The 70,862-nt window shown below is 43.5% G+C and overlaps 2 protein-coding genes and 1 long non-coding RNA gene across 7 annotated transcripts in view; 2 read left to right on the plus strand and 1 right to left on the minus strand.

Annotated features, from left to right (window-relative positions):
• Window positions 1-6,261, plus strand: part of LOC119517900 — a 10,549-nt gene extending 4,288 nt beyond the window's left edge. For 2 of the 3 annotated variants that reach the window (XR_005213655.1, XR_005213653.1), the window contains exons 2-3: window positions 5,300-5,399; window positions 6,120-6,261. This is a non-coding gene — a long non-coding RNA (uncharacterized LOC119517900). Of the gene's footprint in view, window positions 1-2,799; window positions 2,858-5,299; window positions 5,400-6,119 lie in introns of those variants that run through there. The other variant, XR_005213654.1, reaches the window with a different exon arrangement.
• Window positions 6,262-13,004: 6,743 nt separating this feature from the next.
• ZNF697 (zinc finger protein 697) lies at window positions 13,005-38,620 on the plus strand. Of its 2 annotated transcripts, none has more exons than XM_037826249.1 (3): window positions 13,005-13,125; window positions 34,048-34,325; window positions 37,111-38,620. In XM_037826249.1, the coding sequence occupies exons 2-3, from the start codon at window positions 34,085-34,087 to the stop codon at window positions 38,517-38,519; spliced, it is 1,650 nt and encodes a 549-aa protein (XP_037682177.1). In that variant the 5' UTR covers window positions 13,005-13,125; window positions 34,048-34,084; the 3' UTR covers window positions 38,520-38,620. The 2 variants fall into 2 exon arrangements, with proteins under 2 accessions (XP_037682177.1, XP_037682178.1); XM_037826250.1 differs by lacking the exon at window positions 13,005-13,125 and adding an exon at window positions 27,151-27,812.
• A 12,828-nt stretch (window positions 38,621-51,448) lies between these two features.
• Window positions 51,449-58,977, minus strand: HSD3B2 (hydroxy-delta-5-steroid dehydrogenase, 3 beta- and steroid delta-isomerase 2). Of its 2 annotated transcripts, XM_037814978.1 has the most exons (4): window positions 58,786-58,977; window positions 58,427-58,647; window positions 54,928-55,092; window positions 51,449-52,655 (listed from the first exon to the last, which is right to left on the minus strand). In XM_037814978.1, the coding sequence occupies exons 2-4, from the start codon at window positions 58,569-58,571 to the stop codon at window positions 51,844-51,846; spliced, it is 1,122 nt and encodes a 373-aa protein (XP_037670906.1). In that variant the 5' UTR covers window positions 58,572-58,647; window positions 58,786-58,977; the 3' UTR covers window positions 51,449-51,843. The 2 variants fall into 2 exon arrangements, with proteins under 2 accessions (XP_037670906.1, XP_037670913.1); XM_037814985.1 differs by lacking the exon at window positions 58,786-58,977 and having other exon boundaries at window positions 58,427-58,750.
• Window positions 58,978-70,862: the final 11,885 nt, after the last annotated feature.

Raw genomic sequence — 70,862 nt, forward strand, 5'->3', positions numbered from 1 at the left:
GCTGTCCACCCTGAATGTGGGGCATGTGTCTGAGTGGTTAGGGAGGGAGGGCAGCTTTAATAATCAAACCTCCCAGGTGTTCCTGGAGATTTAAGGCTGTTGCAAGAGTCTAAACCTTCAGTTCAGTCTCACCACAGATTGTCTCTGCCACTGACCCGCAAGTCTTTGGTATTGGCGTATGGTCCCTGGGATTTCCAAGTGGGTCCCTCTTCCAAGCTGTGCCCTTATAGGGCCTCTGCTGAGGGAAGGTTGTGCTATATCACAAGTGTGTGCCATCCCTCAAGGGAAGTTCTGGGCCACTGGGCCATGTAGGGCATTTCCAGCCTGCTGTAAGGATGGCTGAATGGGAAGTGTTAATTTCCCCTTTTTGCACAGCTCCGCCTTCCCAGCTCTGGGACAATTAGCTGTGGGTGTGTGAAAGGCTATTGTCCACACCTGACATTGTGGCACGTGTGCGTGATGCTGGAAACACTTCCTGTCACACTGGGTTTTTTGGCACGGCTCTGGGCTGTGGCTCCGGCACCAGGCAGGAATGTTCCCAGCCTGCCGGGAAGATGGCTGCAAGGGGCGTGGTTTTTTTCCCCTTTTGGCTAACCTCTGCCTTCCTCGCTCAGAGACTATTAGCGTCGGGTGTGCGAAAGGCTATCTTCCACTCCAGATACTGAGGTGTTCGCACATCCTGTTCCTGCTGCACTTCACTGTGTGGTTCTCGCCGCAGTATCTGCAGCCTCTTTTGGGTTTTTTTTAAAAAAGAACTAGTCCGCCTCCAAACACCAACCCTTGGTTTCCCCACACCACAGCATGGCTGCTGGATATTCAGCGGCTTACTCACTCTTTTCAGAACGCAGACTCCCGGTTTCACCAAGTGCACGGAGCCTGTGGATTTAGCAGACCTCGTTCAGCTGGTGCATCACTGGAACTGGTATTCTGGGTCACTTTCTGGCTTTTATCTAGTATTTTTCACAGAGGTGTTTTTTGCCCTGTCTCTCCTAACCACCATCTTAGATTCTCCTTATATTTGCTTTTTAATCTAGGACTTCAAGGTTAAAAATGCTGCAATAGCTCTCCCTTCAGACATGTGAACCAGTGGTGTCTTTTCTTGGACAACTCAGTGACTGGAAGCATGAGATCAGGAGTCAGACCGAGGACTGAGGCCTGACTTTGTACATACCCACTCTGTGACTTTGGGCAAGTTATTGAATCTCTCTGAGCTTCAGTGTCTTTATATTCAGAATGGAGAAAGCAGTAACTACCTACTGAGCTGTTGCGAGCAGTAAATTAGGTGAAACATTTAAAGCACAGTGTCTGGAACATATTAAGCTCTTAATAATTGCCAGCCATTATTTTACCAAAGCTGTGTCTCTAGATGGGCACGAGATCTAAACATTTAAGATGGACTTGACCCTGTTCCCCTACTGCTATGGGTTAACCGTCACTCCTGACTGTGCCATCAATCAACACTACCCAATGATCTGAGGGGTTACCAAGAAAGTCAAGGATGTTTACCCTGCCATGCATTTATATTATAATAGGAAGACAGGAAACAGAAATACAGATGTTTTGTCTCCTCCCCTTCTCTCTAAACACTATATACAACAGATATGTGGTTTTAAACTGGAGACAGTTGAGAAGCAGTCTTGTGCCCTGGTCTGCTAATGTGAGGCCTCTGTATCCCTTGAGCAGATAACTCACTTTGGTAACAATAGTTTCCTTTATCTGCCAACCTCAAGAGAACCCAATACCTCTTGTTTTGCTATATTGTTAACTTGGGGCTACTATTTGGCCCTGCCCACCTATTCCTTTCTTCCCTACACCTTCTTAGCTGGTTATAAATTTAAGACACAATTGGGTTTTTAGACTTAAAAATGTTCTACTGTAGGATGAGGAATCGGGGTTGATGTAGGCAACAAACAGATAAAAGAAGCTACTGGTATTAACCATGGGCATTAAATCCAACTTGATTAGCTGAACTCTGACTTCACAGCTCCAATCTTTTCCTCTTTATACCTGGTCGGCCAATTTTTCAATATGGTCCTTGGACATACCTGGCTTTAGGTTGAAGCTGCAATCTTTATAGCCATCAGAATCATAGGATAGTTATTTCCCTGGATTCTGTGTTTCCAAAACCCTTCACATTATCTTTATCTCTAGAGACTCCAGTCTGGGATAGATTCTTGTTCTGACTTTCCAGCTTCTTCACACAGAGTAAACCCAAATATCACAACAGATATAGCTAAGGGCATAATCCCAATTAGCTATCCATCTCCCAACTCACTCCCATCCCTCTCCTCCTCCAAAAAAAAAGTCTTGACATAAAATATAATCTTTATAACTCTTCTATTTATTTATAACAAGTACACAAGTGGATTGATTCCTTTTTCAGTTGACCTTTTGAAGCTGTTAAACTGGTTTCTTTATATCAATTGCCAAAGAAAGCAAATGACCATGAATAAAATCTCACAGGAAAAACAAAATGTGCATTATATCCTCTTCAAAGTCACAGATGGACAGAAAGTATTCTAGGCAGGAAAACATGCTGGTACAACCTAAGCACCTAAGACACAACCATATGGGCATAGAATTTCCCATTGCATAGGTCTGACTGGAGGTAAACATTTCATGGGCTGTCTGGGTAATCTCCATAAATAACTCTAAGTGTTAATGATTAAAGCAACTGTTAAAGAGTACACTGGTAATGGAAAAAGTGCCTTTGGAAGCAGATAAAGTCCTTTCTGGAAAACAGAAACCTGTACAGGGAATCCAGGAATAGGGGAGGGAAAAAAACAAACAGAAATAAAGGAGTTAATATGGTCAAAGTCCTGGACCAGAAGAAGTTCTGGCTGAGACAGTTAGGAAGGTAAGCAACTGAGCACAGCCTGAGTACTAACTAACTACAGGACCAGGTAAAGGCTACTCTGAGAAGCAGGCCAGAGGGTGGCTCCATGTGAGGGGATGGAGGGCCCACAGAACCCAGATACTAAGGGCATCCAAGACTTACCTATCTGCTGGGAGATCATGAACTCTGCATCTACTCTGGGTTGTTGCCCAGCTCTGAAAAGTTTCTGCTGCACAAAGGAGGACAGCGTGTGGTTACTGAGTAGTAGTCTGTGTTACATAGAGGAGAAAAGGGAGGCTACTAAAATAAAATGCTAGTGTTTTGTGGCAATATCAGATCTATAGACATTCACAGGGGTGGGAAATACGATAGTGGAAGGAGCAAGGGATTTAGGGTAAAAAAACTTTAGAGTGACAGAACTAAGCCTTAGCCACTGGATAGCGGCCTCCAGGGTCAGATCCAGACCCTGTATAATTTGGTGTCCCTTCCAATTTATACCCTTTAATAGACAGGGGAAAAACTGACTTCTGCTAGTAAAAATTGAAGCCCGCTTCTTTATGTCAAATAATATAATGTGCTGAGTGTAACTGAATATTTTACTTATTTGGAAGAGTCTTTGTTTCAGTTTTTCCAGCACTCAAAATTGGGAAGCATTAGTCATTCATACCCACCAAGGATAGTGATAACTTACTTGGATATAGTTACACAGGCTTGTTAAAAATATGTTTCTAAAAAAGTGTTTTTTCTTAAATCACTGGAAGAGTAGCAAGACAGTGGTATGTGATGGTTGACCTTATTTTTTAATCTAAATACTTTGTTGTTTAATTCTTAATAGCAAGAATGTAGTTACACGTCACTTTTGTAGTCTATACTTTTGACTCTATTTTTTAAGTTTCCTCTCTATTTTATATTTTAATGGCTTAGATACCAACAACACATTTATGATATTTTTACCGTTTTGGTTCTCTTTTCAGTTTTCATATCAATTTTCCAACCAGATGACTTCATTGGAGGCTTATTAAAGGGATTAAAATTTATATTAAAAAATCTCTTAAACCCTGTATTATGCCACATATTGTTTCATTTCAGAATTTCAGCTGCCAGCTTCAGGGCTTCTCAGGATTGGGTCAGGGCTTTAATTATACCAAGAAATGTGTATTTATGTATCACAGAAAATCTTAACAAAGATAAATCCACAGTTCTTGGAGTGTTTTTACATTTCCTTCCAAGGACACTTTTCACTTTAGTAGGTGTAGAACCTATTTACATTTCATCACTTGTGTTGGTAGAAACCCGGGTCACTGATTAATTCTCATGGTGTTTTAGTGCCTCTCTCATGGAAGCCTGGGGCTGCTGCCCTTACTCTGGCTCTTTGTTAACTTGCATCACCGAAACTCTTTGAACTAGTTTCCTCATCTGTAAAATGGGGATATCAATCTCTACACATTCTAGGTCACAGGGTCAATTTAGGCCCAAATGAGATAATGAATGTGAAATGTTGTTGTAAACTGGCCATTCCTGGCCATATTTGTTATTTTATGAAAGGGGGAGAATGTTAGACTGGTAAAGGAGAATTCCAATAAGAATCCCAACTCACAGCACCCCTTGACTTCTTGTCAAACACTTTCTTGAACCAATAGTTCAGAATATATGGGGGAGTAGGGAGGTAGAAGAAAGAACAGTGGCTGGGAAGTATATGAGGCCAGGTCAAGACCCCAGTACCACACTAAACTGAGATGCACAAATGTGGGTACATCACTTAACCTCTGTAGTTTCTTCATCTGTAAAATTAAGAGTTTGGACAAAAGCCCTTATACATCCTGTAGCATATAAGATACTCAAGATTTCAAGCATTTTCAGAAATATTCATACTATAAACTTAGGGACTTGTCTTCTTTACTTAGCTGTCCTCCAGTGCCATATCCTGGGCTTGGCACATAGTAGGCATTCAATAAATACTTGTTGAAGATAATTATGACAGTTTATTCATAGTATTCATTTATATATGGGGACATTTTATGTTTCTCTTATATTTATATTCTACATTTTCTTTATATTTTTATTTCTGTCTATAAAGATGAATGCAACTCCATATAATTAACATGAAATACTTTTCTAAGGCTTAATACCTAAAGAAATCGAAGAACCCAAAAATGATTTGGATTTTGGGGTGAGGAAGAAAAGTTATCATCCCTTGAATGGGATTTAATATTTAAATTCAGAATTTTCTGGGATGTAGTTCCATTATTTTGATTATGCAATTTCCTCTAGATCTTTAAGATCAAGAATTGCCAATTTTACTTTTACTCCTTCTCACCCTTACTCACTCATCTAGGCTTCACTTTGACCCTCCAAGATGTTACGTAATCCTTTTGAATGCCTAGCTGTTTCTTGGCTCAAGGTCTTTGCACATAAGATTTCTTTGACACTAACTCACCTCCCTCCCTCTCACTGTTTCTCCAGGAACTCCTACTCCTCCTTCAAGAACACCTTGAAACTTTCCCAATGTTTCCCAACCAGAAAATGTTTCCTGACCAGCTCAGATTCCAAGCCAGCTAGCCAGGTGAATTGGGTATGGGTGATAATAATAGTGCCACATTATAGCAATGTCATGAGAATTAAATGATTGAAGGATTCACATACAGATGCTTACAGAACAAGGCTTGGCACGTAGTATCATAAATTTTGCTGATATCGATGTTAAATGTTATTATTACCTGTGTGGTTGACTTGAGAAGCCCATAGGCTCCTTGGGAACAGGAACCACATTTAATTCACTGTCGTATTCCTAGCCCCCTAAATGCTCCATAAATATATGTTGAATAGGTGGATTTATCTTTCCTCCTTTTCTGAAGCTATATTGGGGGTCCTTCTGACATGATCAGAGGTGATAAATCTGGTAATGAAGCTACAATGCTCAAAGAGAAGATGATGGGTCTTTGGGTGGGGGTGGAGGGTGGGGGACCTGTAGGAAAAGGGAGGTACTAGTCAAGTCTGCTAAATGCTGAAGCAATCTTGTGCAGAATAGAATAAAATTTTGTTAAAACCATTTAAAAAGCTGTGAATAGTGGTAAATTACAAGAAAATTAGCACACCAGTGGAAGGGATAACTGACTCTGTTGAGTGTTGTGGTAGGTTGAATTATGTACCCCAACAAATAGCTCTTAATCTTAACCCAGGTCCCCGTGAGTGTGAACCCACTGCAAATAGGACCTTTTGAAGATGTTAGTTTTAGTTAAGTTGTGGTCAACTGAATCAGGGTGGGTCTTAAACCATTTTACAGAAGGCTTTATAAAGACAACCCAGCAGTCACAGTTGTCAGAAAGGAGAGGACATCTCCATGCCATGGGAGGTAGAGATACCAGCCAAGGAGCCCCAAGGATTGCCGGCAGCCAGCACCAGAATGCCAAAGACTCCAGGAGAAAGCAAACCATGCTGACGTCTTGATTTTGGACTTGTTCTAACCTCAAAACTGTGAGCCAATAAACTCCTGTTGTTTAAGCCAACCCACTATGTGGTATTTGTCCTAGGAACCTGGCGAGCCCAGACAAGTGTAGACATAGTAGAAGAAAACAAAAGCCGTTTAATTCTCTTATCTCACTCGACCTACAGGGATTGAGCCATTTTCTTTTCAGTCTGTCTACCAGTGTAGATATGTTCTTTACCAGCCTATGTCTCATTACCTCAGTGCTGAGATAATTTATTCTGTGCCCCTATTGCCCACTAAGCAAACTCCGTCACAGCATTATCTTCTCCTGTGGTTACTGTTCTCCCATCAGATTGCTCTCAGGGCCTGTGTCTTTCATTCCGGTGTCCCTAGAACTGAGCACTATGCCTGGAAGGGGACAGGCATGCATTACACATTGTGTTCAACTGGCAACTAAATGAATGGATGGGTGAAGAGCTAAATGCCACCAGAAAATAAAACAAAACAAAACATAAAACCAAAAACAAAGCTGCCTGTTACTGATTAGTAAGCCAGTAAGGGTAGACAATGACATTAAGGGTTGAAAAAAAATTTTTTATTTGAAGTAAAAAATCCAGTAGGTGTTGCATTCTCCAAATTCAAGTATTGGTTAATCCATGTGTTCCCCATGCCATTTAAATCTAAAGAGTGGTCAATTTATCACATACAATCAAAATCCTCCAACCTGGATTATGGAATTAGAGAGCTGGCCCTGGAAATGGCAGGATACCTGCTGAGAAAAGGAACACTTCTTTGATTGCTGTTGTCCAGGTAGGTCTATCGGTTCCCCCTCGTGGTGTTCCTCCCCTCCCCTCCCTGAGAATCTTCACCATGAAGAACACTGAAAAAAACCTTCAAAATCCCTGGGTTGGTTAGAACTATTTCATTGAAATAGGCAGAAATTCAATTCAAATTAGATAAATAAACAAAAGGGTGGCGAGGGAATTTAATGGCTTTGAAGAGTCCAGGGAGAGATTAGGAATGGCTGAATTGAAGAACTGGAATAAATAACTGTGTTTTGCTCTGTCTCTGCCTCTCTCTGCTCTTCTTTCCTCTGTGTTGGTTCCATACTCAGGTCACACCCATCTGTATCTTCAGATTTATGTTATCTTTTCAAGTAGCAATTTCAGCAGAAAAAGTGAGCCTCTTTCCTCTTAGCTTCTGGATTGCACGCCCACCCTACTCACTCACCTATGGGGTGTGGTGTCAGATTGTCCAGACCTGGGTTACGGGGCCCAGTCCTGGAGCAGGGGTATGAAAGGAGGGATAAAAGGACTAACACTGAAGGAAGAGTGGCTCCTCAGAAGGAAAATTAGGGAGGTGTTACAAGAGGTGGGAATGGATGTGAGTCATCAAAAAACAATAGCCTGTACTTCAGTCCATCTCTTGGCTTCCTTTCTTCCATACATATTCTTCTGGTTTGCTAATACTGCCTGAATGCAAAACACCAGAGGCGGATTGGCTTTTATAAAGGGGGTTTATTTGGTTACACAGTTACAGTCTTAAAGCCATAAAGTATCCAAGGTAACACATCAACAATCGGGTACCTTCACTGGAGGATGGCCAGTGGTGTCCGGAAAACCTGTTAGCTGGGAAGGTATGTGGCTGGCGTCTGCTCCAGAATTCTGGTTTCAAAATGGCTTTCTCCCAGGACGTTCCTCTCTAGACTGCAGTTCCTCAAAAATGTCACTCTTAGTTGCTCTTGGGGCATTTGTCCTCTCTTAGCTTCTCAGGAGCAAAAGACTGTTTTCAAAGGCCATCTCCAAAATATCTCTGTAAGCTGAAGCTCCTCTCTCAGCTCCTGTGCATTCTTCAAAGTGTCCTTCTTGGCTGTAGCAAGCGCGCTCATTCTGTCTGAGCTTATACAGTGCTCTAGCAAACTAATTAAGGCCCACACTGAATGGGTGGGGCCACATCTCCATGGAAATGATCTAATCAGAGCTATCACCTACAGTTGGGTGGATTGCATCTCCATGGGAACACTCAAAAGAATTACAATCTAATCAACACTAATGCGTCTGCCCACACAAGATTACATCAAAGATAACAGCATTTTGGGGGACATAATGCATTCAAACTGGCACACATATAGTTTGAAAAGTGCCCCACTTAATAGTTTTTAGTGATTCTACCTATGCATGGAAATGTCTTCCCCCGCACTCCAAAGGGAGACAAACTTACTTTGTTACTAGCTCCTAGTCCATGACCTCTAAGTGATTTCCATTCTCTCTTTCTGACAGTCTATAGCTAAGCTACAAATTTGACCACTTGCCAAACGGGTGATATAAAATGGTAGAGGGAAAAATATGGTAACTCCTGCATGAAAGCAAAGGAAAAAGGTAAATAATAAGCAGTGAGAGTCTCCCATAGCATGTATCAAATTCTGCTAATTATAAACAACAAGAGTTATCTGCCCCAGAGGAAGGATTTTTACTATTTTCCTCCAGACCACAGTTGCGGTAGCAATTGGAGAGGATACCCCTTCCTGAGATGGAACTGCTATAGCTACCCACGTGTTAGTGGTTTGGAGCTATGGAGTTGTTTTCACTCTAGACACTAGCCTGGGAGTGTCTGTCTTTTACCGAAAAGTCTTAGGGCTGATTCATTCTCCAGTCTTTGGTTTAATGGCCTCCATCTTGGCCTCTGCCTAGGGGCAATTTGAAATGATTATTTGGGGGTGAAGAGCATTAACTAATCTATCTCTTGACACCAGTCTGTATCCTAGTGGACAGCCCTTTATTAGGGTGACCTACTTTATAGCTGTTATCCAGGTGTAATTATTAATAGCACCCCTTCTCACAATCAAAATTGTCCCAGTTTGAATGATAAATTATATGGTCACCCTACTTAAAATGGGGTTAATTCTCTAGTTCAGGCAGGGCCAGCACTGCAGAAGCTTGATGCAGATCCTGGGGACCGCCTTTTTGTTATCATGCCTTCACTAACTATAGCAAGGGACAGAGAATTTCATTTTTCCAATCTGGCACAGCTTGACATATTTGATTCTTCACCATTTGTGTTTGCTGGCTACAGGCAGAAAGGACATCTTTTATCCAGGATGTGATTTCTTCCTCTCTGCTTCTCCATTGGCCAGATTCCAATGGATCTAAAGCTTGTCTCTTTCTTTAGAACATTTATAAAAACTACAAGCAGTCCAAACCTTCTGAAGTCTTGATATTTTCAATCACGTTCTTTAAAACTCCACCCTTTGAATGCTGTGGGTCTGGAAGCCAAGTACAACAGGTGACGGTTCATCCAGTTGTTTGGCTACTGTCCCAGTTTGAATGTATTATGTCCCCCAAACGCCATTATCTTTGATGTAATCTTGTATGGGCAGACGTTATCAGGGTTGATCAGATTGTAATTCTTTGGGTGTTTCTTTGGAATGCGCCCCACCCAGCTGTGGGTGATGACTCTGGAAAATTTCCATGGAGGTGCTGCTCCACCCATCCAGGGTGGGTTTAAGTTGATCAGTGGAGCCATATAAATGAGCTGACATAACAGAAGGAACTCAGTGCAGCTGTGAGTGACGTTTTGAAGAGGAGCAAGCTTGCTGGAGAGGAACGTCCTGGGAGAAAGCCATTTTGAAACCAGAACTTTGGAGCAGATGCCAGCCACATGCCTTCCCAGCTAACAGAGGTTTTCCGGACGCCATTGGCCATCCTCCAGTGAAGGTACCCGATTACTGATGTGTTATCTTGGACACTTTATGGCCTTAAGACTGTAACTGTGTAGCCAAATAAACCCCTTTTTATAAAAGTCACTCCATCTCTGGTGTTTTGCATTCCGCAGCATTAGCAAACTAAAACAGCTACCATAGCACAAGGATTTCCAATTCTGTAGCCTGGCACAGTGGCATCTTTCCTACTGTCAATCTGCCTCAGTCAACCTAAACTCAGTCAGCTGCACGTTTAAGAATCTGTGCTGCAACATCCCCGCCCAGCAATATAGAACTCTTCTGGCTGCAAGAGATAGATAGAACTTAACTCAAAATAGCTTAAGCCCAAGAAAATATTTTGGCTCATAAGACTGAAAAGTCTGGGAGTATCTTGGCTTCAGGCATGATCAAATAATTTCATGAGAATTTGCTTAAGTATGTGTTTTCTCCCTCTCTCTCTCTCTCTCTCTCTCTCTCACACACACACACACACACACACACACACACACACACACACACACACCACCTGCTCTCTTTGGTAGCTTATCCCTTGTAAAGCAACGGAATTTACTCCTCAGCAGATCTTGATCATGTACCCACCACTGAAGTGGAGGTGATGGGCTCTGCACCTCTGTAATCCACAGGACTAAGGCAGGCTTAAAAATTTAGACTTTTCAGAAGTTGCTGTGTGGCTTTCAAACCTACTGCCAAACTGGAAAAGCCATCATCCTTTTAACAGTGGGGGAGGCCTTGTTTTTCTCCTTTCACTTACCTATTACTTTCCCCTGAGGATATTCAAGGCTGGAGAGAGCACGTGATGGGGGAGAAAAGAATGTCATTTCTGTCTGCTCTCAGACTCGGCATATCTCATACAGAACTGTACAGTTTGTTCATTTCAATCTCAACATCTTCAGCAATGATAGATAGCTGGAATTAGTTAATTCAACAAGTATTTGCTGAGTGAGTGCCTTATCGCTTATCCTTCCTCTCTCCTGTCTTCATCCTCTGCTTGTCTCCCAGATCATTCCCATCAGCACTTAAGCATCTTCAAGGATCTTTAATCTTTAAAACAAACAAAGAAAAGCCCCACCAACAAAAAAGCCTCCTCTGATCCTACTTCTTTCCCCAGCCACCACCCCTTCACAACCAAACACAGCTAGTGTCCGTTGTCTTCGCTGTCTGCATTTTCTCGCTACCTCCACCCCTGCCCTGCTCCATTCCCTCCTCTGGCCACTCCTGCCTCTCACTGCAGCTCCACTCTCTGACAGCACAATCCCTGTATGTGACTGTTATAGCACTTGTAGTCGCTCAGTAAATATCACTGTTGAATGTTATCCTATGTCCACTCCAGGCATGGTGACTGGTGTGTAGTAAGTGTTAAATAAATCTTTGTTGAAGTAGTGCGTTAACCTGATTGGCAGCAGAACAGAAGGGATGGGTTTGGTATGGAGGTGGGGATGATGAGTGAAATTTTAAGTATCTTAAGCAGATGTTAGAAATGCCAGAGAGGAAGCAGAGAGTGGTATATTAGAAGCAAGAGGAAAAAAGCTTCAGTGAGAGGGTGGAGACAATGTTAAATGCTACAGCCAAGCCTATTTTCTTTTTAATCTGAACACTGAGAACAGGCCACTGGATTTGCCAAACAACATTATCAGTGCCTTTTGGTGGGGAGGAGTTTCCGTGGAATGTTGCCAAACAGTAATTTGTAGGGTTCAGAAAATGCAAGGATCACAGCACAATTAATTTAAGTGGACAGTCCAATAGGGTGAGGCGCAGCAGGAACTTTAGGGAGGTGGATGATCACATCTGTATGCTTCTTATCAATTCTGCACCTTAAATTAATCTGGCCCATTTTATCCTGATGGGGGGTGGGGGGGGAAGGGATCCCATTTTATCTCCAGAAAAACAGAGCTACGGCATTCTGCAAATGGATAAAGTTTTCTTAAAAGTAAGCTAAACCCCTCACCCAAATGTTCTAATTCATGTGGATTCAAAATGTGAGATTCCAAGTGGAGATGACAGGTAATTGTGACCTTCTGTCTGATTACTTTTTAACACATTTCAGCTCCATCCTAGGGCACCCTCTTTTTTAGGTCAGTTCATTACATTCTCCTCTCCTTATGGGAACACAGCTTTTAGTCATTTTGTCTTCATGTGGACCTTCATAGAATTTCCCACCAGGGTCCTGGGTAGGCAGTCCCAGAATTAGACATGAACTTGTGGAGGTCATCACAGATTCTTGTTACTGGAAGTCTAGTTCTTCTCTTACAGCTATTGCCCCCACCTCTCCCCTCTCACTATACACTGCCTGTCTTTATAAAACTGAGGAAACTGAAGGGGAATGAGAGAAAAATAAGCACCAAGTCCAGCACTTTCCAGCAGGGCATGGTGTTTATGTGCCTTAAATTTAATTCATATAATTTATTTTCAATCTCTTAATTGCTTTTCTTGAAAAGATGCCTGGGACTAGGCCAGCATGGGAGGGAAGTATGTCACCGAGTCAGGATCTGGAAACAATCAGCTCTGTATGGTTTTAAGGATGAAGCGCCAAGATCTCAAGGAACCTGGATTCCTGATGGGCAGTCAAGTTCTTTAATCCGCCCCCAGCAGGATTCCAAGCAGCTTAAAAAAGAAAAAGGATAAAGGAAAAAAAAATCTTATTAAAAACCCAAGTCATCCCAAATCGAACCCACCCCAAACTTCCTCATTTCGAAAGAAAAGGCGGCTCCTACTGCAGAGCCCTCCGACACACTGCGACAGCTCAGCTGCAGGGACCGGGCGACCTCCGCACAGCGGCGCAGGGTGCACCTCGGGGCGGGGCGGGGCCAAGAGCAGGCCCAGCAGGCCGCCCTCTTCCCTCCGGAGCTTGTGGGATCCTCCAGTCCCGGGTCCTACCTCCCGGGCGCCTTTGCTGCGGTGGCAGGAAGTCCCCGGGAACTACAAATTGAGGCATGCTGGGAGCATTCCCCTGCTCCTCCCAGGAAATGTCCTTTGTCCAGCCCCACAGGAAGCCCCAGTGAGGAGTCAGCGGGGCAGCCAGCCAGTCTGCCAGCCAGCCTGCGGTCCCTGCAGCTGCCGCCGCCGCACAGGGGCGGACTCCCCGCGGCGCGGGGCTGGGGCGGGGGCGCTGGGTGCCCTGGTCCACGCGGCGCCCGCCGTCCGCAGGTAGGAGCGTGGCTGCGGCTGGGCTCACCCGCCATCTGGGGACGGGGGCTGATCGTGACCGAAACGGACCGCTGCGGGGATGGAGTGTGTGTCCGCGAGCGGGCGGTGGCATGGCTGGGCGAAGTTGTGCCTCGCAGACTGGATTGTTGTCGGCTCCCCTGGAGCCCACGGGTCCCAGGGACAAGGGGTGCTCTCGCAGCCCCCGTCCCAAGCTGAGCTCCCTTTGGGGTGTATGCTGAGGGGCGGGGAGTGGGAGGCTGGGACGCGAGGGAGGAGGGCAGCAGCTGAGAGAGGGAGCTGGACCGTCCCGCCGACCACCGAAGGGGGCATCCGAGACCCTCGGAAAAATGAAGTCTAGGGAGGAGCTAGGAAGGCAAGGAGAAGGTGAAGGGCTTTGTGTGCAGCTGCGGACCGGGACGGACTGCGCTCCCCTCGCCTTGCCTGTCCGTCACCCATCCCGACTGGGGGCTGAAGGGATGGAAGTGGAGGACTGAGGAAGGGGAGAAAAGGGACAGCTGGTCATCGTGGGTCTTTGTGAAATGTGCTGCTCCTTTTTCTTCCCCCTTTCCATCCTGACTCAGATCAGCTTTTTGGCTGGGCAAATGGCACAATGAGGACGAGTGGATGGAGGGATGGGCAGCAACTCGCCACCGGAGAGGAGGGGTCGCCGTCTAGCTCCCTTTGCCTGATAGGCTTCCCAACCACAAATGTCCATCCCTGCCTGTGGTGGGGTGGGCAGCCTAAGCTGGAGCCTCCGCCCAGGGGGAATGCCGAGGCTGAGGATTGTGAAGGAGGCGCGGGGTGAGGGGCGTGTTGGGAGAAGAGGAAGAGGTTGAGGGGGGAGCAGAGGCACAGGGGTAATGAGTGTACATTATGGCCGGTGTACATATATGACCAGGCCCTGGGAATCGGATTACCACTTCCTTTGGGACTTTCCACGATTTTCCTTTTTCCTCACCGCCCCCCCCCCCCCACAACCCCCACCCAGTAGTGAATCACCCACCTCTGGCCTCTTGAGCGCTAGGCTGGATTCCATTTGGGCATATTGTATCCTTGCTGTATAGTGTGCCTGTTTGTCCTTTACCTGTAGGGTGACACCAACACTCTGCCTCCCCCAGGGCGTTTTTCCTCTTCCCTTAGGACTGAGGGTGTGGTAAAGGAGGCTGGATAATGGCTAGGAAGTTAATTGTCTTTGAGGAGCAGTGATGGATGAGTGGGCAACTTTGAACACAGCCAAGTGTGACTGCAGGAACCGAACTCGCTTCCCCCACCCAAGGAGTCGCTCTCTGCCTCTCCCTTCCTCCCTCCTGTTTTTTTTTGCTGCTGTCTCAATCACTTGCTCCCTTCTGTTAACAAGCCAACACAAGAATGTTATTTAATGTAGAATACATTGTAAGAGCCAAATGAGCCTTTTAAAATGCCATTTGAGTGGCAAGGTAGCAACACCCAAGTCTCATGGGGAGAGGAGTGCTGTAAGACAATAGAGCCTTGCCCCCCAGTATAAATGGCTTGTGGGGGGAGAGATGAGTTTTCTGGACTAAGTTAAGAATGGAGTGAAGAAAAATCCAGTTGTCCAGCCTGAGGGCATGAGGATGGCAAAGGGAAAAGGAAAAGCTCTCTGAATCCAGAAGATTTCTAGTTGGAACATATTATTGATTGTGTGTGTTGGAGGTGGGGATCATCGTCCAGGGAAATTTGATGTTAGAAGTGCAGCTTGGCCAGAAAGAGAATAAGATGAAATCAGAATGAACTAAGACCATAAATGGGAAGTGTGGCTGCCCTTTGCAGAAGAAAACATAGATGGCCTTCAAAAACAACTGTTGATTAAGGGGGACAGCAGTTACAAATCAGACTAAGAAACCGACTGAAGCAGCTGGATTAAAGTGGTAAAGGATGACTTCACTGAAGGTTGTATGACTATGCCGATGGAGTTGCATCATGTTTCCTCTCCCTGCACCTCAGAAAGCTCTGGGTTTCCTCAGAATCGACATGCTTGCCTAATTTCTAGTGTCCAGTTAATGAAAGGAGATAGTTTTGAGATTGGTTACAAAGATGACAAATTCAGGCAAAAGAGAGTTTGCCTGCTTATATAGAAAGAAAAAAACAAAAAAGCTGTATTGCTGTTAAGAGGTCTGGAGCCTGAACCTGTGCTAATGCCATTTGGGCTTTTCTTTATACTAAAAATCCAACTTCTTTTTTCTCCCTCCTAATAGGTTTCTTACTACCCCACACTATGTAGTGTTAATGTAATCAACAAAAGTACCTCTTTAGTTTGTCATTCAAAGCCCTTTACCATTCAGTGCCGATCTACCCATATTCTCAACTGGACCTGGGCCACCCCAAACTACGCACCCAACCTCCCAGCAAGCATCTCCCCATTCCCAGTTGCAACAGATATTCTTCCACTTCTGTGCCACCATCAGGCTGGACCCCTGCCTGTTGATCCCTGCACTGCCCCTGATTATTTTTGTCCAAATCCTGGCCTAGCTGATGTAGTTCCCTCATAGAAATCTTTCTAGTCAGAATTAATCTTATCCCCATGGTAGTTTGTATCCTTTTGATGACATGCATCTCAATCTGCCTTGTGATAGTTCATCTTTCTCCCCTACAAACTGTAAACTCCTTGAGGGTGACAGCTTTCTCAACCCAGTACAGGTGCAGAGTGGATGGCTGATTTGGAAAACATGAATAACTGAATGAATGAGTAAATGAATGAGTGAAAGACTGAATACTTCTTAATTTATCTCTTTCCTTATCAGTAAAAGAGGAAATGAAAGCTTTCTCATAACCTGCAAAATTCATTGTAATTACTGAAGTAAAACATCTAGGACATGGTAGACTGAAGTTTTTCCTTTTGTCCTGAATTAAGAGACCCTAATTACAGCTTTCAGTACAAAGGCATTAATTAATAGTTTGTTAATAGGTTTCTTTCCAGCCTAATTTTCAAACTCCATCAGCAGCATATGGAATGGACCAATCCCAAGTGGATAATCAATGACTTTTGCTATGTAGCTTCTAGACTTAAGAAGGTGGCTGTTTTCTCTCAATTGTGAAGGTACAATGTACTCACTTAAAAGTAGCACTGTAAAGACTGTCATGCTATTTGCAACTAAGCTACTGACATCCAACATGCTGTCTTGATTTTTATAACCAAAGGAAATCTACCAGGATTAAAATGTAGTATGTAGAAGTGCAAGACAAATCAGACTCTCAAAAAATTCCCACAGACATTGCAATTTAGGAAATCCCTCAATTATTGTAACTGGGAAACTGGCAATTTTTCATGCTTCCTTTTTACATGATTGCAACAATAGTCACCATTTATTGAGCATTTCTGTATCAGCTGTTGAACTTATAATTTACATGTGTTGCCTCACTGAATCTGATGGTTTACATATTACAGTGTCCATTCTAAAAATGAGGAAACTGAGGCTCAGGGAGAAGTTAAGAAATTTGTCTGGAGTCCCAGAGTCTGAACTAGAGATGGACTTCTATTGCTTTGTCTTCCTCTGAGGTCCTCTACATTCCAGATTTGCTACCAGGAAAATTATTGGGTTTCTAAAGTCACTCTTCAGTGGATCTTATTCTGAGAAGCACTGCTTTTCCATAAATATAATTATTTTTATGTCCTTAAACTCCCATGACTATTAGTTGGGAAGGCAGGGTTGAAAATCTGCAAGAAGACCTATAGGCACAGAAAGTTTGCATGGAGTTCTTTTTCCCTTTCTCCCAGACTATCTGAATTCTTTTCTGTCCCTCCCTTCTGGCCAAGTCTCACCTCTTCTGGGTTGCCTTTCCTGACCACCCCAGGCTATAGTCAGCGTCTCCTCCTTGAAATATCTGGGGCAAAATGTTTTCTGATAAAAGTGTATTTGAGTGAGCTTCAGCAGCTTGCTGGAATATTTGCATATTCCCTGCACATGGTAGGGACTGTATGTCCAGAACACAGCCCAGCATATGGTGGGCTTTCAGGATCTGCGAGTTGATGAATTGGTAATGACTAAAAATGCAGAAATATAGACATGAAGCTTTATTTGCATGTTGACAGTTTGCTCCTATTGTAGGAGATGGATCAGAAGATAGGATAATCATTTTCCTAGTTAATTTTCATCCTTTTCACATGACTGCCAAAAGAGGTTGGCACCCTCTGGAAACATGTCAAAGTAGATCTGTGATTTGCTGAGTTTTATGAGCTTGACTAACATGAGTGCTGACTGATAGCATTTTAATGATATTTGGCAAACATGGGTGGGGCCTACCCCCTCACCATCATGCTCATCTTCTACCATGTCTTCCAGGAAAGCCCTTTCTGCTGCACATCTGAGAAAATTAGAAGTTTCCTTGCCTCTGCAGGTATGAAAAAAAAGAAAGACTGTAGTGAGGAAGGGTGATAGTTCATCCCATTTACACCTCTGACAGAGTAGCAAGACTTGTGTGGGGCTTGGGTTTGGGCTTTACTGCATCATGTGTTAAAGGGGAATGGGAAAAAGATCAGAGGCCTCTTCTCTTTGGGTGGAAGATGTCATTACCCACCAGGAGACTGAAGTCATCTCCTCAGGCTGTTAAAGCCTTCTTTTCCCTGTCAACTTCTCTAGGCCACAATAGGCTGTGCAAGGCTGCTTGCACAATGTGCAGTGGGTTGTTAGGAGAACATTAGTCATTTTAAAGGAGCCTAGGACAGTTCTTGTGATGGCCACATTTATTCAGCCAGTCACACCCTGCGTATCCACAGTCGAGCAACAGTGTCCCAACTGAGGGCCACCTGCAATTCCCCAGGCTTCCTCTTTCTACAGAGTGAAGTCTGAGTCCTGTGCATGCAGTTCTACTTTGCTAAAATATATGTAGCAAATTATGTGTGGGGCCTGCTTTTATTCTGAGAGGCATTTTAGTTATATTTGGTCTTATGAGAATCTTATCAGGATCTCACCATCATTTTCAAAACAGGAACCATTCTTTCTGGGCTTTGTTCAGTAAGAAATGCATAGCCTTGGTCTCAGTGCCTCTGTTTGATGGTTTGATGACACTTAGAGCACTACAGGGAAAAGGCTTTCCAGTTGTTGACCCTTTTTACCCAGACTGGAAGAAACTTTGTAAATTTCAAAGAAGCACTTTTTTTCCTCAGTTTTTTTATAATCCCTCAGGGAAGAAGATATTGACAACAATTTCAGGTAAAAATAGCATTAAGTGGTTTTGAAAGCAATGCATTAAAAAAATTACTTTAAAAGGTAAACTTGTTTTATTTTTTTTTAACTGTAACCTAGACATGTAGAATAATGCACAGCACATGTGGTGAGTGTTCAATAATTTAATGTATTTCATTCTGAATCTTTCCTAATGTGATGGTGCTGTCAATTTTTTACAGTGAGGTAGGGCAAAGGATGTATGCTTAAAAATTATATAAGCTGGGGAAATGATTACATTCATTCATATATATAGATACACTTTCCCCTTCTTTCTCTTCCTTTTTTGAAGTATGTGCCAGATGTGTTAGTATAAAACCAGTTTAACACAGAAAGCAGAATCCAAAGAGTGAAATAAATTTAAAGAATCCCCCCCAAGCCCCCTTTACTAAGGTAAAGGTCATTTAAAATTAACCTGAGTGAGGCACAGCTGGAACTAGCCTGGGGCAGTTACTGTAGGAGTTTCTGTTTTCCCTTCTCCCTAGTGGGTAACTTGTGTTTGTTGATTGAATTAGGGGTTTGGTCAATACTTCTGGTTACCCGCTTCCTCTGTGGCATGCATCATTTTTACAAACTTCTCTAGGACCTGAGTTTATCTCACTACCTAATTCTGGACTCTTATGAAAAAAGTTTCTATGCTGATGACTGTATGGTAGGTGAGAAGAGAAATCAAGAAAGGCATGCTTTTCCTGACGTAGGAAGGAAAACAAAACAAAACACCCTTGAGAACTGCCAGAGAGTTAACTTCAGTTTGGATAGACACTCTTAATGTTAAATACAAATGTCTCCTACATTTGGATGTGCTCCCCCACTCCCACCACAAAGCAATGTCTCATATAGTTCACTATGTTGTGATTTCTTGCAATTTTTGTTTTTAAACACCTACTCTGAGTTTCATAATTACTTTGTAAAGATTGAAGTGTTGGTCTGTTTTCATTAATCATTTAATTCTAAGCTCTGCTCATTTGTTTCAGTCCCATCTTTCCTCTGGGGGTAGGAGAGAACCAATTGTCCTGTCAGACTGGAGAGTCAAGTAGCATTTCCCACCATGAATGCAAACACAGCTCTGTGCTGCCTCTGATCTTTGCACAGCTGAATTGAGTGTGAAACCTGAGGAGGTGGCGTGGCGGTGTGAATGGACTCAGGGTCCTCTGATGCATCAAGGGGTGCTGACATTTGGCCAAGGAATGTAGGATTCCTTTTTGAGAATGTTTTGTCTAACTTTGGAAGCTAATTGCCATTTTCTGTCACAACCAACTGTTTAGCAGGATAATTAAGCTCCTGCTTAATTGACTCATGGTGCTGACAGGTTATTGGATCCAGTTAGGAGAGTTAGGTTGTTTCCATGACTCTGCCTTTCCTGATACGATCTTGATCAGATCACTAGATTTCCCAGTCTTTTAGTTCTTTTTGAGACTTGAGGGAGAGATATAATTATACCCAATGTTATCCATTTCCAGAGATATTTGAAGTCCTAATATATGGGGAATCACAAAAGTGAGTAAAACATAACTTGTCCCCACAAAGAGATTATAGTTGAGAGGTAGTAGGGGAAGAAGGACAGCAAAAAATAAGATATGGATTATTGTAATTATGATTATACTAATAAAACTAATATTAGGTAGAATAAGATAAGGGGAAGTGCTGTAAAGAGCCATAAAAGTAAGATAATAATGCTATCTGAGCACTTACTGTGTGCTAGGCTGTGCGCTCAGCACTTAATTCTGACAATAACCCTATGAAATAGGTACTCGTGTTTCCATTCCATAGATGAAAAAAATCGAGGCTCAAAGAGGTTGAGCAACTTGCTTAAGGTTACACAGCTAGAGACTGGATTGAAACAGATGGTCTGGCTCTGGAATCTGAGTTTTTAACCTCTACAGGTACTGCCTCCCTTTGGGAAAGGAGAGATTGTTTCAGGTTTCTTGAGGAGGAACTGCATGTCAAAAGAGGGAAAACTAGAGTAACTTTTTTTGGGCTGGGCGCAGGGGACAGAGGTCAGGGAGAGGTAAGAGGGCCTGGGGCTATATTGTTGAGGACTTGGAGATTCTGCTTGTCTGTAGACAACTGCAGGGTCATCTGGGGGTTTCTGAACAGGAGAGTAAGTGGAGTGGCAACTATGTTTTAAGATTGATCCTGTGAAAGGGTGAGTGCATGCAAGTATTAAGAGTGCCTGCTGCAGAGATAGTGGTAATGGAAAAAAAAGAGGAGAGGAGTAAAAGAAAGGACATGGCAACTGGTTTGATTGAAAGGGGTGATAGAGGGGTCAAAGCCGACTGCAGGGCTTTGAGCCTGGGTGAGTAAGAACACAGAAGGCCTTAACAGAAATGGGCGCTGTCAAGAGGTGCTGATTGGTAGCAAAGATTGGGGTGGAGAACTAATATTTGTTTTTTAATATGGTTAGGGCTATATGCACTGCATATGGAAATTCCCTTAGTCTTTACAACAGCCTTTCAAGATAAGTTGTTTCTCCCCATTGTATAGATGAGAAATCTGAGACTCAAAGAGGTCAAATAATTGTCCCAAAGGCTACTGTTTATAAGTGGCAAAACATATTTGAGCCTGGGTCTGTTCTGACTCATTGGCAGGTGCAAAGATCAGAGCATGTGCAGGCTGCTTCCTGTCCGTGTGGCTTGTGAAATGCAGGGCAGGACTTTAGGGCTGGAAGTGGCCTTCAAGCTCCTCTGTTGTCATGCCTGGTTTGCTTCATTATAAATGTGGATGTGGAGTAAGGACAGACGTCGGGGCTGAAGGTGCAGATTTGTGAGTCCTCAGAAGAGAAGAGATGTCTAGGGGGAGGATCAAAATCATGAGGGGAGAGGGAGAAGAAAACCTGAAAAGGAATCTTGAATGTTGACCTGCTTTAGGAGTTAAGACGAGGAGTGACGGTGGTCAGTGTGATATGACACCAAGGAAGGAGAGAATTTCCAAGGAGAACGTCTCAACAGGAATTCTGCTGTCATTAATTGAATTTCTGTTATATGACAAGCAGTTTACAGTGTTGATGGAGAAATCAAAGGAGGAGAAGAGACCATTGGATTTGGAGGATAGAAAATTATTGGCTGATATTGGTGTGAGCCTGGGTCACTAAAAATTAGCAGTTAATACTATCTGGTATTAATTGCCCCAAATACCTCACTCCTGGGGAGCCCATGTTTTGTTTCTCTAGGAGAGCATGTGGTGGCCATGTTAGCATTTATCAGGGTTCATTGGCACATCTCTTTCTGCCCCCACCCCCACCCCCTACAGATGTTCTGTTTTTCTCCAGTAAAAATAGTAGACAGTTCAAAAACCACTAAATCAGAGACCATTTCTGAGCATCACATGAAGTTACCTAACCTTGAACAGCATTTTCTATAGGTTTTAGAGGAAACATAATTAAAATTACGATAGAAAAAAATTAGGAGTCTGGAAGAAAACAAGAAAAATAGGGAGGAAAGAGGTGGCGTAAGTGAAATGCCAACACTAAAGCTAGAGTACCAAACCATAAATACTTCAGAACAAGTTGCGGGAAATTCTGGGGCAGGGTGGATTGTATGTAAAAGAAATTAGGTGATCTGAATGCTAGTCCAAATTCTCCTACCAACTCACAACCTTTGTGAATTCAGATGCAGGACTCATCTTTGGTCCTCATTTTCCTTATCTGGAATATGAGAGGATCTTTTAGAGATAATTTTCAGTAAAAAGTTGATGAATTCTTTCATCTGTGGATAGATTCTCTTCAGTATAATTTAGCTCCTAGTTAGCCTGCCCCTGCCTCCTAGCCCACTTCTGCACTAACTCCACACAAAGGATGCAAAGCTGTTAAAACGAAAGCAAAAAGATGTACTAGCAAAGAGGGTGAATCTGAGAAACTGTATTTGTAGTGAAGGCTCATGCTGGATGAGCTGGGTCCTTGCTTCTTTTGTGCATGTCTTTACTTGCCTTTAAACATGAACCATGGGCTCACTAAGTTGCGGAGTTGTGTGTTACTTCCTGAATCCCCTTCCTTTACCCAGGTATTTCCATTTTATTGTTTGCAGGCAGAATGACTTTGCTATCACCTTAAAGATTTGCTAGGAATGAAGTGGTGACTTTGGCCAGATTTTAATTCTTTTTCCTTTGAGAAGGGAAGGATTAACTAACAAAGCACTTTGTGTACTGGGTATGTTATGGCTTAATTAGTACGATTTCTCTCACTGCGTAAGTAACCAGCTGATGGAAGCCAAAAACCTGGGGTCAAACTCACATAAATTAGGTACATCTCAGAGATATGCAGTGTGTTATGTTAGAGGTTTGAAGAGCAATCTAATTCCCTCTTGGTGCACATGCCACGTAACATGAGTGATTAGCAAGTGAAATGCAGGTGAACTAATGATGCTGGAAGAACCAAATTGCCAGTGTGAATGTTTGCCAAGCACCATAGGCTGTGTTGGGTTATAAGTAGAAAGGGGATTGGAGCAGAAGTTGGGATGCCAGCAAAACGGGTATGTTCATGAGTAATTCACTTAAGTTTTCTGGGTCTCCATTGCCTGCCTCTTCTGTAAAATGGGGTGCTGGCTGAGATCAGCAAGCCCCGACCTGAAGATCTCATGGCATACAGTGGTGAAATTGCTCTTACCTACCTCCCCCAAATCACTCTGGATGATTTCTGAAATAAAAGGAATTTTATCATGAACCCTCTAGTGCAGTGGTTTATACTGGGATTTGTTTGTTTTGTTTTTATTCCATGGATCCTTTCAGAGTCCAAGGTAAAGCTATGGGCCTTCTCATCAGAAAAAAGTTCTTATAGGAAATTTTACAAAAGATTTCAGAGTTCATGGACTCTGAAAGCCCTCAGGCTGAGAATCCATGCTCAAGAAAACTGCCATTATTCTGTTTTACAAGCTTGAATAGTGCTGCTGCTCTTTTCAGGAATTGCTAGGAACTGGAGGTAAGAGGGATGTAAGGAACCCAGAGAGACTGAGCGTGACCAATGACTCAGTAACTGTGTTGTTCAAGCTGTGAATGAGCCCTGGACACTTACAACATCCTTCTTGAGACAGATGGCCTCACTTCCTGGACAAAAGCTGTGTCCTGTGACTGGTTATGATAGACTTATGTGGCGCCCATGGGCTAAAAGAGAAAGTATCTGTTCTAGTTTTGCTAATGCTGCTGGAATGCAAAACACCAGAAATGGATTGGCTTTTATAAAGGGGGTTTATCTGGTTAACAGCTACAGTCTTAAGGCCATAAAGTGTCCAAGGTAATGCATCAACAATTGGGTACCTTCACTGGAGGATGGCCAATGGCGTCCGGAAAACCTGTGTTAGCTGGGAAGGCATGTGGCTGGCGTCTGCTCCAAAGTTCTGGTTTCAAAATGGCTTTTTCCCAGGACGTTCCTCTCTAGACTGCAGTTCCTCAAAAATGTCACTGTTAGTTGCTCTTGGGGCGTTTTCCTCTGTTAGCTTCTCTGGAGCAAAAGTCTGCTTTCAATGGCCATCTTCAAACTGTCTCTCATCTGAAGCTCCTCTCTCAGTTCCTGTGTGTTCTTCAAAGTGTCCCTCTTGGCTGTAGCAAGCTCGCTTCTTCTGTCTGAGTTTATATAGTGCCCCAGTAAACTAATCAAGGCCCATGCTGAATGGGTGGGGCCACACCTCCATGGAAATTATCCAATCAGAGTTATCACCCACAGGTGGGTAGGGTGCATCTCCATGGAAACAACCTAATCCAAACATTCCAACTTAATCCCCACTAATATGTCTGCCCCCACAAAATTGCATCAAACATGTTTTTTTCTGGGGGACAGAATATATACAAACCGGTACAGTATCCATGCATCCATGTTTTGAACATAAAGTGGGGAAATGAGGTCTTCTAGCTGCTGTCTTACATAATGCAGTGTGAGGAAATCTGGTTGGCATCCGCAGAGTTTCTCTGAGTAGGACACTACCTAAATTGAAAAGTTCTAAGTTTTGGCTACTAAAGTAATTCTGGCCCTCTCAGGGTTCATCAGGTGGAAATCACATTTCATAAATCACTAGTGTATTATCTTCCTTTTCAATTTACACATACCCTCACATTTTTCATCCCTAGATGATCATTCTGGGGATGACCAATGATTGATGCACTTCAGCTGTTGGACACTTGTATCATTTCATTAGTTTGATTGTCCTGGGGACAAAGAGTTCCAACCTCATGGGGTTGTCATGACTGGGACCCCCAACCTGCTCTCTTTCCTTTGGTTTTAAGTATGGAGTTGCTGACCTAGTGGTGGAAATAAACAAGCACTGACTGACAGCATAAAGTAGATGAAAGTGGAAACCGGATTCTGATTCTACTTTGGACTTAACAGCTATTGCTCTGTCTCATTAAAAGAAAGAGAAAAGCTAAAAATTTACTGAACTTAGATTTTTTTTTTTTTTTTTTTTTGCATAGTCCTTTTACCCGGTTGCCCTCCCCTCCTTCTCAATTCTCATTGTCTCTATTCAGTATTAAGTATACTAATCACTCCTGATTTGGCATGATTTGTAAAAGGTAGGTTATTTCTTTTGTGGAAATCACTGACATTTTATTATGGTCCGCTCATAATTTAAATGAATATAATCATATATATAATTTCATAAAAAATATATAATTTTTTATAGTATTCATTTAAAAAACTTTTTATTATATAAGTTTTCCAGCAAATGCAAAAATAGACATATGCCTATTTTTTCATATGCCATCCCAGCTTCAACAGTGATCAATATATGGCCAATCTTGTTTCATCTGCACTCCCATCCCACTCACCTTTGCCCTGGAATTATGTTGAAGCAAATTCCAGATGTATCATATCACCTGTAACTATTTCATTATATATCTCTGAAAGCTATATGAACTCTTTGTAAACTTAATCAGCATACCAACAACTTAAAAATTTATAATTCTTAAATATCATATATCTAATCAGCATTCATAATTCCCCAATTGTCTTACAATTTTGTTATTTGAATTGGGATTTAAGTAAGGTCTATTCATTGAGGTTGGTTGATATAGCTCAAATTTTTTAACCTATAGGTTTCCTTCCATTTCTTTTTCTTTTGCCATTTTTTTTGCTGTTGAAGAAACTGGATTATGCATCTTAAATAGTTTCCCATAATCTTGGTTTTTGCTGATAATCTGCTATTTTTTAAGGAAATAATAGTAATATAAATATTTATGTATATAATCTTTTAAAAGGAGTATTTAACCTTATGCAAATGTTTCACTTTAAGCTGAAAACAATCTAGCTATGGAGTTAAGAATTTAGGCAGGAAAATTCAAGAATCAGATGACATGACATCTTCCATTTTTATTCCTGCTTTCTCTTTGTTGGAAGATACTGTGGCAGACTTTATGCAGAAGGGTCACTTACCCATTGCTAACATGTACTGTGCTGGAACACGCCAGCCATTCTTTATCAACCAACACTAAACAGTTATTTTGGGCAGAGAATTGGAAGAGCAGTTTCTTCTGTTGAATCCACAGTGGGAAGCTGGGATGATTGAAGTACTCCTCAGTCGCTTTGGTGATAACACTCCTTTTTTGCTGTGATGAACATTCTCTTGAGGACTCTTCATTCCAGTGGAAACCTGATCACAGAATCATCTGGGTTGGAAAAGACTTTCTGAGGTCAATGGGCCCTCTTTGGCAACCTTAACACCGGGTTCAGCATTCAGGTCTCCCAGAACAAAGCTGTTTATTAACTTCCATATCTTACATAAACCATCTGTGCATTCTTAAGTCTCTTTTCTCTTTTGTCTTTCAGTGAAAGAGATTATTAAACTGTGCCTCTTTCTGCTGTGGGTGTGTGCACACACACATGTGTTTCTTTAGATCCTAAGATTAATCTGGATTCTTCCTTCTGGTCTCTATAGGGGATACACTCTGGCCCCCATTCAGCTATTTGTATGGCCTTCATGAAAACCAGGATGCTTTTATGGATACCAAGATGTTTTTATGAGTATTATGGGGTTACAGACTGTTCTTTAGCTACAATGTGGAAAAATAAAAACAAACAAACAAACAAAAAACCACACAAGTATATGTCTTTATATGACTATCTTTTTTTTTGAAGTGGTGTTTTATATTAAAGAGAAGCGAAGATCACCAGAGAGATCATCAGAAGACTGAGATTCTGGCCACAACTCTTCTAAGAACCTGCCTTGCGGTCTCTAATCTGGTCACCTGCCCTTGATCAGCCTCAGTTTTTCTGTCTATAAAAGGAATTTGACTAAGGTAGTTCCAGGGTCTATGATTCCATGAAATCTAAACGTTGAACACTTGAGCCAGCTGCTGAGAAGGTGTCTGAAAATAATCTATTGACAACTGACCAGGATTTCTCTTGTTAAATAAGAAAAGCTGAGGGTGTATAAAGTTAGTTGTGGCGGTAGATGCCAAGTACAGAGGAAAAAAAATAATGAACAGGATTCCCTGGGTATCAGGTGGAATAGTCTAATCAGTTACATGTAAAACATGACTGAGAAAATGCCTTCATGAACCTTTAGCTTTCGTGCCTTGTCATCTGAGGGTGCATGGTCTGGCTTTGAGGGATCTTAGGATCTGTCTCCGCATTGCAATAATTCTTGTTTTGTGCCAGAGTCTGGACTGAAGGCTTGGCAGCTGTGACAAGCTGAGGTCCTCCGGCCACACTGAGGGGCCCCAGCCCAACCAATGAAACAGGAAATGCCTGGCCCCAAGGGCATTTGTGCTATTCTTGACCACAGAGATTAGACGGGGTCTCAGATTAGCCTTGACCAATGGGGTTTTAAATTGATTTCTCTGTTGCTGTGCTTTTGAGCCTTCCTCTGGATTCAACTTAGGTTTCCCTCTCCAGGTTACAAAAAAAACCCACAAAAAACAAAATACAAAAGCCAGTAATCACAAAGAGGAAACCATATAATTTTATAATTTTAGCTTCTGCTGTCTGGATAGTTAGTGGTCAGCACTTAGCTGCAGAAATCTTCTGATTATCCCTGAAAATAATGCTCATCTCACAAAGCAGTCTGCCACTTGGGAAGATGGCATTTTGGGTTGGACAGTGTCGATCTAGAATTGTGGAAGCCAGCTGAGGGGAAAGTCAGCTGGAGCCTTTGCATGTGGGCACATTCTGTGTAAGGTGATTACTTCCTGCTCACTAGAGGAATCCCCTAGTCTCTATGGTGACATGGCTTTCTTTGCCCTTTGGTGCTCTCCCTAAGCACTGGCTCCCCTGTGAGGAGGCAAGACCCTGACGGCCATATTCCCTAAGAGGCAAGTTGACCGTTTCCTCTGTTGGTGCTGAAGACTGACAAATGATTAACCCCCTGGAAAATCTGGTTAGACCTCGGTTATGGTCATGAGTTCAGCCTTTTGAACTGCAGGCTTAAATTATTTTCCCAACATTGTACCCAATCGGGCGTCCCTGTGGACTCGGCTATGGAAACTCTCCCTTGGGACAGAGTGGGTGCAGGGGGCGTGGGAAGTGAAGGAAGGAAGCCTCCGACTGCTGTTTGTGGAGGACGGGAAGACTGAGCTGGCGCTGAGGAGGTAAGGGACATGCGAGATGAGTAGGAGACAGGAAGGGATCTGCCGTCTGGAGGAGCTTGAGTGGGAGCCGCTCCTGGCCCGCTGCCCGGCGCTTCCTTCCCGTGACATGACAGCCCGGCCGGCCTGGCTCCTGGCCACCTGGCAGAGGCCGTGGCACATGACTCCCCCCGCCACGCCCCCTGGGGGCAGCGCGTCCCGCAGGAGGGGGGTAGGGGAGATCCACTCACAGGCGGGTCCCCGAGGCCAGGTGGGGACTCAGGGCTCCTTTCCTGCGTGTCTAGCGTTCCTCTTCCCAATCAAGACGCTGAGATCCGCGGAGTGAAAACCGCGATGGCTTGGAGCCAAGGTTCCTGTCCTGACTCTCTACCTACGAGATCCATCAAGCGGAGCTCAACTTTACTGGGCCTCAGTTTTCTTCACACGAAAAACAGGGTGACCTCAGTTTATCTCAGAGTTACCGGAGTCAAATGAGAGGGATCTGCTGAAGTGCAGGTTAAGTTGCGTTGGTCCCTTCCGCTCACCCCCTCTGCAACACTCCCGCTGGCCAGAAGGTCCTCGTGCAAATGCTGGCTCTGGGAAAGGCAGAGAGCTCTGCGATTGGCTTATCTTTTAGAGGCCAGTATGAGACTCAGAATTATTTCCGTCGTCGGTTTCTCTCTTTGTAAAATCTGGGAAGGTGGGGGAGAGGTGTGTCCATGTCTTCCCCAACCTCTTCACAGGACGTGAAGTTAAATCCATAAAGTGAGAGGCTCTTGCTGTTGAAAAGGGATAGATTGTGCAGGTAGCCCCAGAAGGGGTGCAAAGGGAATGTACCAATAAACTCCTGTTAAAGTCTAATTTTGGCTCTGATACTGTCTTCACTTCCCCTTCCCCACCTTATTCTTCCCCTCCTCCCTCCCCTTTTCTCTCTCTTTCCCTCCCTTCTTTCCTTTCCTCCCCTCCTCTCTTTCCTTCTTTCCTCCATCCATCCCTTCTTTTTAAAGGTACTTTATCACATATACTTCCACTAAATAGCATAGACGTCAGAGAGACTCGGTTAGTTCTTCAAAGAGGTTGAGTTTATCTAGAAGGCACTTGAGCATTTTCCTAGTGACTTTATAGGGTAATAAACATTACTCTTTGTGTGCGTGTGTGTGGGGTGCGGTGGAGGGAAAGGACATGAAAATATTGCAAGTACTGGAAACTGAGATTTGAGCAGTCTTGGCGGAAGTTGCCCAACCCCACTCTGTACGGCATGCCAAGAAAAAGGGTTTGTGGTGGCAACTGGGGTGTTTCAAGAGTTAATACCTTGCTGTGTGAGTTAACAAACTGACGCTGAAAATGTCTAATGCAACTAACAGTGGTGCCTCCCTGGATCAACTCCCTGCTTACACACATCACATGACAACACTAGAAGAGGTATCTCACATATTTAAACTCAACCTCCTCATTGAACAGAGGCCCAGAGAGGGCAGATACTTACCCAAAGTCAGACAGCACAGTGGCTGTGCTGGTGAAAAATCAGGGCTCTGCCTGATTTTTTTTTTTTTTTTTTTCCTGTTTCTTTTTCTGCTCTTTCATCTTCCTCAGTGATTACAACTAGATGCAGAATAAATTGTGTCTGTCTGACTGACTGACTACCTGTTTGTTTATTCCTCTTAAACTCCTATGCCTTCTAACTGGGGTGGGGGTGGGAGGGAAGCGCTCTCTTACAGACTGGGGTGTAAGTCAGGGTTTGTTGAATTGCACCTGCTGCATTCAGTTTTTGACCTGTACTCTGTACAGGATGGCTTATCGGCAGCTACAAGCAACATGGAAATGAACCTTTCTCCCTTGTTCAGTTCCCCTAAGCAACTAGGCCCTCCCTGGTTCTTGTCTCCACTTGGTGGCCTGTTCTTTAATAGAGCCTTTGTCAGCAAGGATGGAAGCTCTGCCTGTACTGTCTGCCAAGGGCCATTCTTGGTGGACAGGAATAAGCTGCAGATAGGTGATCTGCAGTTGAGGAGGGGTGTGTGTGTATAATTTTTAAAATTACCGAGTTGGCCTAGTTTTTATAATGGTTATAAATACCGTTTATCGAGTCCCTACTATGTGCCAGCTGCATTTACAAACATGATCTTATATGGTTCTCAGAACAACCCTGCAAGGTAGGTGGTAACATTTTTGTTTTTATGGATGCAGAATGTGAGGTTCAGCAAGGTTAAGTAACTTGCCCAAAGTAAAAATAGTGGTGAATAGCAGGAGATTCGGACCCAGGTCAGTCTGGCCAGACAAGTGTCACATTCCCTGCCATACCACTTGTTATCCAACCCTTGCTTTGCCTTGCCTAAGGAAACACGTTGTTAGTTTTTATTTTGAGAGTGAATGGGAGTTGGAACAAAATGTGCCTGGGTATCTATTGTATTGACTGACATTTCAGTTATACCACAGTATCTAAATAATGTTTCTGAAAATAGTCTTCTAGATTGAGGTTATTATAACTCCTATTCTTGTCTTTCTCTTTGCTGCTTCTAGAATAATCATAGGTCGTCCCTTAACATTTTATTGCTGTAAAAACAAAGCTAGCTTTTTTGTGTGTGATAAAAATACATGTTTATTGAGAAAATAAAGATGTTCACAAAAGGAAAAGTCTTTTCAGACAACACATTATGAGGGAAATCAATACAGCTTCTGGTTAAAAATGTGTCAATGGAGCTCGACTTCAGGGGTTTGAAGCCTTACGACTGGTATGACCTTAGGCTAGTCACTTAAATTCTATGACAATTTCCTCATCTATAAAGGTGGAAATAATACCCTATGCCTCACGGGGTTGTTAAGATTAAATTAATTAATAGATGTAAATCCCAAGATATTTTTGATTATTGACATTTTAATAAGTAACCTGGTTTTCCTCTCTGGACTTGTGTATACATGTGTACTAGTGTATAAATGTTAAAAATATAAAAATGAATTATTTTCTAATTGGCTATTTTTCATCTAATAATATATTGTCACCATCTCTCTTTACCTCTAAGTAGTCTTCTCTATCACTTGGTACTTGCCTGGTACTCGATTTGACAGCATGGATGTCCTATAACAATCCATATCATTGGACATGCAGGTTTCCAATTTTGCACTAACATAAATACATTTTAAAGATAAATTTGAGTATATGCTGTGCCATGAAATGTGTCCCTAGATACCAGGAGCTTCTCACTATTTTAAGAGCAAACCCAATCCTCTCTCTCCTGGTGTGAATGAGGGTTGAGATATGCTACCTTTCGGGGTTCAGAATCTCTTTAATTCTGGGTGTGGGCAGTGCTGTGAACTTACCATGTGAGCTCTAAATACAGAAATCAGACTTTTTTTTTTTTTTTAATCTAGAAAAACCATGTTTCCTTGTTTGATATTTCTTGTGTGAATTATCTCTTGGTTCCCAAGAAATCACAAGGGCCTCGTTTTCTGTTTTTGCCATTTCTGAGGTGCTAGGGGTGACACTGCTTCCTGCTTCCCAGGTTGGTCCCCTGAACCCCACCCTTCTGGGTGGAGAGCTGCAGTCACTTCTGTACCATGCTGTGTACAGTCACCCCCTCCTCACTCCCACCATTTTAGTTTTATGAGTTTCTGGTGATTTGCGTCTTTAATTCCTTTATTTATTGATGTAAGATTTTTCTTGCTGGTCTTAGGTTGGGAGAAACCATTGACCAGCTTCCTGCCCCTGCCCTGCCTTTAGGCACTAGCAAACCTATAGGTCACAGATATGAAAACTCTACTCTTTGCTCTTTGCCATCCCCCTTAATTGGGGAGGCATTCTCTCTCCAGAGTCTAGGGATGTAAGTGTCTATTGGGGCTGAGCTCCAGGAGGCAGAGAGAGAGATGGGTTTCTGATTTGAGGTCTGTTCCAGTTTGCTAATGCTGCCAGAATGCAAAACACCAAAAATGGATTGGCTTTTATAAAAGGGGGGTTATTTGGTTACACACTTAAAGTCTTAAGGCCATAAAGTGTCCAAGGTAATGCATCGACAATCAGCTACCTTCACTGGAGGATGGCCAGTGGCGTCTGGAAAACCTCTGTTGGCTGGGAAGGCATGTGGCTGGCATCTGCTTGTTCCCAGGTTGCGTTTCAAAATTATGTTCTCCAAAGTGTCTGCATCAGCTTCCAACAGCCATCTTCAAAATGTCTGTCTCGGCTACCTCTAGCTGTGAGCTCCTTCTGTCTGAGCTTATATAGTGCACCAGTAAACTAAACAAGGCCCATGCTGAATTGGCAGGGGCCACGCCTCCATGGAAATTATCCAGTCAGGGTTACCACCTACAATTGGGTGGGTCATATCTCCATGGTCACTGAACCAATAGGTTCCAACTCAATCCATACTAATATGTATGCCCCCACAAGAATGCATTAAAGAATATGGCTTTTTCTGGGGGACATAAAATATACAAACTGTTACAGGGTCCATAGTCTCTTATGGAATAGACTTCTTAAAAGTTTTATGGCTGTGGTGGGAGTTTTCTCCTACCATCTGGCAGAAGAAAATTTCTCTGAGTGTTTGAAACCTGGAGGTTTAACAGTGCCCATTCTATAGAAACTCGGCTGCATTCCTAGACACTATTTATTGACCAACCTCAGATCCAGCCATTTTCCTACGACATTTAAGGGAAGGGCTTGATTTTTCACTCTAGTCTAGGAAGTAAATCATCATCCCTGAGAACGGATATAGTGTTATGCTGTGTAGGGCAATGGGTCTGCCAAAATGATGGACGGGCCAGTGTGTCTTTTGAGGTGTGCTGGAATGACTTCAGGACTTAAAAGAGAAACAATGTGTGTATTGCAGGTTTGTAAAACTCAAAGCATTAATTATTCTCTGCAGTATTTTCCAAAGTGCTTTTTAATTAGTTTCCTTCTGACACCCTCCTGGTGGGAAACATTAAGTAGCTTTACCCTCCTTCCGCTGATGAGGACACTAAAACAATGTGAGGCTAACTGACGTGCCCTGGGTTGTGGAGCAAGGCCTGCCCAGCTGGAATTGCCACTGCCTGTAACTGCTGCTCTCCACTGCAAACACTGCAGAACCAGCTGGGGCTGCCTTGGGGAAAGCCTCCCAATGGAAGCAGGAAAAGCTCCCATCCAAGGGAGGGGCATCAGCCGCTCAGCCATATTCTTGCAAGTGCTGAGTGGGGGCTGCTGAAACTATGAGAGAGTTTCTCTCTTCAAAGTCATAGTTCAAGATTCTTGCCCTAGAAACTGCTTTGCTGCCTTGAACTAAGCTGGAGGAGACATGGATGACAGCAAGAAATTATTTTTGGCTTAATTGCCCAGTCTTGGCAGAGGGCCCTTTAAATTTGAAATGCAAGCCTGACATCTATAAGAGGTTTAGGAATCTATGTCCTTCTCTCCCCACAATTCACATGCTGGCCTTTTCTGTACAGGGGTTACTGATTATGCCTAAAGCATGCAGTGCATTCTTGTTAAAGTTGCTCAACAATTTAAACTGTTTAAATATATAATGAGGACTAGATGGATGACTTCTAACATAGAGGTTCCTTGTGCCTTTCCCCTGCCCCCAATGATCCATTAAAGCTTGAATCATCTTGGCTCTCCACTCCTGGCAAGGCAGCAGATCCTCACCCCAAAGCCAGGCTGGTCTGTCGTTGCTGACGTGGCTTTAGATTAGCAGTTACTGTATCGATGCTTCTATTATTTTTGTATCTTGAATGTACTTTTCCTCTAGCTCCTTAAAGGCCCACCCATAATTAGCTAAATTCCTTACAAGATTCCTGAAGCTTGAGGAGAGCAATAAGGGTAAGGAAAGCACTGGATTCTGAGGCCGCTCCATTAGGTTTAATCCCCACTCGACTGCTGACAAGCTATGCATGCTGAGGCTACTGGAGTCTTCCTTTTGAGTTTCAAGTTTTCTCAACTGTAAAATGGGAATACTTATCCCACTGTTGAACTATAAAACCATGCTAACAGACATCATGTCAGAGACAGAAACAGATGAAGCCGTGGTCCAGTGAGAGTTGGCATGCTGCCTCAGGATGAGGCTGCCACCGTTCCTCAGACCTGCTGCCTTTGCACTCAGTTCTCTTTACTTTGAAACGGGGAGGGTAAAGCTGAGATTTGCCATCTGAAGCTTAGGATACTATATGTTTTATTGGACTATGCCACTAATTTTCATGGAAATCAAGACCAGACGTGGGGTGGAGGGGTGGGGGTGGGGGGAAATGATGCCAAGACTGACGTGAACTTTTCCTCTGTATATTTTGTCTGGAGCAGGGATCCCTGGCCGCCTCCATTACCCGTGTCTTCCTGTATGGAACAAGAAGATAAGCAAGGAGTGTGTGAAGCCCAGGACCCAGAGGACAAATGGATGGGCTCCGATTTTGAGAACTCTGAGGACAGGGAAGGGGACCCAGAAGAAAGAGGAATGGGCTCTAATCTACAGGACACAGACAAGAGAGAGAACCACCTGGAGCAGATGGGCTCCAACCCACAGGATGAAGCTCTAAGAGGGGACTCAGAGGAGAGGGAAACAGTGCCAGACATCTGCACAGGTGAGGAGAAAGCTGGAATCTACACGGAAGCTGCCTGCTCACATTTACTTCTAGCTCAAATATTACAACAGGGGCTACATTTGTTGTGGAGGCATGCTCTAGATGATTCTTTACGGCTTTAGTCCTGCTATTGTTAGGTCTGAGGAAGATCCTTTTCTTCAATCCAGTTTCAGGTGGGCTGTGCTGGTGAGCATGGGTGAACAGGGTAACTCACTGGGGTAGCAATTTGCAGTATACAGAATACTGCTATAGAATTGTCACCTATAATGACACTCTGCGGTGGGGAATACAGGTAGTATTAGAACCTACTTCATAGGATTGTTGGGAGAGTTTAAAGAGTTACTGCATACAAAGACTTAACATAGCATAGTGCTAGGCAATGCTGTGTTTAGTTACAGTCATCACCCCTGTTTATGGATTGGTAAACTCTGGGGGAAGTGACCTGCCCAGGTTCATATGGCCCAAACTGCCAAGGACTCTGTAAATCCTTGTTGTTCCTCACCTGGAAGAGTTGATACTGGGCTTCCATCCACCTCCTTGGTTCAGCCTCTGGGCATTTGTTGCTTTATCCTGCTCTGTGCATCCCTTGGGGACAGAAATGAGCTGAAATACTTTATTGCCAGGACTAGAAGGTTACATTCCTTCCCCTGTGACACAGCCTCAGACTCCCAGCTGCCTCCCCTCCTCAGTACCCATGAGCCCATGGTCTTTCGCATCTCAGTGGTGTCCTTGAGTGCCCCCTGATTGGGACTAAGCAGTGAGAGGCCCATAAATGTATGTTCTGGACTAGCCTCCAACCCAGGTTCACCAGCTCTGGGCCACATCTCACTCCTCCCTTTTCCCTACCATAACACTCCCCGTCATACATAGCGTCAAGTATGTAAGCTGGGGGTGAGTTCAGCTTGTTTTTCTAACTTAAGCTGTTCCAGACCAATCATATTTTAAAAATCAGTCCAGGGCCTGGTTATGTCAGGTGATCTTTTCCTGTAGTTGGGCCAGAATGGACTTGTCTTTTTTCTTTTTTCTTTTTTTTCTTTAGTGCAATTTTATTGAGATGTATTCACATACCATATAATCCAGTGGCTCCCAGCATCACCATGTAGTTGTGCCTTCATTATCACTGATTATTTCTGAACATTTTTAGTACTCCAGGAAGCAAAAAAAAAAAAAAAAAAGGAAAAAGAAAACCCAAAACATTCCGTACCTGTTATTCCCCCTCCCCATCATTGATCCCTCCTACATTGGTGCAGTACATTTGTCACTGTTGATGAAAGATTAAGATATTGCCGTTAACTATCGTCCGTAGTTTGCAGTGGGTGTGTTTCTCCCCCCATATACCACTCTATTATTGACTCTTTGTAATAGTTTTGTATGTTCGTTCAGTTCATGGAGGAAATTTTTTATATTTGTACTATTAATCACAGTCATTGTCTACCACAAGATTTACTGAGTTACACACTCCCATGTTTTAAACTCTGGCTTTCCAGAGGTTTCCAGACTCTAAACTGCCCCTATTAATCACACACAGTTCAGCACAATAATGCGTTACCATCACCTCTCTCCATTTCCACTCATTTAAATTCAACCTAGTTAAAAATTCTGCACATCTTAAGCATCTGCTCCCCATTCTCTAGCCTCATTCTATCTCCTGGTAACCTATATTCTAGATTCTATGTCATGAGTTTACATTTAGACTTGTCTTTTGAGGCTAGCGCTCTTGGAATGAGCAAACCTCTTCTCCTGATATCCTTCCTAGTCCCACTGGCTGACTTTGCCACCTTACAGACCTGCCGACACTCAGGCCTTCAGAGAGCACTGCTGAGGACAGCCTAGGGTGCAGTGGGTGGGTTCCGAGGCAGCTGCCCCCAAAACTGCTGTGCAAAGGGGGCCAATAAGGGCGTCTCCTCATGTTGCAGAACTGCTCTCATTTATGCCTTCCCAGGAGGAGCCAGGTGAGAGGAAGACTGGAATCGGCGGGGACCTTGGAGAGGGTTTGAGAATGCCAAGGGGAGGGGGTTACTCCTTGGCTCACACTTTTTTAAAATTAAGATTTAGTCATATACCATACAATCATCCAAAATATAGAATCAACTGATCACATTACCATCATATAGCTGTTCATCCATCACCCGGATCCATTTTTTGAAAAAGTGATAAGAATAAAAAAAAAATAGTGAAAAAGGAACACCCAAATCATCCTTCTCCCCGCCCTATCTTTCCTTTAGTTTTTTGTCCCCATTTTTCCATTCATCCATCCACATACTGGGCAAAGGGAGGGTGACCCACAAGGCCTTCAAAATCACACCGTCACCTCTTGTAAGCTACATTGTTACTCAATCGTCTTCAAGAGCCAAGGCCACTGGGTTGCAGTTTGATAGTTTCAGGTATTTACTTCTAGCTATTCCAACACACCAAAACCTGAAAAGTATTATCTATATAATGCCTAAGAATGTCCACCAGAGTGACCTCTCAACTCCATTTGAAATCTCTCAGCCACTGAAGTTTTATTTTGTTTCATTTCGCATCCCCCTTTTGGTCAAGAAGATGCCCTCAATCCCACGATGCCGGGCCCTGATTCATCCCCGGGAGTCATATCCTGCGTTGCCAGGGAGATCTACACCCCTGGGAATTAGGTCCCACGTAGGGGGGAGGGCAGCGAGACCACCCGCCAAGGTCGCTTAGAGAGGGAGTGGCCCACACTCTTACAGAGATTTGCTTCCTCTGGGTTTATTCACCTTTTGAGAGCCAAGGATAGTTACCCCCACTACCGCCTTTTCTGTTGCAGATGGGCTGCTGAGTGAGGACGAAAGGGTCGTTCTCCGTGAGGAAGAGGATGGCCAACCTGGCGTAACTGAAATGGCGATGTTCCCAGGACTGTCTGAGTCCGACAGCATATCCCGAAGCCCCGAAGAGGAGGAGGAGAGTGCTGGGGAGAACCGGCTGGAGGAGGAGGAGGAGCAGCCGCCCCCGCCCGTGCTTCCCTGGAGGCGGCACCTCTCCTTGGGGACTCGGCACCGGGGCGATAAGCCTGCCCACCGCCGCTTCCGCAGGCTCCACCATCCCATGGCCGTGGATCTCGGGGAACTCGACAGCCTGATGGCCAGCATCATGGACGCGCCCACCATCTGCCCGGACTGCGGGGAGAGCTTCAGCCCCAGCACCGCCTTCCTGCAGCACCAGCGCATTCACCGCCTCGCGGAGGCCGCCGCCGTGGCCGGGTTGGAGCCCTTCGGCTTCGCGGGCGAGTGCGGCGCGGTGGTGGGGATGATGGGAGTGGGCGTGCCGGGGGGCTTCGGGCCGGGCCCTGCACTGGGCCGGCCCCCGCGCGAGAAGCCCTTCCGCTGCGGCGAGTGCGGCAAGGGTTTCAGCCGCAACACGTACCTGACCAACCACCTGCGCTTGCACACGGGCGAGCGGCCCAACCTGTGCGCTGACTGCGGCAAGAGCTTCAGCTGGCGCGCCGACCTGCTCAAGCATCGGCGCCTGCACACCGGCGAGAAGCCCTATCCGTGTCCGGAGTGCGGCGAGGCCTTCAGCCTCAGCTCACACCTGCTGAGCCACCGGCGAGCGCATGCGGCCGCCAGCGGCGCGGGGGTGGCGGCGCTGCGGCCTTTCGCGTGCGGCGAGTGCGGCAAGGGCTTCGTACGCCGCTCGCACCTGGCCAACCACCAGCGCATCCACACCGGCGAGAAACCGCACGGCTGCGCCGAGTGCGGCAAGCGCTTCAGCTGGCGTTCGGACCTGGTGAAGCACCAGCGCGTGCACACGGGCGAGAAGCCCTACATGTGCTCCGAGTGCGGCGAGACCTTCAGCGTCAGCTCGCACCTCTTCACGCACAAGCGCACACACTCTGGCGAGCGGCCTTACGTGTGCCGCGAGTGTGGCAAGGGCTTCGGCCGCAACTCGCACCTGGTGAACCACCTGCGCGTGCACACCGGGGAGAAGCCCTTCCGCTGCGGCCAGTGCGAGAAGCGCTTCAGCGACTTCTCCACGCTCACGCAGCACCAGCGCACGCACACGGGCGAGAAGCCCTACACGTGCATCGAGTGCGGCAAGAGCTTCATCCAGAGCTCGCACCTGATCCGCCACCGCCGTATCCACACGGGCAACAAGCCGCACAAGTGCGCCGGCTGCGGCAAGGGCTTCCGCTACAAGACGCACTTGGCGCAGCACCAGAAGCTGCACCTGTGCTAGGGGGAGGCCGGCCGGAGGGAGGCTGTCTCTGGGGAGCATGCGGCAGAGTAGATGTCCTCGGACAGACCCTATAGGAAGACGTGGGGAGTGGGTGGGAGGGACAATCTGAGAGTGACCGAGGAAGGGTGTTAGGAGTCCTGAGGGGAGGGTTGCATAAGAGTTTTTTCCGGGTGCTAAATTTTTGCCTGTCTCCTTCCCACCTAAGAAATGTTTTGAGAGATATGCTTGAGATCTATTGTTTCCTCCAAAACTGTAGGGAGGGATGAAGAGCATGAAGAAGGAACTTTGAAGACCTTGAGGAAGGGGAGTTGGGGATGGGTAGGAACAGGTTGGTGGGTAATAATACAGTAGGGTGGGCTGTGATGGCCCCTGTGAATCAGGAGAGGGGCTGTGGCTGGAATGCTTCTATCCTGGTCATCCCACCAAGTGTTAAAGCCAATGTTTGCCCTGTCCCCCCACATCAACTATAGTCCCCTGAAAATTAGGGGAACCTTGTCAGTCCTGTAGGAGAGGGTATTTTCTTTACTCTCCCCTTCCCTTTCTCTGAGCCACAGTTAGCTGCTGTTTTGAGGCATCCAGGGGAAACTTGGGCAGAAAAACTACACATCCTCATTTCAAGGGAGCAACATCTGGGATTTAGAAATTCATTCCTAACTTGTTCTCAGATTCTCTGGGAAATCTAGGTCCTGCTTCTGGCTCTTTACAACTTCCATTAAAATACTCGAGCTTCATGCTAGATCCTCAGGTGTCACTTGTGATCTTTTAAATACAGGGAAACGGAACAATCAGCTATGTGTGACTGTCCCGTTCCCAGATCAGCTCCCAAGCATATATTTCAGGAGAACCTCAGACTATCAACAGTTGCTCCAGCGAACTGCTACACAAGTTAGCTAGCTCAGAGTTTTGCTGGCCTTAGATGAGAAATCTAGGAAAGCAAAGTGTTCACAAATTGGGGTGCAAGCCTCCTTTGTCTCATTTGCCTTTACTTTGCATCTGTGACATCCAGCTACCCCACTTTAGTAATGGGAGAGAGACCTGAACTTCCAACTCTTATCTGTATTGATGTGGGACCTGGTCCAAGCAGGAATTTCTTTTTCCTGCATGTGGAGACACAGTAGAAATCTCAAGGCTTTACACAAGGAGGGAGCGGTCAGGGAGAGGTGTAAATGCAAAATTGCCAAATAGCACAAGCAATGAATGTTTTCTGGTTGGTATTTAAAATGCCAAAATAGCACTTTGATATTTGCAAAGTGCTTTATGCTTTTTAATGATTGTCAGTTGTTTCTCACGTCTTTGTGAGGTGGATCAGTATTAGGGCCCTTGTTTTAGGAGTGCCGCAGCCTGTCCTGAAAAGAGGCTGAGACAGTGTGAATTGGTGGGGTCTGACATTTGGTGCTCTCCAGCTCAGCTGCTAGGAAGACTTACCTGTTGTGATTTATAACAAAGTAAGGACACTGAAAATTCTTATGTTAAATGGAAAAGGCTAGTCTAGAAGGGCCAAAGATGTCCTTGTTGACAAAGCTGGTCTTTGTCTCCTAATTAGCTATGTTCCATTTCTAGTAGGGGACTATAGTTAGATGTTTCTTGTATAGATTTCAGTTACTTATGCTGAAAATCCCTCCCTTGGTTAGCCTTTAGAAGTTAGGGTTGTGGAAAATGATATTGTTTTCTTCACTAGCAATTGTTACCCTTTTACCCTTCATGGAAGCATTTTCATTAACTGTTGGACACACTTGAAGAAAAAAAAGTAGCTACAAGATTCTTACCACTTGCAAGTTTTTACAGTTTCAGCAGAGTTCCTGAGGATGCTGATAACTTACACTTGATCAGTTGTATTCTAACAAAGAAACTCTTTGAGGACTGTCAGAAAGCAGGTTTTTGCCATTATGAAAACGCTTTTTAAAAAAAAATTCCTGAGAATTCTGGGTTTGTATAATGCCTGTTGATTGTGTCCTCTTAATCAGTTATTGTTATTCACCAACACAAATTTTTAAAATAATGGATAATGTTGGAAGACACAATTTCTTTATTTTCATTTAGTGAAGGATAATGCAAGCAAAGTAAGCATCCAATATTTATTCTGACTCATGTAGTCTGAATACTAAATATATAATACCCACCTTAAAATAACACAGCCAATTTGTAGGGAATCGTATTCCTTTTTTATTCCATGCACATCTACCTCTTCCGGCTGTTTTGTTTTCTCAAATCTGTGCCTATGAAATCTCATCCATCTTTTGATTATTCATGGGTTGATTATCCACTTAATGGGTTATTGGCCTTTTGTTGCTAGTTTGCACAGTGTCATCTGTGCATCAAATATGTTACATATCAGCAGCTATAGAGAAAGGGTTCAATGTAAAGAAGAGATTGACACTAATGTAAAATAATTTAGTGCAGTAGAAATCTTTGGATTTCATATACCTCTCTTGTTCTTTCTGTTCCATGGATAAGAGAGTCAGCTACTACTTCAGTAATCTTCTGTGAGCAAATCCCTAATAAAAAGAGAACAGTTCAGCCACCAACACCCCACTCCCATGGTACATTCAAAATGTGATTCTATTTTTCTTGCAATTCTTCAGGGAACATATCTGCATTAAGTAAGGGTTAAATGCATTCAGGAAGTTGTTTCTTATATCTAGTACTAGAATAATATACTATTTCTTCAGCAAACCCTGTTATCTGTGGTTCACTCTTGAAAACATTAATCTGTTTGGAAGACTCCTTCCACCAACTCATCAATGATTGTACAGGCAAATGTATTCTTTGTTTCCTGGGGAGTTGGGTCAAGTGCAGGCTTCCTCTGCTGCCCGTTACTGAGCAAAACCTGGAGCAGTTTAAATAGGTTAAATGGTCTGACTAAATCTTGAGCTTTGAGTTGGAAGAAGATGAGATGTTAACCCTTTGAGCCATGTGGTCTCTTCAAGATCAAGAGGCTATACATATGTGAAAAAGTACAAATTAAGAACCTGTGTTCATAGACAATCTGAACTGTGTTTCTGAAGTGTGTGCACATTCTGCTTCTCTGAAATATTATTTTGCAACTCTTAAAATAGTGAATAATTTAATGATCCTAAAAGTAACAGGTTTTGTGTGAGTGTGTGCTTGTGTATGTGAGAATTGCCTTATTTTCAGGTTGTTATATTTAATGATGGTTCCTTGGACAGCATTCTGGTGTTCAGCAACCAATATGGAAGATTTGTCATTAAATCCATATCAGTCTTGACCATGTTATGTTTTCTTCCTTATTCGGCACCACTTGGATGTGACTTAGCTCAATCTATAGAAGTTATGTTTTGCTATAACAGTGGTCAGCAAACTACCAAATCTGGCCTGCCTTTGTTTGTAAATAAAATTTTATTGGAACACAGCCCCTACAGGCACGTTTTCATATTTTCTCTGGCTGCTTTCTCACTATAGTGGCAGAGTTGAGTAGCTATGACCAAGACTGCTTGGCCCATGAGCCTAAAGGTTTACTGTTTGGACATTTACAGAAGAAGTTTGCCAACCCCTGTGTTAGAATGTCCAGGTGGACCCTAGGTCAGCCTGGAATCGGCCAATGTCTGAGGAGTCTGCCCATTCTAACCAGCAGTTCAGCGCAACATTTCTGCACCAATGTGGCTTTGGACTATTGGGGATGTATTAGTGTTATACCATTAGTATCTACTAATGTTATACCATTAGTATCAGTGTTATACCAAAGATCTGTGTCTTCATTCCTTGTAGGAACCAACCTGTGGGGGAATTTTAGGGTTAGGACTGGGTAGAGGTAGTTATGGAGAAGGGAGGCATGCTCAGGTCTGGTCCCTAATCTATAAAAAGTATATTCCCGGCTTACAAAACAAAGTATTTTCTTTCCCCTACTTTTCAGAAATGTAACTTAATGACTGCTGATAATATTGAATGGAATTTTATCAGCTAGACTGGCCTATTGCTCAAAATATTTTTTTAGCTTGTCTCTGCCCATCTTTATGGAAACAATGAAACGGCAGTTCATAAGGAAGGGATCCACAAAAAACAGAAAAGAGGAAAAACAATAAGGGCCTTATTTCCTTTAAAGATCAAAACTACCTCCTTGCTTGAATGTCCTCAAGCCCTTTCCCCTGCCCAACAGGGCTACCCAAATTCTGTGACTTCCCCAAGGCTGAAGCATCTACTAGAAGCTCCTGGTTCCATATGCCTCTCCTGGAAAAATGATATTAAAGTAAGTATTTGTTCGGTGCCCTATGGGGGTGTAGCAGTAAACCTGGTCCTCTGAGCTACCACTTGAAGGGATGCCCAGTCTCAACTTACGGTTAGAGTAGGCCTCTGGCCATGTTCCACTTAGAGAAACTGTCTCCAGTCAACATGGAATCCTCAGAGTTTGATTAGTTTAGGCCAGAGGTTTTCTTAACTTTAACTGCACATTAGAATCTGGAGATTGATCAGTTGGTCTGGGTTAAGGCCCAAGTATCTAATGTTATAAAAGCTCCCCAGGTGATTTTAATGGGCAACCAGGGTCGAGAGCTCTGTAGGACAAGTTAGGGACCCCCTTTTTTCTTGCAGATTATAGGAAGGCTCAAATCTTCTCCACTACCTAAGGATTACAGAGGCAGAGTCCACTTACCGGAGTGGGACCTACTTTTTGGACATGACTTCCCTGCTTCCTGGCTGCTGAATAAGATAATAAGCAAGGACGGGGAAAAGGACCTATCTTGCTCATCAGAGAAGGCCAGAATGGACATCACAGGCTGCCACTGGTCCTTCTCCATCTTTGCTAATCCTAGCCTGCCTTCCTCTTGAAACCCCTCTTGCTGATCTTCATTCCCCCCCACCATCTTCCTTAGCAAAGCCAAGTTCCATGCTTTATTCTTTTCGCAGCTCCCCTTGTAACTCAGGTTGTTCCTGTACATTTTTGCCTCTGGAGGGAGATGGGAGGAGCACACCCAGCCAGTCTCCAGCATGAAGAGCCTAGTGTTTGACTTGTGTTTTTTAGAGCATCAAGTGCTCTGCAGATTACAGTTCCCTATTGCCAGCCTGTGTGTGCAAGGCCACCTCTGCTAACACAAAGCAAATTCCAATGTTTTTCAATTTCCAACTGTCCCAGTGGGCTGAATCTGCTGTTCACAGCCCTCCCAGCATATGTTCAGTGACCTACCTCATCACAGCAGGAGGGGATGCTCGGCTTTGTATGGCCTTTCTTGGAGCCTGCCTTGAACTGGAAACCAAGGTGGTGGGTGGTCAGGTGTTTCAGATGCAATGTTGCCCTGGATTTAGGAAGGTGGAGAAAAGGCATCAGTGCATGTGCAGTGCTCAAGCTGGTATACCCACATTTACATTTGAAGGGTTTCCATCCCAAGCAAAAGGATTGACAAGCTCCAGGTTTCACTGGTTACTGGAGACAAGGGATTCGTTGGAAGCTGCTTGATGCACATTTATTCCAGGGAAGATACTCCATTGAGGTGCCTTCCCTGACCAGCCAGGGCCGAAGCAGTTCTTCTGCATGGGTGCTCCCTTAATAGCCTGTGCAAGTCACCTGTGTATGGTGAGCTTCCCCATTCCCCCAGGGCTGTGGCTCAGTAAGAGCAGAGACTCGGGAAGGTCTCTCTGTAACATACTGTGTGTCCATGTGCTAGGCTGAGATAGGCTGAGAGCTTGATGCTGAGGAGTAGAGGTAGGAGAGAGAAAAGAAAGAGAGAAGCTCGTATGTTCTAATCCTTTGTAGGGGTGAAGGTGAAAGTTGATTTGTTCTCTGCCTGCCATAAAACCCAGCTTCCTTGTTATTTTGCAATCTGTAAGTGATTACGGGATTCAGCCCCTGGAAAAGTCATTTTTTTTTTTTTTTTTTTTTCAACAGAGGAACTTCTTAAGATCAAGGCTTCAAGTGTTAAGCATGTGGTGGGCAAGATGGCACACTCAAAAAAAGGCTCAGGGTCAGGTCACAGCAAATCCAGATTCTCTGTTGAGGATTTGTGTGTCTTTAAGTCAGGATCACTTGTACCCCAAATTGGGCAACATCCACTTTATCTGGCTTTGGTGGGTGGGGGGAAAGGGACAGTGTGTGACACTGGAGAGAGGAGAGGGAAGCAAGGAGCTTGGAGAAGATCCGGCTAGACATTTCTTGTCAGGTTTCTTTGTCGATAGCAAATGTCTGAGTAAAACTAGAACTTTGATAGACAAGGATCAACTTGAGGTTTCACCTGAAGTAGCTCTACTGCTCTCTGGATTGGAGTTCACAGATACAGTAGGAAGCGTGGACGTGAGTTCAGGGTCAGAGGGTAACTAGACTGAGAGAACCACTATCAACATCAGCCGAGGCTGAGTATTGCAGGTAGACCTGACCTGGGCGTCTTCTGTACAGTGGGACAATGCAGGCATAAGGTATGTGAGGGGTGGGGGCGATAATCAAACAAAATAACAAACATGAAGGTTCTTGGAGATTGAGAGGCCGTGCAACTGTTAGAAAGTAAGGTAGGCCCAGGGTGGCTGTCGCTGGAGTGAAAGCACTGCTGAGGGGGCTTCTCAAAGTCTTGTAGCTCCTAGGAGCCTAGAAGGAGGAGAGAGGCAGTTGCTGTGCATGCGTGTGTGTCCTGCATCTCCTGGGATTTCCTGTACCTGGAGCAAGAGGATGAGGGAATGGGAGAGAATGGGCCTTCACTTTCCGTGGGACAGAGGAGGGACGGGAGGAAGGAAGAACTAGTCCTGTGGTCCCTTGGAGGGTTGGATGAGCCTGCTTCACCCTCGCGTGCTGTGTAGGGGAGAGTACAGGCTGGAGCTGTGGGGTTAACTGACTATGGTCTGGAGCAAGTCTGATTTTTCTGGGCCTCTGCTCTTCAGAAGACACTGTCCTGATGGCCTTTCCCCACTCTAATGTCTAGTTATTCTCAAGAGCTTAAAACCTACTTGGGAAACATCCATGGGTCAGTTCAAGAATGATGTGAGATCTTATTTAAATTAGCATTACTTTAGGCTATAGTCGGGTCTCAGAGGAGGGAGGGAATTAACATTTAGTGAGCTCCTACTTGTTCCTAGGCCCTGGTCCTCACATTCCTCTCAGGAGTGTTATCCCCTGTTCAGGTTTGCTAATGCTGCCTTTATGCAAAATACCAGAAATGGATTGGCTTTTATAAAGGGGGTTTATTTGGTTAAAAATTTACAGTTTGAAGCCCATGAATATGTCCAAATTAAGGCATCAACATGAGGATAACTTCACTGAAGAACAGCCAATGGTGTCCGGACAACCTCTATTAGCTGGGAAGGCACGTGGCTGGGTCTGCTGATTCTTTGCTTCGGGGTTCTGGTTTCAAAATGGCTTTCTCCAAAATGTCTCTGGGTTTCTCTTAGCTTAGCATCTCTGAATGTCCTTCTGTCTGCATCTCCAAGAATCTCAAAACATCAGCAAGCAACTCTGTTGGCTTCCAAGTGTCTAACATCTGTGTGTCCTGGCTGAGCATATCCAGGGGCATTTTCCTCTCTTGGCTCTCTGTGTGAGCTCCCCTTAATGGACTCCAGTAAACTAATCAAGACCTACCCTGAATGGGTGGGGTCAAATCTTCATGGAAGCATTCAATCAAAAGGTTACACCCTAATGAAAAAGATTAATCAATCTGTCCCCACAAGATTGCATTAAGGAATATGGCTTTGGGGGGACATAATATATCCAAAGCGGCACATCCACCTTTAAGGATAAGGTACCAGGTGCCACTAGAGCTGGGGAAGGCTTTGGCTTTCTCTAATAGCTTTGCCTCATGACAAATACATAATCAAATGGGGGATGGTGTTATAATAAAGGTTAGCTGCAAAGTGTGGAGATGCCAGAGGATACATAACCGACTTAGATCTTACTGGGAACAGACATTAGAAATCGGCCACAAGCTTCATGTTTTACAAACGAGGCAGTGGACCCAGGAAGGTAAAGAAATGTGCTTAACTTTGATGGAAAAAATTGAAATGAGAATCCACAGTTTTCGCTGTTATTTGCAGAAATAATCTGCTTCCAAAACAAGAGGACCTTTCATTTTTTCCCTCCTCTCTTCCCTTTGCCAGTGATATATCCCCACCCCACCACCACCGCCACTTTTCCTATACCATGAAGTGCCTGCCTGTCCTGTCCTGCAGGGCCTCGTTCAACAAGCTGACGTCTTGGTGAGAGGATTGAGGCAGTATGGGCCCGACAGAAAGCTTGGGCAGCTGGTGTGCTGGTTAAGCCTGCCCTTTGCCCTCTTTCCAAATGTTCTCTCTTACCTGGATTTTCTTTCTTAACAAATATGTTGGAAAGAACGTATCTGCTTTTTTGGGCCTCCCAAGCAGGCTGTGCCTTCTCCTGCCCCCCTTCTCAGCTCTGCACTCTCAGGCCAAGTTTGGGGCTAGCAAATAATAGGTCAATATTACAGGAAGTTGTGGAGTCCAACTTTGTCTTGCTAAGGGGACACTCGTACTTGTACTACTTTCATTCACTTCCTAAAATCCAGTTTATTCTGGTCCAGAGTCCTTTTATTTGGTTCTTTAAGAAAACCATCATATGGGACAGATGCAGGGATACAGGTGTGTGCAAGCTGTCCGTGCAGGGTCCCCGTGGGGTTCTCCAGAGTAACAGCCTAGCATGGTAGACAGACAAGTTAATCAGCAACCACACAGTACCATCAGAGGAGCTTGTGGTGGGTAACATGGCAGTCTGTGGGTGCCTCATGGGGGAACACTCCATCCTGTCCTTGAGAGGCCTGGAGACTTCCAGGGAAGTGCAGCTTGAAGCACGAGAAGGAAGAGTTGGCTGAGGGAAGAGCTCCTAGGGAACAGGGATGTGTTGTAGGCAGTGAGGATGGTGGAAGCCTGGAGTGCTTGGAATACATTCAGGCGATGGTTAGGGATGTGGCAGAAGCTGTAATGACGTCTGTGTGTCTTCTGGTTCCCAGATCCCTGCTATACCTACTCTTCCCTTTCTTAACTGTAGGGATTCCAGTGTTTTCCCAGTGGCAGAGTGGAGAGACCTGGGTTATAGTCCAGCTCTGCTGTTGTTTGGATGGGTGATTCTTGGGGAAGTCATTTAATTTCTTAGGCCTCAATTTTCTCATTTTTAAAAGGGGGGAGGAGAAGGAGCCCACTGTTAAAAGCTGGAGTAAAGCTCTGGTGCCATTTTTAGCTCTAAAACGTGAACATCACACACCCTTTGCTCTCCCCCTGGAGTGTCAGGGAACCTCCCCTGTTTACCTATGACTGAGCCATAGCTATTTTGCCTACTGCTGAAAGCAATTCCCATAATCTGGACAGACTATGCAATTTTGGGAGTCAGTGCAAAATGAAACATGGGGCCCATTGTTCAGAAGGTATTGAGAATTTTAAGACAGGCACAGCAGAGCATTAAACAAGTGTGGGGCCCTGTGTGACTTCACAGGTCACATGCCATAAAGCTGCTTTGCTCATGAGCGCCAGGGGTTTTACAGACTCCAGCTGGGGTGAGGAAGAATTTAGGTCTGGGTTCATGAGAAGCAGGATCTTACCTCAATGGTGAGGGCCCACACCAGCAAGGCAGCAAGGCTAGCAGCTGCCGTGTGCCCACCCTGAGGTCATGACCTCCATCACCAGCACCTATTTTGGAAGAACTGCTGACTTTGTCGGCACTGGATCTTTTGTTTCTTAGGGAAAGACTGAACTCTCAGTTAGAGGAAGCTTCTGGTTTCCAGAACAGACTCATGTCTCTTCCAGAGTTTGCAACTGACCCCAGCACCCTCTGCCCTTGGGGACAGAATGGCTAGTACACTTTTTGTTCAGCCTCTCTTCCTCTCCACTCCCTCATAACGAATCTCTTTCATGCCTCAAAACACCAACTCCATGCTCATTACCCTTGTGGGATCTCAGGTCATGATAAAGAAAAAGGATTCCGCCCAAATTTCCCTGGCGTTCCCTGATGTTTTAAGAAGCACTTGCAGCCAGAGGAGGCTCTGAGTTCTCACCTTGAGTCACTTAAAAGAGTAGGCAATTTATTTCTGAAATTAGTTTTTAAAAACAGAATTTCTTTGTTTTTGTAGCATAAAAACTCTCTGGGTATTATATTATTTCAGGTTTTATAATTAATTTCCAGCCCCGCTAAAAATCCCCACAGCCAGGTTTTTCCTTTGTCAAAGTCTCTTCTCTCTTCCCTCTCGTATTCCTTTCCTTTCACTCACTCATTCATTCTTCATATAGTTTAAATAAATAAAAATTTCCTCCTCTTGCTCTTCTCTTCTTCCTGATTGCTCTTCTCATTTTCCTGATTCTCATAATGACAATACAGCTTTTCCTCAGATGCGTTGACACATTGAAATCATCTTTGAATTCTTTCTCTCTCTGTCATCCCTTCTGCCTCCCTGATTGCCTTTTCTCTGCATCCCAGCAATTCAATTTAATTTTGTTTTTATAGCTTTCTATCTACCTGTCTGTCTGTCTGTCTACCTACCTACCAACCTACCTATCTACCTATCTATGTTTCCATCCTTTGTGTAAGGCACAGGGCTAGGCACTGGGGACACAGAGATGAAGTGGTGGGTTCTGCTCTCAAGGACATGTCAGTGTAGCTAGGGAGGCAGAAAATATAAAAAGTAAATGCAATGCAATTCAATATGCATGAGGCACAGAGGTGGTAAAATGGAAAGCTTTGGATGGTGGATAAGGAGTTCAGAATGATGTGCTGACAGGAGAGGTGGGTGCACTCTACACGGAAGGAGCATTGTGCAGTGACATAGAAGTATGTAAAAGCATGGTGTGTATATATATATCTGTATATCTATGTATCTATATATATACACACACACACACACACACATACACATATATATATAGATATAAATAATATATACATATATACAGGAAACTCCAAGCCTTGGCATATTGTGGGAGCATAAAGTTGGAGAACCTGGGGATAGGGCAGAATTTCTCTGGAAAGTTAGGGAGGGGCTACTTCTTGAGAGCCAAACTTGTCCTGAGTGCTTTAACTTATCCTGGTGGGGCTGGGCCTCCACTGAGTGGTTTTAAGGAAGGGAATGACATGGTCAGATTTGTAATTTGGATACAGAACTCTGAAAACACTACTGAGAATGGATTTCATAGGCCTTTGTGGAAGGTCAGAAAAGTAATGACAAGGACCCAAACCAAGACTGTTACCAGGGGTGAAAAGGACACATCCACATTGAAGGGATATTTTGGAGGTCACATTGGTAGGATTGAGGGAGCTGAAATCCAGGTTTCTGGCTTGAGAAAGTGGGTGCATGCTGGGTGCTATGATCACACTCAGGTGTCCATTCTGCCTCAGCCTTGCTTCAGCAGCTCCCTCCTTTCTGTTTTGCTAACACTGTATACATCAGGCCTTTCTATCTTGCCTGGATCTATGAAGGATCTCCTAGTCTCCTCCAATCCTGCCAGTGCTGCCAAAGTGATTTTCCAAGAACAGCTGAACACTAATCTTCAATGGCTTCCCATTGCATATTGAATAATGTCCAAGTTCTTTAGCCTAACTATCAGTGTTTGTTGCTAGGGTGGATATGGACACGTGTTCGTTTCCCTTATAGTGGTCTAATTTTCCAGAGAGGGTAAGGCATTTTAAAATGTGAAATAGTTGACAGTCAAATGGTCTTCAGAAGGGAAACAGAATTTCTGTCTTTTTTCAGTGTGGATGCCTAAATTATCTTTTTTATGGTAATCAAATTCAACTGAATTCATGATCCGTAAATTCCCTAAGTAAGAAAGAGGGCATCTTGATGTTGGGTGTGACCCTTGTCATGGTTATGGTACCTAAAGAAGGCAGGCAGCACCCAGGTCTAGGAAGAGGCAGCTCTCTTGTTCCCACACCCTGACCCCCACAGTAACTCCCTTACCTGCTTCAGGTCACCTCTGTCCTTGTTGACTTTGATAATATTTGCCTGTTAGTCCTCCGTTAAGTTAATGAATGTCACCGTTTAAGCCCCCTAACTTGTCTTGATTGATTTCCTATCCTTAAAGAAATTGAGAAGATGAGGTCCAGAGGGAGAGGGGAAGATGAAGGGAAAGGTAAGAGGTAAGGAGATAGAAGGATAAAGGAGAGAGTGCAATGTAAAGGAGAGAGGGGGAGAAGCAGGAAGAAGAGGGAGTTAAATCTCTAAGTGTGGGATAATAGACCTCTACTTTTGGGGCTAAGTAGGAGGTAAATTTTCAGGGTGAATTCGTGCCTGTTCCCTTTATTTTACCAGGAACTCATGCTGTGGCTTCATTAAGTGATTTGAAATGTTGAAATATGAGATTATAAATCACCAGAATGCCCAATACACATGTAACCAGGCCTGTTCTAGAAAAGTTCTAGGAAACTGGTTTTGGAGGTGGAGGCCAGTGCTTTCCTGCTTTTCCCTGCCCAAGAACATCTGGGAAAGTCATCCAGATCCTCCCAGACACCTCTCAGGGATTCTCCTGGGTGTTAGGAAGTGTCCTGTGGGGGACTGAGCAAGAAGTATGTAACCCAAGGGAACTGGATCTCTCCCAAGGGTCAGTACCCAGGCTCCAGTGCTCTGTACATCAGAGACAACCCCCCCCCCCCATTCCTCCCTCTCCCTGACATTTTGCCACAAAATTTGGGCAGTTCAGGGTGCACGATTCAGGAGGAAGACATGGACATTCAGGTCACTCTACCTGGGTTAACTGGCTTGGCTACTTACCAGTTAATGAGATCATGACAAGTTTTCCTTGTTGATAAAATGGAAATAGTGATTCCTACCTCACAGGTTTCTGGTAAGGATTACATGTGGTAATATATGTCAGTCATCACGTACAGGCCTGAAACATTGTAAATGCTTGGTAACTCTTAGCCCCGTCCCCACACTTCCTAACCCCATCACCACTTCTGCCCACCCTAGACCCATGCTGCTTTTCTAAATTGGAGATGGTGATGGCTGGTAATGGAAAATAAAGGATGAAGGTGTATATTACCATTAACCACAACTACCTCCAGATTAGGTATGAAAACATTTATTGTTCTTTTCTTTAGCTATGTGAAGCTAAGGAGTTTTTAAAAAGGAAAGAAATGCTTTAGCATTTAAGAAGGGAACTGGAACTAATGGGCATAACTATATGTTAAAAGAAGTCTGGAATAGCTCAGAACCAGCATCTGAGACTTTGGTAACAGCAGCTGAAGCAAATCACTTTCTCTTTCCTTTGGTGGGTGACTGGGGCAGTGGGTGGGAAGCTTTCTGGTGGCATTAAGAAGACCAGAAGTTGGCCGTCTTGTAAAAGAGAGGTAGTAGGACCTGGGTTTGTGCTTATGTTCTAGTCTGCATGAAGCCAAGAGGGGAGACCTTGACAAATATCTCCTAACCATGCCCAGATCTGCATCCTTGTCATACAATAATCAGTGAGTCTTTGTCTTCAGGGTCTCCTTGTGCTGTTCCACCACTGAGCCAATCCACTGGATGGTTTTCTGCTTGGCTTCCTCCCAGCTGAAGAGTGGCTCATACCCCAGATCTTGCTGGGCTTTCTTGTAGGAGAAGGTGAACACACTATTTGACAATGTCACCAAGTGGCGGGTGAAGGAGGGTTGATATTTGTAAATTGGGCTTATCAGGAAGCTCACTAGTTCCAGCAGGAAAGCAACCCAGTACTGTAGAGATATAGGAAGGCTCATGCTGGAATCAAGAGAGAAGCCCCATTCTTTGCCCAGGGTGTAATTGAACTCACCATAGCTTTGGTGAGGTGTGTTGTCTGAGATGTAGTAGAACTGTCCTCGGATGCTTGGGGCCTTCTTGGGATCCCGTAGGGCCCTGGAGGCTAGAATGTGGGCCCAGGCCGCATTGCCCACATAGACTGGGTTGGCTTTGGACAACTTGGTGTTATAGACCAGGATGCCATTGTTCTTCAGGGCCTCAGTCATTTGTGCATAAAGGAACGGGCTTCCTTCCCCATAGATATACATGGGCCTTAATGCACAAGTGTACAAGGTGCCACCATCTTGAAGAGTCCACCCATCAGCTGCCAGCACAGCCTTCTCGGCAAGTTTTTTGCTGTATGGGTATGCAGAGGACCATCTAGTTTCACGATGCTCTTCTTCGTGCCCATTCTGGACAATCTCCCTGTAGGAGTTGGGCCCAGCCACCTCTACAGAGCTGGTGTAGATGAAGATTGGCACATTAGCCTGGGTACAGGCCTCCAACAGGAGCTGGGTACCTGTCCGCAGGGAGCACACTGTCAGTGTCCGGAAATAACCCAAAGGACCAACCACACCCATTGAGCACGTCCACTCCCCACCCCCAAGAGAGGCGATTACTGCAGCTTGGAACTGAATTCTTCCACTTCCCTGGCTGGGATCTGGTCATGCTACAGCCACTGGACAAATGCAAAAATGAAAAGAGACTGACATTTGGGTTCTGTACACCAGGAATTTCTAGACTTTTGGATTTCATGGACCTGTGTCGGTGTCTCTCTCTCTATCGCTTCTATAATTTTGGAAAAGGATATAGTTTGCCACTTTATATTTTGCCAAGTAAGGACATGAAAAATGACCACATATCATCCCTATCATTTTACTACATATAGGTTGTTTTAAATCCTAAAATTAGGAGGCTATAATTTCAGAATATGGACAGTCCTAGTCCTTAGCCAAAAAAGGACAGTTGAAGAACTCACATCACATCACATGCACACACACACACACACACACAGATGTAAATAGGCAATAATACTCATATATACATTAAATTGTTTATATTTTTCTCATTTTGTTGAGAATCAGTAAAATCCTTATTGTAAGGACCTATCTGTAAGAATCACTGAGCAAAAGGTTGTGGGAAGATGCTGGAGACATATACTCTGTTCTGATTGTTTGTTTCCTGTGAAGCCCACTTCTAGTTCTGGCTGTGACCCCATTTATCCAAGTACAGAAAGTGGGGGTGACAGACCTTCCTTTTACTTAGCACACTGGAGTTCTGTGCTGGCCTTTTCTGTTGCGCTATCGGGACCTGGAGAGAGTGTGCCATCTAGCGATAATAGCTATAAAGGGAGAAAATACCCATGGAAGGGACTTGGAAAAACTAAAGGATCTTCCTGGGCAAAAGATAAGTTTTTAATCTTATTTTTTCTATATTATTTGTCACTCTTGGGATATTTATGCAATTTGACTTTCTAGAAAGGCAGCCTCACTTTCTTTGGAAAAATTTAAATCTAGCTGCAGAGAAAATTTGTGGTTAATTTACCTGTAGAGGGGGAAGTGACCATCATTTTGAAGCATTTTCTGAACTTGGGAGTTCTCAGTGAGTGCAACTCCCTGAGAGCCGTGGAGAGTAGGAATTATGAGAGAGGGGCTGAAAGCTAAAAACTGGTAAATCTTAGCACTCTTAGAGTGTGGTGGTGATTGGGGTGCATCTAGGGAGAAACTAGAAAAGGTCTTTTATTGAAGATGGTGCTATTTTAGACTGAGGGCACCGAAGCAGTTAGGTGCTTTAGAAAAGGAGTCTCTGATCAGACTAACTTTGGAGGGCAGGGCACGGAGGACAGTTGGGCTAGGGGCTGGGGGCACTGTGGTACCTGAGAGGCTGCCCTCCAGAGATCAGAGTGATGATATTTCATGGCAAAGTCCCTTACGCTAATGCATCTAGATTTAAAGTTGATTAGAAATCCACATTTAAGATAGGGCCACCAAGCATTTAAGGGATGGGACCCAATGAGGGTGCATGCTGGGCTGGGAACTACTCTTTAATAGTAGCCCCCGTGGTGAGCTCAAGAGATCCTATTATGGATAATGGGAAATTATTATTGTTAAGAGAATATTGTAGGAAGGCCAGATCTGGATAGTTCTGTCCTGCCAGCCCTCTGTAAACCAGTTTTGCTAGCTCTGCTGGGATGAATCCTCTTTGAGGTTGGTGGAAAGGCTCTGAGTATTCTCATTACCCTTGGCAATCCTGGGCATGGAGCCGGGACTGGAGGTCAACAACTTGCAGCTGTGACCTACAGCCCACCACTGACTTGGGGGCACCTCACGTCACAGACCTCTCAACTCTTGGCCTTACTGTGTGACCACTGCTAAGGGCCACACGGAGGACCTAGCAGGATGACTAAGAAAGCACCTGAAAGGTCTGCTTCTGACCCAGGGAGGCAGCAGGAGGTTGGATATCAAGAGTCTGAGGTTGGAGTTTAGTTGGTTCTTGATTGGGTCAGCAATAGAAAGAGATTTCCTGGCCTTTGGAATCACACAGGCATGGGTTTAAATTCTAGCTCTCCTGCTTACTACCTGTAGGGTCTACTTACCTTTCTCTGCCCTTGTTTCCTCACCTCAAAAAATTGAGCCTAGCAGCCTGGAATGCTCTCTGTGGGTGGCGATAACAATAGCATGTGGCAGAGTGCAGGGAGTGTGTTCAGTAAAGGTGGTTTCTATTCCCTTCCTTAGCCTGTTTTCCAACCCTCATCTCCCCTCCCACTCCTTCCGCTCCCCTGGGTGCCATACCCTTCAGGTTGACATTCATGATGGTCTCTCTTTGTATGCTGTTCACTACATCAATGACGGAGGCAGTATGAATGACAACTGAGATGCCCTGGCAGGCTTTCTTCAGGCACTGCTTATCCAGAATGTCTCCTTCCAGGATGGTCAGCTTGATCTTGTGCTTGAGATCTGTGTGAACACAAGTCAGATGATTGGTATCTTTCTGGATCTGACTAGGAAAGTTTTCCCTATCAAGGTGGCATTTTATCTAGGTCTTTAAGGACAGGTAGAGTGGGGGAGAGGGAGCAGATTCCAGGTGGAAGGAACAAGTAAACCAAGGCATAGAAATCAAAATGTTTAGCATTTATTGGGGAAGAGCAAACATCTGTTTACAATCCTGTCTCATTGCAAAAAAGGAATTTGAGCAGTCGAGTGTGCTTGGAACATAATATTTGTTCAGGAAAGTAGGTGGGAAATTTATGAAAGAGAATAGGGTGATTGTTGAAAGATGGATATAATAGAAAACAATTTGAATTTAATTGTGTAGGTAATGAGTAATCATGGATGGATTTTGAATAAGAGGATAAACATAAACATATGAGTTGCTTAGGAAGCTAATCCTGGCCACAGTATATAAAATGGTATGGATTTGTGTGGCATGTAAAAATAAGAGAAAGCAAAGTGATCAAGAATGCCTTTACCAAAGTTCAGATGAGGAAGACCAGAACCAGGGTTATTGCAAGGGAACCAGAAAAGGGAAGAGACACAAAATGTTTGCATGATAGACCTCACCTGGACAGGTCCTGGTATTGATTGGATATAGGCTAAGAGGAGGAGTTATCAAAGTCAGCCCTAGAGTTTCTGGCCTGGGTGACCAGAAGTATAGTTGAGCCATGAGCAGGGAATTTAGGATGGGTGCAAATGGTAGATTGTGATTGAAAAAGCTCTTTGTGGACATCAGTGTTGAAATTGCACCAGCCACCGAGGGAATAACATTCCAGCCAAGGGCAGTGGCTACAACATCAGTCCTTCAGACTCTTTTATGATCCATAGGGAGTGATACTGCCAGTAACATCACTGCGAATTAGCCCATGAAAAAACCCCATGCTGCAAATAGTGGTTGTAAAAACTCACACTTATTTTGTGCTTTATAGTTTGTACACACCTCTCTCACAGTTTTCTTTTTTAATTTCATAGGTATCTCATGCGATAGGTATTACGAGTTCTACTTTATAGGTGAGGAAACTGAGGCTTGGAGAGGTGAAGGGATACCTCAAAGGGCATACTTCCATTGAGGACACCAATGTTCCCCCTGCCTTTAAACCTTGTTCACTTTCCCCTTGAACCCTAGTGAGGGACTGGCTGTTTGGAAGCAGCTTTTCTAAGGCAGAGTAAGGATAAGGCAACTTCACTGAAATTGACATTGAAAACCAAAGAACGGTGAAAGATGAATTCAGAGCGGAAAAGTCAGGGCTGAGAATTTCCTTCCTGGGTTACTATAAGAAGCATTTGCTCTCCTTCAGCCGCTGCCAAGTTCTGTCTGCCTCCCGGCCCCTTCCCGTTGTCAGGCAACCCCAAGAAGGCTCTACAGTGAGAGAAAGGAAGGGAAGAAGCTGCAGGGATAGAGGTGGACATCTGCCCGAGAGTAGAAAGTTTTCTGATTGCATCCCACCTCTTCCCTCCTTCCTCCCTTCCTCTGCCTCTCCTTTGCTGCTGACTTCAGACAGACTGGCTCAAAGGAATTGATAGGTCAAGGGGAGAGAAGCAGAAAGCCAAAGATGAAAGGACGCAGCCTGCAGGGATCCAGAAAGACCAGCAGAGGGCACCATGGATGCCTTGGTGAGGGAGCTATAGCTGCCGCCTTCTCCAAGGCACTGTGAACTTGGCAAGTGTTTTAAGTAGGCGGAATATGCCTTTGCTTATTTGGTGTGGGCTGGTTTGGAGGGAGGTCCAGAGGAAAGTTACTAGACATAATGGGTAAGAGCACAGACGCTGCCGTCAGGCTGCCTGGGTTCAAATCCAGCTTTGCCGTATTCTAGCTATGGGACCTTGGACAATTTACTTAACCTCTCCATGCCTGTATCCTCATCTGTTTAAAAGGAGGATAATATAGTTCCTAGCTCATAGAGTTGTTAGGAGGAGCAAATGAACTGACACATGTAAAACATTTCGTACAGTGCCTGGCACAGGTAGAACACTGTGTTCTCTATTATTTTCTATATACATCCCCCTGCCTGCCCAAGGCACCACCTGAATTTTCACCATTGAAGAACTATTCCTTTAGGTTGAGCATTGCCTCTTCCTGGCATCAGCTGTTAGACTGCAAATATTGCTGAGATTTAACAGTTGTTATTGGTCATGCATGTATTGTTTCCCAGAAATACCACTGAAATAGAGAATGGAGAAAACAGGACATTTGAAGAGGTCAGAGAAGAGCGAAAGAAACCCTGGAGAGCTGGTGAGGGGCCTCTGAGCACGGAAGACATCCAGTCCCTCCAGGCAGGGGCGGGGCAGGGCATTGGTTTGGGGCACACAGAGAGGAAAAGGGAGAGGCTGAAGACTCACTCAGTTTGGCAGGAGTCAACCCATGGTCCAATTGCTGGGTCCCCTGTGATGGATTGCTATTCTGAGTTCTGCTATTCATTAATCTTGGGCAAGTCACTTTACCTTTCTGGACATCTGTTTTCTCATTGTCCAGATGGCTGTGACCCCTTTCCTTCCTTTCTCCTAGGGTTATTTTTGAGGATCCCGAGATAAAACAGGTTGGAAAATATGCTATAAATTCAGCTTTGGCTTTTGCATCTGGGGTGGCAATTTGGGAAGAGAGCAGCGAGCTGCTAAGGCAGATTCTGCAGTCACTTTCTATGTGGTGATGGGGTTATGTGGTCATGGGGATCAGAGACAAATGGTGAAAAGGAAGGTACAAGGAATCCAAATGGGGCAAGCTCGGGCTCGCGCTGCCTCTCCCTCTGGCTCTGGCTCTTGGACTTGTGTTTATTTTCTCTCTCTTACACACACACACACACACACACACACACACACACACGTTCAACTTTACTTTCTCTCTTATTTCACTTCCACTGGAGATTAAGTGAACCACAAAAAGACCAGTGCAATTAAGATGGGCAAAGACCCTCTGATGGGGTCTGCAGGTTAATGGTGCTTGCCTTCCCTTTGCAGATATTACACAGCAAATGTCAAGTCAAATATCTTACAAACATTAAAGAAGTACAGACAAGGAACAGATATGATGGATGATTTCCTAGATGAGAACAAAAGAAACTTAGAGGTCAACATGGCTGGCTTACAGCCATGCCCTCTAGTTCTGGATCAGAGTAAGAACAAAATCTCCCAACATCCAGTCCAGGGCCTTTTGTACAGCATTTCCTTTCTGATGACTTTGGAAATGGGAAAAGCCTTGATTTGGCTACAACTTTCCTTAATTGACAAGACAAGAACCCCCTCCCGACACGCAAGCAGGGTTTAAGATGGTGTCCCACACTTGTGTCTTGAGTTCACTTACTAGAAAATTCCTCCTGCAATTCTGGTCTGAAGAACTTGTCCAGGGCTCTGATCTCTTGCAGCTCTTTCTCCTCCAGCAAAAAGCGGACAATCTTCTGACCCAGAAATCCTCCTGCTCCTGTCACAAGGCAGCTCCATCCAGCCATGGCCAATCTAGGGCACCAAGAAACACTCGCCAAGAACCAGAAAACACTGGGGAGCAGAACTGATTAGAGGGTGACCCTGGAGAAGAATAAAAAGAAAAGTCAAGTGGTTACAGGTTAAAAAAAATCCACTTTGTTCCCTCCACTCTCTTTTTCCAAAAGTCCCATGTCCCCACCATCACTGGGAGGAATTGAAGGAAAATGAAGAAGTTCTAACCTGTTAGGTTGTTAAAAGCCAGATGAAACAGCCTGGGTTCTGTCTCCTCATCTCCCAGAGGCAGGACTTTATATGCTGTTGCTCATTGGTCTCATATGCCATGGACTTTGGCTCAGCCTCTTTGCCTTGAAATCTCACTTACTACATATTCATTGCTCCACCCTCCTCCAACATCCCTCTTCCTCAAGGGCCCTGAACTTTGAGTTACATTCCTTATTCCTCCCAAGCACAGGAAGAGAAAGGGAGCTTCAAGGCCACAGTGTGATAAAGACTTGTGGTTTTAGTTGCAACAAGCCACCTGTCAGTGATGCCAACTCTTCTGGAAACTACAGTCTGTGGACTTAAATGAGACTAAGAGAAATCCCCAAGCAAAATGTTAATTTTGGCCTTGCGCAGTTAGTCCGTCTGGAGGAAAAATTCACTTGGGCATATTGTCTTCTCTCTCAGAGTGTCATTTGAAATGTTGCTGCCATCTTGCAAAGTTTAGTAATTTGCAATGGTGGCAGCTCCAGTCACCAAATTTTATGGGAGGTGACTGTCTTTCCCACCAACAGGTTTAAAACTTCAGTTTCCTCTGGGACATCCCTGAAGGGCAGTAGTAAAGGGAAATCCTTCCAGTGGGCAGAACATTGAGCATTGCACCTGGTTGTTCATTTTGCTTGGAAGGAGAACTGGCCAGAGGTGCCTTTGTATGCTGACACATGGGCTGTCACCAGTGGTTTGGATGGATGGTCATGGATTTGGAAGGAATATGATTGCAAAATTGGTAACAAAGAGGTCTAGGGGAGAGGAATGTGGATAGAACTTTCTGAGCGAGGAAAAACCCTGAAGATACTTGTTCCCTGTTTGAGTGCTCACTGGAGAATGACTTTAGCAGAGGGAGATTTTAGTAATCAAGTGGATAGGATGACCTGTTCTGTGGATAAAGTTGGACTTTTCCCCAGCCACTCCTGTCATTGCTCAATGGGCTTATGAACAAAGTGGTCATCATGGTAGGGATGGAGATTATACATAGGCCCAGCAACATGGACTTTCACTCACCAAGGCTGATCTGGCTACAGCCACTGCTGAGTGCCCAATCTGCTAGCGGCAGATACCAACACTCAGTGCCTGACATGGCACCATTCCCTGAGTGACCAGTTGCAGAAATGAGAACTGTAATGGTTGTGAATATTTCCTCCTTGTTGTAAGTATGTTTGTATATATACATAAAGCAAATATCATTGTTCTCTTCCCTATCTTATCCCCTTATCATATAAAATAAGTCATATAAACTTTATGCTGCAGTATTTAAGTTATAGAATATTAAGTTTAAGAGTGACTATTATCCAAGGACCTGCACCCTAATCTGGGAAATTTAGTGTGTTTCTGGTTGTATGCAGGACAATTTAGTATTGTTGGGTGAGAATATGACTGTTATTGTTTTTATTTAGAGATTAAGTATGGTTTAAGGAGATGTGTATGGGTGCCAGGTTGACAAGGAGTGGACTCTGATGTTAAGTTATTGTGTCATCTTGGCCAGGTTATGGTGTCCAGCTGTTTGTTCAAGCAAGCCCTGGCCTGATTGCTACTGTGAGGATATTTTGTGGATTTCAATAATCAGCAAGTTGATTGCATCTATGGGTGTTTACATCTGCGATCAATTAAAGAGAGTGCCTTCAACAATGAGAGAAGTCTCATCCAAACAGTTGAAGGTCTTAAAAGTAGCAGTGATTATTTCCTCAGTCAGAAGGGATAATTTCCATTTTTACTTCAGCCAGCCAGCTTTTCCTGGGGAATTCATCAAAACCTTCATTGGAGTTCCCAGCTTGCCGTCTCCTCTGTGGAATCTGGACTTGCTAATCCCCACAGTTGAATGAGCCAATCCTTATAATAAATGTCATAATATTTACATAATACATATATATATATATCCTGTTGGTTCTGTTTCCCAAGAGAACCTGAACTAATTGAGTATTTAAATACTGAATCCATTTCAAATTAGTTTTTCTGTAAGGAGTATAGAAAAATTGACAATTTTCTTTACTGTTTGTCCATTTTCTATTTCACTATTGTTTTTTTTTTTTGCTGCTACTGTTTTTTAAATGCAGTTTTATTGAGATATATTCATCTAACAGATAATCATTCAAAGTGTACTATCAGTTGTTCACAGTATCATCATATAGTTGTGCATTCATCACCACAATCTTTGAATATTTTCATTACTGCAAAAAATAAAATTAAAATTACAATAAAAAAGAACATCCAAAACATCCCATTCCCCTCCTCCCCCATTGTTCATTTAATTGTTTAAAAATAAAAATATAGTTTAACTGAGATATAGTCACACACCCTACAGTCATCCACGTGTATAATCAGTTATTCACAGCACCGTCATACATTTGTGCGTTCATCACCAGAATCAGTTTTTGAACATTTTTCTTACTCCCAAATAAAAATAAAAGCAAAAACGAACACCTAAATCTTCCCATCCCCTCCATCCCACCATATTCTTCATCTAATTTTTGTTCCCATTTTTCCACTCATTTGTCCATACACTGGATAAAGGCAGTCTGAGCCACAAGGTTTTCACAATCACACAGTCACACGGTGTAAGCTACATAGCTATACAATCATCTTCAAGAATTAAGGCTACTGGCTTACAGTTCAACAGTTTCAGGTATTTCCTTCTAGCTATTCTAATACACTAAAACCTAAAAAGTGATATCTATATAGCACATAAGAATATCTCCAGAGTGACCCCTCGACTCCATTTGAAATCTCTCAGCCACTGGAACCTTATTTTGTTTCATCTCTTTTCCTGCTTTTGGTCATGAAGATCCTCTCAATCCCACAGTGCTGGGCCCAGGCTCATCCCCAGGAGTCATTTCCTGCATTGCCGGGGGATTTACACCCCAGAGGTCATGTCCCCCATAGAGGGGAGGGCACTGAGTTCACCTGCCCAGTGGGCTTAGAGAGGGGGGGGACACATCTGAGCAACAAAGAGGCTCTCTGGTGGGGACTCCAAGGCACAATTATAAGTAGGCTTAGCCTCTCCCTTGCAGCAACTAGCCCCAGATCAAGGGCTCAGCCCACTAAACTGGCAGTCCTCAATGTTTGTGGGAAAATCAGCAATAACCTAGGTGGGGAAGTCCAACATTTCCACATTTCTTTCCAATTCCTCAGGGTGCCCCACAAATACACTTTTACTCTCTGCCCATATCACTCTGGGAGGTATCAGGATTTCACCCCAGCCTGTACAAACTCACCAAATCCCACATCCCTTTCACATCTCCATGCAACCATGGTATTCAAACAAACTGACCATACAGGTTAAATTATCTAGTTTGCTACAGAAAATATAGATCCTGCACCAAATAAACATCTCCTCCCTTGGTCTTGCACAAAAGTTGTATTTTAAAACCTAGTCAGTATCAATCTTTACTCTTGGGCCTGATTTGCCTTAGTCCTAACCATATCTGCTTTGTTCATACCTTTAATTGAAGTCTGAACTCTTTTCCACCTCTTTCAGCAGTTGCCGTATGGGGTAATACTGACATTCATAGCTGTCAAGCTCTGGCTCCAAGTCTTGGGTGTCACACAGATACCCAATGTTCCAGAGACCAACCAGGTTATACACAAGGAGCTCAGCATCTCAGGATTTAGAGATAACCATTACAACTAGGGAATAGATGTGAGTGCTGTAAGAGCTTACAATATAGGGACCATTATAATAAGTATTCCCCTGATAAGCTATCCTCTAAGATTCAGTTCTCAGAGTTTACATATTATGGTTAGTTTGTATTAGAAGGCATTATAATGTTCGTCCTCTCATTTCTGGTGTACTTCACTCAAAATGCTGTACTCAAGATCCATTCACCTAGTAGCATGTCTCACAGCTTCATTCCTTCTTGTAGCTGCTAAATATTCTGTTGTATGTATACACCTCAGTTCACCATTCTGTTTGTGCCAGTTTGAATGTATTATGTCCCCCTAAATGCCATTATCTTTGATGCAGTCTGGTGTGGGCAGACCTATTAGTGTTGATTAGATTGTAATTCTATTGATTGTTTCCATGGAGATGTGACTCAATCAACTGTGGACAAGATCTTGATTGGATAATTTCCATGGAGGTTAGACCCCACCCATTCAGGGTGGGTCTGACTGAATTAGTTCACTGGGGCACTATATAAGCTCAGACAGAAGGAGCGAGCTTGCTACAGCCAAGATGGACACTTCGAAGAGCGCAGAGGAACTGCAGATGAGAGACAGTTTGAAGACGGCCGTTGAAAGCAGACTCTTGCTCTGGAAACGCTAAGAGGACAAATGCTCCAAGAGCAACTGAGTGACATTTTGAAGAGGAGCTGTGGCCTAGAGAGGAACGTCCTGGGAGAAAGTCATTTTGAAACCACATCTTGGAGCAGATGCCAGCCATGTGCCTTCCCAGCTAACAGAGGTTTTCTGGACACCATTGGCCATCATCCAGTGAAGGTACCCGATTGCTGATGCATTACCTTGGACATTTTATGGCCTTAAGACTGTAACTGTGTAATCAAATAAACCCCCTTTATAGAAGCCAATCCATTTCTGGTATTATGCTTAATGGCAGCATTAGGAAACTAGAACACTGTTCATCAGTCAATGTACCCTTAGACAACCTCTGTCTATTGCAAATCATGAATACTGCCACCATATACACTGGTGTGTAAATGTCCATTTGTGTCCCTGCTCTTGATCTTCCAAGTATATACCCCATAGTGAGGTTGCAGGACTTTGTGACACCCACATACCTAGCTTCTTGTGGAGCCACCACACTGTTCTCCAGATAGGCTACACTATTCTACTTCCCCACCAAGAGTGAATACACACCTCTCTCTCTCTAAGTCCTCTCCAGCACTTGTGTCCCTCTGTTTATTTTTTTCCCTGCAATTTTATAGGGATATATTCAAATGCCATACAATCATCCACAGTGTATAATTGTTTACAGTATCATCATATAGTTGTGCATTCGTCACCACAATTAGCACTTAACATATTCATTACTCGAAAAAAGAATCGAAACAAAAGAATAATAAAGGATAAAAGGAAAAGTAAAAATAAGATAAAATACAGCAATAAGGTCCATCAACAACACCACTACTAAGAATCCTGTACCCCTCTCCTACAACCCCCTCTCACAGACATTTAGTTTTGGTATATTGCCTTTGTTGCATTTAACGAGAGCATATTACAACATTAATGTTAGCTGCAGACTCCAGTTGCATTGATTCTATTTTTCTCCAATACTATCCCTTTTTCAACACCTTGCAAGGTAACACTCATTTGTTCTCCCACATGTAAAAATATTTTTACATTTGTATATTTACTCACCATCACCGACCACTCTACGTTTCACTAAGTTACACAATCCCAGTCTTTATCATCTATCCTTCCCTCTGGTATCACACATGCCTCCAGCCCTACCCTTTCAGCTTTACTCACAGACATCCTTGATCAGTGCTCCTACAATACTGTGCTACCATCACACAGCACTGCATGCTCCATTTCTGGATCTACACAATCAATCCCATTGAACTTTCTATAATCCTTCAGCATCAAATGACTGATCCCTACTATCTTTCTATTTCCTGATAACCTGTGTTCTCATCTTTAACTCTCAAAGTTTGTTCATTAATGTTAGTTCATATTAGTGAGACCATACAGCATTTGTCCTTTTGTTTCTAGCTAACTTCGCTCAACATAACGTCCTCAAGGTTCATCCATGTTATTATATGTTCCGTGACTTTGTTCTGTCTTACAGCTGTGTAATATTCCAATGTGTGTATGTACCACAGTTTGTTTTCCACTCATCCATTGATGGACATTTGGGCTGTTTCCATCTCTTGGCAATCGTGAATAATACCACTATAAACATCGGTTTGAAAATGTCCGTTCCTGTCTTAACTTTCAGTTCCTCTGAGTATATACCTAGTAGTGGAATTGCTGGATCGTATGGCAATTCTATACTTAATTTCCTGAGTATATGCCACCCTGCTTTCCAGAGTGGCTGCACCATTCTACATTCCCACCAATGGTGAATAAGTGTGACTCTTTCTCCTCATCCTCTCCAGCACTTGTAATTTTCTGTTTTTTTTTGTGTGTGTGTGTGTTAATGGTCATTCAGGTAGGTGTGAGATGATATCTCATTGTGGTTTCAATTTGCATTTCCCTGATAGCCAGTGAAATTGAGCATTTTTTCATTTGTTTTTGAGCCATTTGTGTTTCCTCTTCAGGAAAGTATCTATCCACATCTTTTGCCCATTTTTAAAATTGAGTTGTTTGTCTTTCTCTTGTTGAGTTGTGGGATCTCTTTATATATTCTGGATGTTAAGTCCTTACCTGATATGTGGTTTCCAAATATTGTCTCCCATTGTGTAGGCTGCCTTTTTACTTTTCTGACAAAATCCTTTGATGTACAAAAGTGTTTAATTTTGAGAAGATCCCATTTATCTATTTCTTCTTTGATTGTCATGCTTTGGGTATAAGGTCTAGGAAACCACCTCCTATCACTAGATCATTAAGATATTTCCCTACATTTTCTTGTAACAGTCTTATGGTCTTAGTGCTAGTGTTTAGATCTTTGATCCATTTTGAGTTAATTTGGTATAAGGTGTGAGATAGGAGTCCTCTTTCATTCTTTTGGATATAGATATCCAGTTCTGCAAACATCCTTTATTGAAGAGGCTACTCTATCCCAGTTGCTTTTGCTTAACTGTCCTATCAAAGATCAAATGTCCACAGATGAGAGGGTCTATTTCTGAGCACTCAATTTGATTCCATTGGTTGGTCTATCTATCTTTATGCCAGTACCATGCAGTTTTGACCACTGTTGCTTTGTAGTGTGTTTCAAAGTCAGATAGTGTGAGATCTCCCACTTTCTTCCTGTTTCTCAAGATATTTTTGGCTATTCAGGGCACCTTGCCCTTCCAAATAAATTTGGTTATTGGTTCTTCTATTTCGGCAAAGTAGGTTGTTGGGATTTTAATTGATATTGCATTAAATCTTTAAATCAGTTTAGGTAGAATTGACATCTCAATTATATTTAGCCTTCCAGTCTATGAACGTGGTATGGTCTTCCATTTTTTCAGGTCTGTTTGATTTCTTTTAGCAGTTTCTTGTAGTTTTCGCCGTATAGGTCTTTTGTGGCCTTCGTTAAGTTTATTCGTAAATACTTGATTCTTTTGGTTGCTATTGTAAATGGAATTTTTTTCTTGATTTCCTCCTCCTATTGCTTATTACTTGTGTATAGGAAAACTACTGATTTTTGCATGTTGATCTTGTAGCCTGCCACCCTTCACTGATTAGCTCTAATTGCTTTGCTGCAGATTTTTCTGGATTTTCTACATAGAGGTTCATGTCATCTGCAAACAGTGAAAGTTTTACTACTTCTTCTCCAATTTGGATGACTTGTATTTCTTTTTCTTGCCTAATTGGTCTAGCTAGAACTTGCAGCACAATGTTGAATAACAGTTGTGACAGTGGGCATCCCTGTCTTGTTCCTGATCTTAGAGGGAAAGCTTTCAGTCTCTCCCCATTGAGTATGGTGTTAGCTGTGGATTTTCATATATTGCTTTTATCATATTGAGAAAGTTCCTTTCTATTCCTATCCTTTTATGTGTCTTCATCAAGAAAGTATGTTGAATTTTCTCAAATGCCTTTTCTGCATCAATTGAGATGATCATGTGATTCTTCCATTTTGATTTATTGATGTGGTGCATTACATTAATTGATTTTCTTATGTTGAACCAGCTATGCATACCTGGAATAAATCCTACCTGATCCTGGTATATAATTCCTTTAATGTGCTGTTGGATTTGATTTGCAAATATTTTATTGAGGATTGTTGCATCTATATTCATTAAAGAGATTGGTCTATTATTTTCTTTTTTCGTAGTATCTTTGTCTGACTTTGGTATTAGGGTGATGTTGGTTTTATAGAATCAGTTGCTTTCCCTCCTCTTCAATTTTTTTTTTTTTAAGAATTTGAGCAGGATTGGTACTAATTTTTTTCTTGAATGTCTGGTAGAATTCACATGTGAAGCCATCTGGTCCTGGGCTTTTCTTTTTTTTGGGAGCTTTTTGATGACTGACTCAATCTCTTTACTTGTGATTGGTTTGTTGAGGTCGTCTATTTCTTCTTGAGTCAATGTTGGTTGTATGCTTTTCTAGGAAGTCGTCCATTTCATCTAAGTTGTCTAATTTATTAGCATATAGTTACTCATAGTATCTTCTCATTATCTCCTTTATTTCTGCAGGATCAGTAGTTATGTCCCCTTTCCAATTTCTGGTTGTGTTTATTTGCATCCTTTCCTTTTTTTTTCTTTTTTGTTAGCCTAGTTAAGGGTCCATCAATTTTATTGATTTCCTCAAAGAACCGACTTCTGGTTTTGTTGATTTTCTCTATTGTTTTTCTGTTCTCAATTTCATTAATTTCTGCTCTGACCTTTGTTATTCTTCCCTTCTGTTTGCTGTGGGGTTAGTTTGCTGTTTTTCTCTATATCCTCTATGTGAGCAGATAATTTCTTAATTTTTTCTCTTTCTTCTCCTTTAATATAAGCATTTTAGGGCAATAAATTTCCCTCTCAACACTACCTTTGCTGCATCCCATAAGTTTTGATATGTTGTGTTTTCATTTTCATTTGCCTCAAGGTTTTTACTAACTTCTCTTGTAATTTCTTCCTTTACCCAATGGTTGTCTAAGAGTGTTATTTAGCCTCCAAATATTTGTGAATTTTCTGACCTTCTGCCTGTTATTGATTTCCAACTTCGTTAAATTATGATCTTAGAAGGTGTTTTTTATAATGTAAATTCTTTTAAATTTGTTGAGACATGCTTTATGACCCAACGTGTGGTCTATCCTAGAGAATGTTCCATGAGCACTTGAGAAAAATGTGTATCCTGCTCTTGTGGGGTGTAGTGTTCTATAAATGTCTGTCAAGTCTAGATCATTTGTCATACAATTCAACATCTCTGTTTCCTTATTGATCCTCTGTCTAGATATTCTATCCATTGATGAGAGTTGTGTATTGAAGTCTCCAACTATCATTGTAGAAGTATCTACTTCTCCCTTCAGTTTTGACAGTGTTTGACTCATGTATTTTGGGGCACTCTGACTCGGTGCATAAATAATTATGATTTTTTGGTCTTCTTGATGAATTGTCCCTTTTATTAGTATATAGTGTACTTCTTTGTCTCTGTTAATTGTTTTAAATTTGAAGTCTAATTTGTCTGATATTAATATAGCTATTCCCACTTTTTTCTGGTTGTTGTTTGTGTGATATATCTTTTTCCAACCTTTCACTTTCAGCCTATTTTTGTCCTTGTGTCTAAATTGAGTTTCTTGTAGACAGCATATAGATGGGTCTTGTTTTGTAATCCATTCAAACAGTCTATGTCTTTTTATTGGGGAGTTTAATCCATTAACATTTAGTGTTATTAATGTAAGAGCAGTACTTTCTTCTACCATTTTGTGTTTTGGATTTTGTATGTCATATCTTATTTTTTCTCTCTCCCTCTCCTTTTACTTTTCCTGATAGTCTTAATTTCTATACTCTTCTCCAACCTCTCTCTCCTGTCTTTTCCTATCAGCCTGTAGCACTTCCTTTAGTATTTCTTGAAGTGCAGATCTGTTATTCACAAACTCTCTCAGTGTCTGTTTGTCTGAAAATATTTTATTCTCTCCCTCATTTTTAAAAGACAGTTTTGCTGGACATAGATTCTTGGCTTGTAGTTTTTCTCTTTCAGTATCTTAAATACCACGACCTTCTCACTTTCATGGTTTCTGTGGAGAAATCTGTACATAGTCTTATTGAGCTTCCCTTGCATGTGATGGATCACTTTTCTCTTGCTGCTTTCAGAATTCTCTCTTTGTCTTTGACATTGGACAATCTGATCAGTAAGTGTCTTGGGAGTAAGTCTATTGGGATCTATTCTGTTTGGGGTATGCTGCACATCTTGAATCTGTAATTTTATGTCTTTCATAAGAATTGGGACATTTTCAGTGATTATTTCTTCTATTACTCTTTCTGCCCATTTTCCCTTCTCTTCTCCTTCTGGGACACCATAACATGTATATTCATGCTCTTCATGTTGTCATTCAGTTCACTAAGACCCTGCTCATATTTTTCCATTGTTTTCCCTATCTGTTCCTTCATGTATAGGCTTTCAGATGTCCTGTGTTCTAGTTCTTCTTCAAATCTGGTGTTGTAAGTCCCCATTGTGTTTTTCATCTTTTCTATTGTGCCTGTCATTCCCATAAATTCTGCCATTTGTTTTTTCATACTTTTGAGTTCCTCCCTATGTTCGCCCAATGTCTTCTTTATATCCTTCATCTCTTTTGCCATATCTTCCCTCAGCTTATTGATTTGATTTTTAAATTGGTTTAGGAGATCTATTTGAATATTAATTAATTGTTTCAATTCCTGTATCTCAGTTAAAGGGTTAGTTTGTTCCTTTGGCTGGCCCATATTTTCATGTTTCCCAGTATGGATCATTATCTTTAGCTGTCTTGGCATCTGATTTTCTTGATTAATGTATTCTGGAGCTCATTTTCACTCTTTTATCTAGGGCTTTCTTGTTGGTTGTCTTTGTTCTCTGTTCTTTGCCATTCAGTTCAACTTATTCTAGACCTCTACCATAGCTTCTGTTTAGTTGATCAGAGTTTTTCACCTCTTGTTTTTCTGGTTCTTGATCTGCCTCTGTGTAACCTTTTTGTGAGAGGGTGTCCTCAGATATGATCCACCCCAATCAGATTTTTCTGGTTCAGACAGGGTCAGGTCTCAGGAGGAGGGTATGGTGCTTCCCTGAGAATAAGAATCTGCAGGTTGTGAGACCCTTCTGTGAAGCCTCTGGACTCTGTGCCTTTCTTAACCTCTCCAACAGGTGGCACTTGTTAACCCACAGCTCTCCACCAGTGTAAAGAAGTGTCACAGGTGCCTTTAATTCTCTGCAGAAGTTGTCCCTGTTGGGGTCATGGCTGGTTTCTGTTTTCCAGCCCTTGGGACTGAGTTCTCTGAAGGAGAAGTTGTGCCCTTTAGGGAATTGTCTCCCCCACTAGACTTGTTGATTTGTCTCTCAGAGCTATCGTAGCTCCGCTCTTGTCTGGGTTCAGTGGCCAATTGCAAATATTTGAGGCTTTCTGTATTGAGCTACTTAGAATAGTTATTAAAAAAAAGAGGAAGAAAGAAAAAGAAAGGCCTTTCCCTAGCCCTCAAGTTTTGTCAGTCCCAGTATAGACTATTTAAAAATAAGCCCTTTAGGTTACGATGTCTTTCACCTGAATAGTTACTCTGAGACAAGTTTAATTCTGCCCCTGTAAGGGGGCCAGGTTAAAACAAGAGCTCTGATGAGCTATTGAAATGTAAAAAGATAAAGAGTCTGAGATCAAGAGAAGAAGAAAAAGAAACAAACAAACAAACAAGCAAACAAACAAACAAATAGAAAAACCAACTTTTCAGAGCAGGGCCCCAGCTTCCCGGGTTTGCATACGGAAGTTGGTAACTGTTTCTATGTGCCTCCTTCTGTTGGATCCCAGCCTTTCTCCAGTATTCTGAACATCCCCAACTCCAAAAGTCTTTTTTTTTTTTTTTTCTTTCTGTTTTTTCTAGCCCTGCCTCCTCTCTGTCGGGCTGATTGCTCCCAGATTCTCTGGTGCCTGATCTCAGCTTATCTGTGGTTGGAGCTTTTATTCAGCCATCCAAGTTTGTTAATCATTTCTGTAACTGGAGCCGGGTTGAGCCCCCCTACCTGCTCCCAGCACAGATTGTTTCTTGTTCCTTCTAGGAACCAGCTCCAATACAGTCTGCCATGCCTTGGGGGGAGGTGCGCCAGTCCCCTGGCTGGGGAAACTTACAGGTTTTGCTGCAATATCAGCCATTCCACCAGTTTCACACTGTTGTATGATGCATGATTGATCACAGATTTCCCTGATGTGGCTTTCCACACAGTTTCTGGCTCTCTACCAGCTGCCCCAGAGGAGTAATTAAAACCCACGCCTTACCACTTTGCCATCTTGCCCCATCCCTCACTGGTTTCTTGTATTTATTATTTGCTTCCTTTTA

This window comes from Choloepus didactylus, chromosome 2, assembly GCF_015220235.1.
Source record: "Choloepus didactylus isolate mChoDid1 chromosome 2, mChoDid1.pri, whole genome shotgun sequence".
Classification (NCBI taxonomy): domain Eukaryota; kingdom Metazoa; phylum Chordata; class Mammalia; order Pilosa; family Megalonychidae; genus Choloepus; species Choloepus didactylus.

Excerpts from the sequence above, each read along its gene's own strand:
- ZNF697 (XM_037826249.1), top strand. The coding sequence starts at position 34,085 with ATGGAACAAGAAGATAAGCAAGGAGTGTGTGAAGCCCAGGACCCAGAG. Across the intron at positions 34,326-37,110 it reads AGTGCCAGACATCTGCACAG|ATGGGCTGCTGAGTGAGGAC; the intron begins GTGAGGAGAAAG and ends TTTCTGTTGCAG.
- HSD3B2 (XM_037814978.1), bottom strand. The coding sequence starts at position 58,571 with ATGGCTGGATGGAGCTGCCTTGTGACAGGAGCAGGAGGATTTCTGGGT. Across the intron at positions 55,093-58,426 it reads ATTGCAGGAGGAATTTTCTA|ATCTCAAGCACAAGATCAAG; the intron begins GTAAGTGAACTC and ends GTGTTCACACAG. Across the intron at positions 52,656-54,927 it reads CATGAATGTCAACCTGAAGG|GTACCCAGCTCCTGTTGGAG; the intron begins GTATGGCACCCA and ends CCCTGCGGACAG.